We start from the raw sequence: 72,089 nt of genomic DNA on the forward strand, positions 1-72,089 counted from the left end.
GGACTACTCCCCCTTGATCTCATGGTGATGATGATGCAGACGTTGGAGAAGGTGGAGATACCTTCAGCGGTGATCCCGGCGGAGTTACCCCCTCCAATCTTCTCTGATGCAGCCTCCGTTTTCGTGTTCTATGCTTGTGCAGCGCTCTCCTCCCGAGAACTCTTCGGGACCATATATATAGTGATTTTTAGATCAAAATACATCGGTGGGCGAAAAGATCACGCGGTTTCGACGATCGACGGCCGAAAGAGGCTAGGTGGCGTGCCCTACATGTTTGGGCATGCCACCTATGCTCTTTTGGGCCTCAGGGCTCTCCACGTGTGGTTCCAGGGCCCAGGGTACTTCTGCCGATGAAAAAGTGACGCTCCAAAAATCTTAGGTCATTTTGACTCCGTATAGGTCTCTAAAAGTGAAAATACACAAAACAGGGTTTTCCTGTTCTGCAGAGTTATAAACCAAATAAAGGGGATCATTGGTAAATCCCCATAAATCAATGTAAAACATGGTATTATCATCATATATGTTGCAAACATGGGAATTCAATATGAAAAAGGAAAAGTTCATGTATGAATTTTACATTCATCATGAACACATTAATTTCCAATTTAGATCCCATGAACAACATACAATTGGCCTCCTATCATACTTATAGTTATGTTCATGGGATGGAAGAAGTAGAACAATTTCTGAGCTTGATGGCAGCGTTTGAATTAAAGACTTTCCTTGCTGATATCTACAGAGCATGGTGAGACCCATGATTGTGATTTTGAGGTCACTATTATCCTTGGTCATTGCATAGACAAATTTTCTGATAATATCTATGTTCTTGATTATAATAAGAGAAACCACATAAATCAAGAAGACACTAGCTTATTACATGAAGAAGAAAATGAAGAAGACATAGTTCCATCTAAGCTTGGGGAAGAGTGGGATCTTATACCTTCACCATCCATATGTGATAATAACTCTAAGGCTGAATATGCTCTAGATGATGGCCTATTTTTAATTGATAATACTTGATGGCGTGTGCTCGTCGTACGTAGACACGCTGTTGGGAAACCCCAAGAGGAAGGTATGATGAGCACAGCAGCAAGTTTTCCCTCAGTACGAAACCAAGGTTTAATAGACCAGTAGGAGAAATGCGTGACTTCTGAAGGTGTTGCTGACTGACTAGTGGAAGGGCGCACTACCGGCGTCAGCAACAACGTGGAACCTGCACACAAAACAACCAAAGTACTTTGCCCCAACTTACAGTGAGGTTGTCAATCTCACTGGTTTGCGGAACACAAAGGATTGGACGTATCGAATGGAATGAGATGTTTGCAGAAAGTAAACAGAACAAGATTTCAGTTGAATTTATCAGTAAAGGAAATAGGTTCGGGGTCCAAAGTTCACTATAGGTGTCTCTCCATAAAGAAATAGCATGTTGGGTGAATAAATTACAGCTCGGCAATTGACAGAATATTGACCATACATGACAAGATGATTACTATGAGATTTGGTATTGGGCATTACAACATAATACATAGACCGTAATCCAGCTGCGTCTATGACTAATAATCCACCTTCAGGATTAGCGTCTGCACCCCTTCCAGTATAAAGTTGCAAGCAACAGACTATCGCATTAAGCAATGTGTGTAAAGTAAATAATAGAATTATCCTTGGATAAAACATTGTTGTTTTCTCCCTAGTAGCAACAACACATCTACAATCTTAGAAGTTATAAAGTCACTCTCCCAGAAAACTAGAGGCATGAACCTACTATCGAGCATAAATACCCCCTCTTGGAGTCACAAGTGTCCACTTGGACAGGGTTTCTACTAGCAACGGAGAGCATGCAAGATCACAAATAACATATGACATGAATATATAATCAATCTCAACATAATATTCAATATTCATCGTATCCCAGCAAACCAAACATATAGGATTACATAAAGATGATCTTGATCATGTAGGGCAGCTCACAGGATCGATACATGAAGCACAAAGTGGAGAAGACAACCATCTAGCTACTGCTATGGACCCATAGTCCAGGGATGAACTACTCACACATCACTTCGGAGGCGGGCATGGCGATGTAGATGCCTCCGGCGGTGATTTCCCCCTCCGGTAGGGTGCCGAGAAGAGCTTCAGAACCCCACGAGATGGGTTCTGCGATGGCGGCCGCGATGGAACTTTTCGTGGATGGATGCTTAGGTATCCAGGGTTTTCCCGATAAGATGTATAAATAGGCGGAGGATTTAGGTCGGTGGGGGGCCTCGTGGTTCCACACCTACCCTAGGCGTGGGCCAGGCCCAGGCCGCGCCTACGGGTGGTCTAGGCGCCCTGGTGCGCCTCTTCGCCGCCCCTCCGGACTTCGTCTTCGTTTCGGTAAAATATTGACTTCGGCTTTTGTTTCGTCCAATTCCGAGAATATTTCCTGTACAACTTTTCTGAAATACAAAAACATCAGAAAACAGGGAACTGACATTGTGGCATCTTGTTAATAGGTAAGTGCCGGAAATCATGTAAAAGTGCAACGAAGTGTAAACAAAACATATATGAATTGGTGTAAAACAAGCATGGAGCATCAAAAGTTATAGATACATTTGAGACGTATCAATCCTCCATGCTTAGAAAATACTATGTTATGTGAGGATGATAAAATTGTTGTTTATGATAATGCTATCACCTATGAGAATCCTATGTTATTATTAAAATCTCCTATTTACAGAATAGAGGAGAAATATGCTTATGTTGAAAAGTACTTGTATGACTTACAATCATTTTATGCCTATGAAAAGTCTTATTGCAGCCATGATGTCATGATTAAAAGTGGTACTAATAATTATTTTTAAAGAAGAAAGCATGGTCATGAATCCCCTATAAATTTAATGATCCTCTTTATATGCCATAATTCTATAAGATTCATGATTCAAATAGTTACACTATTAATTTTCCTGCAAGTAAGTGCAATTATTATGATCGAGGAGGATATACGCACCCTCTATATGCTAATGATAATTATAAAATGCATTTAACTAGTGTATATATTATTTGGTATACTCTTATTGGTTGTGATTCATTCATATATAAAATACCAATGCATAGGAAGAAAGTTAGACTTCATTATTACTTATTGCATACTTTGTGTTGTCTACTAATGTGCTTTAAAGTGTTAAATATATTTATTGGTATGATCACACCATGGGACCCTGGCCTTTTATTGTCATATATTACTTATAATAAGGAGAATGGAATAATCAAAAGCATTACTCATACAATATCATTGTTCCTACAATCAAGTAAGCCTAGCTATATGGCTATAAAGAAAGCGCTTTACAGGAGGCAACCCGAGATGTTTTTATATTTGGTTTTTCTTCTACATGATATCTGTAGCATGTTAGTTTTCTTTTATTAAACTCTCTGGTTCCTAAATAAAATATCAAGTTTTTACCCATTTGAATGTTTAAAGGTGCAAACAAAATATGGAGTTGTTGTTTTCTATGCTGCACTTTTTAATGCACGAATTTTCTGATTTTTTGGTAACTTCTAAAATCTCGCTAAAATCACAGTAGCTGTAAATTGTCATCCTATATATGAGGTAAATTGGCTAAAATTCCTGACGTGTCTAAGTAGTATTAAAAATTCAGTTTTGCTGCAGCAAAAATTCTGGACAAATTTAGCCTTTTAATGTTAGATCCATTCTTTTGAGTATCAATATGATTTTTGCTTCGAACTTTTGATATGTTAGAATGAGTAGAACAATATGTGCTCCTGGTTCATGAAGATATAATTTTATTTATGATAAAAATAGCAGTAAACATAATTTCTTTGTACCACTAATGTCGCCCCATAGAAAAGAATGGGAAGAAAAGTTTATGTTGAAATTTTTTCACAGGAAATGGAGGAATATCGCACTGATATTAATTCAAGTATGGTGAATATCATAATCTTGGGGATGCCCATGACACCCCACTGGACTCATTCTAAAACTCCTGGCTTGAGCACCTCTAAACTCTGCTTTTTGTTTTTTTAATGAAAGGACCGTCATATTGAATTTCATAACGCATATGAATGAACTACTAGACTAAACTCTCTTATCTCTGAATGATCAAAGAATAAGGCTGCATGATTATAAAAAGGAGGAATGCCTAAAGCTGAAATTTATTTTGTGTATGGTATTTCTAGTTTCACATGCTCTATTGAGTAATGATATACTATGTGCCTTATTCAGTGCTACTTCTCACTACTATACATAGATGTTTAATTTTAAGTATCATTGTTTGATGATGAATAATGCTAGCCAAAAGAATTGAATTCTTACATAAGCATAGACTTGTTTCCAAGATCAACTCAAATCCAATATCTATCATACCTACCTATATAGCAATTTCTATTCCAAATATATTGTGTGTGTTATGCCTCCAACCTTTTTAAAATATCCTTTTTGTGTAATTTAAAGCTCATGAGAAAGTAAGGCTTGGAAGGAAAATACCGCTATGCATGTTGTGGGTTTGAATAATTATGAGTAATGAGCTAGACCATAACGACGCTTACTGGGTAAGTCTTTCAACATTGCACCATCGGGGTATTGCATCCTGCGTTGATCATCATTTCTTTTGTGTTGTTCATGGTTATGTCTGGCCAAATAAGTGGAGATTATCAAGAGTAAGTATGCATGCATGTTAGAGAAGAAGCCATGCCTAATCATGGTGAAAGTTTCAGCAAAGAGCATCCTCAATAGGAATAAAAAAATAAAAAAATGGATTTAGTGAAAAAGAGAGAGAGAGAGATAGTGGAAAAAGAAAAGGAAAGAAAAGAAAAAAAAGAGTTAGAGAAAAAATTGAGAGAGAGTTAGAGAGGATGCTCAACGTCTGTTGTTCGTGTTGTCCCGGTATGGATGGCCTATAGTAGAGATATCTATCTCCTTTGGTACTTTGTACATCCGGCATGAAGGTACCCCATTGCAATACTTGGTTGAAACATGTATGTTGAAAAGTTTTGGTAACCCGGAGATGAGTAACAAGAGGTGTAATCCTTAGCAACCAAGAAAATGAGGCACCATTTACTCATAAGAGGTCAAACACATGACTCGTAGATATCTCCACATAAGAGATGCATGGTACCCCATCCTAATTATTCTTGTTGACATGAATTGCATATCTCAAAATCTCATTTTATTCTATCCATTTTTTATTTTGTTGGAGGTTTAGCACTGATACGTCTCCGACGTATCGATAATTTCTTATGTTCCATGCCACATTATTGATGTTATCTACATGTTTTATGCACACTTTATGTCATATTCGTGCATTTTCTGGAACTAATCTATTAACAAGATGCCGAAGTGCCAGTTCCTGTTTTCTGCTGTTTTTGGTTTCAGAAATCCTAGTAACGAAATATTCTCGGAATCGGACGAAATCAACGCCCAGGTTCCTATTTTCACCGGAAGCATCCAGAACACCCGAGAGCCACCAGGGAGGGGGCACAGGCCCACCAAACCACATGGCGGCGCGGCCAGGGGGGCCCGCGCCACCCTATGGTGTGGGCACCCCTTCAGCCCTCCTGCGCCGCCTCTTCGCCTATTTAAAGCCTCCGTCGCGAAAACCCTGATACGTTCGACGAAACCCACAGAAACCTTCCAGAGCCGCCGCCATCGCGAAGCCAAGATCTGGGGGACAGGAGTCTCTGTTCCGGCACGCCGCCGGGACGGGGAAGTGCCCCCGGAAGGCTTCTCCATCGACACCGCTGCCATCTCCACCGCCATCTTCATCACCGCTGTTGCTCCCATGAGGAGGGAGTAGTTCTCCATCGAGGCTCAGGGCTGTACCGGTAGCTATGTGGTTAATCTCTCTTCTATGTACTTCAATACAATGATCTCATGAGCTGCTTTACATGATTGAGATTCATATGAGTTTTGTATCACAATTCATCTATGTGCTACTCTAGTGATGTTATTAAAGTATTCTATTCCTCCTGCATGGTGTAAAGGTGACTAGTGTGTGCACCATGTGGTTCTTGTTGTAGGCTATGATCATGATCTCTTGTAGATTGTGGAGTTAATTATCATTATGATGGTATTGATGTGATCTATTTGGTTATGTTGACCTATCTTACACTATAAGGTTACTAAAATATGAACATTAATTGTGGAGCTTGTTAACTCCGGCATTGAGGGTTCGTGTAATCCTACGCAATGTGTTCATCATCCAACAAGAGTGTAGAGTATGCATTTATCTATTCTGTTATGTGATCAATGTTGAGAGTGTCCACTAGTGAAAGTGAAATCCCTAGGCCTCGTTCCTAAATACTGCTATCGCTGCTTGTTTACTGTTTTACTGCGTTACTACTGCTGCAATACTACCACCATCAACTACACGCCAGCAAGCTATTTTCTGGCACCGTTGCTACTGCTCATATATATTCATACCACCTGTATTTCACTATCTCTTCGCCGAACTAGTGCACCTATTTGGTGTGTTGGGGACACAAGAGACTTCTTGCTTTGTGGTTGCAGGGTTGCATGAGAGGGATATCTTTGACCTCTTCCTCCCTGAGTTCGATAAACCTTGGGTGATCCACTTAAGGGAAAACTTGCTGCTGTTCTACAAACCTCTGCTCTTGGAGGCCCAACACTGTCTACAGGAAAGGAGGGGGAACGTAGACATCAAGCACTTTTCTGGCGCCGTTGCCGGGGACCAGAAAGCTACACAACAGGGATTTCCTCCCTCGTCAACCACGCGCCAGTCCTGGACAGCATCAAGCACATATATTCCATGCTTACTTTCTTGTGTTTAAGAGTCAAAAATATCCAAAGAAGCAAAAGATAGGACAAAGAGTCTTCCAAACAATTCTATAGGATTCTCCTAAGCATGCTTTATGTTGCATATTGCTTATCATTCATGTTTCTGACAATGCTATTTACTATTATGCATGCTTTGTAAAATGTAAGAGTTATCACTTTATAAGTTCATATTATTTACTGTCATTATTTATTGACTGAACCTTGTGATACTTTGCATGATTATTTAGAAGCTACATAATAAACTCCAAAGTTTATGTTAGTTTTATCACCTTTACGCTCGGGACGAGCATAGGTTAAGCTTGGGGATGTTGATGCATGTAAAATGCATGCATGAACTTTGTCCTTTATCATATTAAATTCCCACATATTTGCAATATATATGATGATAATACCATATTTTACATTATAAACGATATGGCTAGCTAACACTAATCAAAATTGAAAATTAGTACTAATAAAAAAAGAAAATCACGGAAAGATTTGGTATGACCTTTGCTAAAAAATGACATACGGAGTGCTAGAAATTTGTCAAAATGGAAATTAATCAACATTCCGACAAAACATCAGCAACTCATGTTCCTATAAAACATCAAACATATCCATATAATCACCGCAGCCAATCAAGCATATCCAGTGCAAACGGCACCTCATATTTGCATTTCATCGAACACGTGAAAAGCATGCAATTCATACCGGGTGGGGGCGAGGGAGGGGGCACGGTGTGGTCGGCAGCAAGGAGGCGCAGCACGGTCATCGGCTGGCGAAAGCAAAGCATGGAGCAGCAAGGGTCAGAGGGGCGGCGCGGTCGCGGCGTGGAGGTCAAGCGCTTCGTCGTCGTCTAGAGAGATTGGGGGGGGGGGGGGGCAGATGTGTGAACTGGGGAACTGAAATGCGCGTCCCTGGGAATTTGTCGTGCCACTATTTATCGTGGAAGTCAAAATAATAGCAGCGCGCCACAAATGGGTACGCTGCCACTATTTATCGCTCCCATCTGTCGTGAACTAGTGTCAGTGTGCGGACACAGGGCACGCGACCGATTAGTGCATACTAGCCGCGTGCCGGCAAGGTCACACGCTGCGGCTAAGTTTTGTGCCCAGGCGGGGCCCACTTACTAGTCCCGTGCCATTCCTTGCTACACGCTGCCACTAACGCCTTACTAGTCACATGCATCGTTTCTACCCGCTGCTAAAAACAGCCGCCACATGCGAGGGCGAGAGACCACTTCCATTAGTCGAGCCCCTATAGCCTTATCCCTACTACCCGCTAAATCAAGTAGGCACTTCGAGCATTTCTTGGGTGAAGGGCTAAACCAAAGGGAAAAAAGAAAAAATAAATCCTACATACGACAGAAAAGCAGTAGATAGTCGAAATATCAACTCTCATGGTCTCGCGGAGACGACGATGGAGCAGCAGACACCAAGATACCCTTGAGGGCACCTGAAGTCTTGGCCTTCTTCTTCGCTGGCAAATGAGGCTTCTCGGCAGGACCCATGAGCTTAGGCGAATCAACAATTCCTTCTTGCAACTGTGAAACTTGGGCCATGACGAAATCCTTGAGGCTCGGGTCTTCCTCAGTATGATGCTCAAGAGGCGATTCTCCACCGCTGCAGAAACTCGCAGTCAATAAGGGAAATAGAAGGACAAAGACGAAGGAGAAAACAGAGGGGATTAAACTTACAAGCTAACAACTTTTACCAAATCAAAGGGGTCCTCAATGTCTGGAGAAGGAGGCGGCACTGCCACCCGAGGAGTCACAAGCGTCGGGTGGGATTCCCCCGACGATTCAGAATCTACAGCCTCTAGCCTCATGCTTTTTTTCTCAATTTCTTTCTCCCTACGCGAAGTCACGGAGGGGGAGAGGCCCTAGTCTAATAAGCTTCGGAATCAGCGTCATTCTCTTCGTCGACTTCAAGGGAGGCGGTAGTTTCAACTGCTTCACTCTCAGTAACTGGAGTCTCCTCAGGAACTGCGCCGCCCTCGGGAAGTGGTGCCAACGACGCAAGGAAGCGGTGGTCCTGGGATGCCGATAAAGATTCAGAGAGGCCAAGCATAACAACTAAAGTGATTAAAAAGCTAAAGAAAGCGATAATTACCGGGGGAGTCGGGTGGTCCTTGTTGAAAGTGTTGGCGCCGCAAGTCATAGCACATCATCATCATTTGTTGTATGAGTCGTCAGCTGACGGACCATCTTCTTCACTTCCTCCTCAGTGACATCTTCTTTGGATACTCGAGTCTCATCAGAGGAACCCGAGTAATTCCACATATGCGAGAGAGTCGATGGAAATATGCCATGACTTGGAGGCTAGATAATTCCTTACCCTCGGTCGTTTGAAGGGCCTTGATCTTCTAGACCAAGGACTCGATTTCTTCTAGCTCGGCATCCGTCTAGGGCAGGTCCCATGTCTTTAGTTTTGGCACCTCGGCCGTGGAGTCAAAAGGCGGAAGCCCATACTTCTGGTCAGCAGTCGCCTCATCCTTGACGTAGAATAACTTCTTCCGCCAGTCTTGGATGGAATTGTGGAGCTGAAGGTCGAAGTAGTTGGCTTCGGCCCTCATAGATATGATGGCACCACCGACATCATGGATGGTGGACCTTGATACGTTGCGCCAAAGGAAAAAGAGGCGGCGCCAGAGACCCCAGTGGGGTTCAATGCCAAGAAAACACTCACAGAGCATGATGAAACATGCAATGTGGAGAATCGAATTGGGTGTGAGCTGATGAAGCTGCACACCATAAACAAAAAGGATCCCATGCAGAAATTCATGCGCGGGGAGAGCCAAGCCGCGGTAGAGGAACTGCATGAACATTACCTCGAAGCCCGGTTCAGGTTGCGGCATGGATTCATCGCCAGACATCATGATTACCGCCGCCGGGGAGAGGAGGCCGGCAGCGCGAAGCTTCTTCAAATCGTTGGCGAAGAAGATAGACTATGCCCATCCGCGGGCACGGTCCTTCTTTTCCGGAGCATCGCTACCAGCAGTGTGCTTGCCCTTGGGTTTGCCCATAGCGCTTGCAGGAGCACGGTCGATGGAGCTCGAAAAGTGCAGGATTTGCAGAGAGAGAAAGGAGCGGTAGCGTCAGGATGGAGATGAGAGGAAGAAGGATGAACAATGCAAAGGGGAGAATGATTTCCCACAGTGAAAGCTCCTTACTTATATCCCTTAGGATGGCGCACGAAAGCCATCCGATCAAAATGACGCCTCACATGGATGATATCTAGGACACCACGTGTCCGCGGGATAAGGATGCATTTACCGCATTAACTCCAAGCGCTGCGGAAAAAGAGGAAATTACTGCGCCGCCTGCCAGACGCCTCTGTTTTTGTTCGGTCGTGGGAGTCAAATCAAAGACGTGGTGCACGCTACCGCGGGTCATCAGGATGATGGACCCACCAACATCCGGTCATGTCAAAGCATCTCTGCAGAGTGCAGTCGAACACGCCATCATCATTAGAAATGACGTCATGGTCTTGTTCAAAAATTGAAGAGCTAAAGAAAAACTTCACATGTGATTCAAGAAATCCTCAGATAAAAGCGTTATGAGCCTATACTCGAGTACATATACTCGTGTATAGCCTCAGGGGCTACTCCCATCGGGAGCGCTGAACGTGCACCTGATAAAAAATTGGGAAGCTCGCATCAAGAAGTAACGAAGGAAAGACTTCGGGCCTATACTCAACTACAAGTACTCGAGTGTAGCCTTGGGGGATACTCCCATCGGGAGCGCTGAACGCTCACCCTATAAAAATGAGATGTACATGTAACAATTTTAAATTTATGCAAGTTATTATATCCGAAAATGCAGGTTTCAAGCCTATGCTCGAGTAGATATACTCGAGCATAGCCTCGGGGGCTAATCCCATCGGGAGCGCTGAACGTGCACCCAATAAGTTCTCCGTGACCCGGGATGAATTACACCAGGTATCCAGATTTGTGTCCAGGGACTCAAGTTTGAAGTAGGCTTGCTTGTATTTGCCCAGGCAATTAACCAATTCCCGATCGGTCGGATGCATCAAGCTTGTTCCGAATATCCCTATGATTAGAATACTTATGAATGATGAAAATGATGAATTATTTACCAAGTTTATGCTGAAAAGGAAGAAGTCGAAGGATTGAGACTCGACCTGAGTTTATGACTCGAGTAGAGTCTCGCGGTCTAGTGGCATGGGTATACCATATCAGGAACTCGGTTTTACCATCCCTGGTGCAAATTCCAGAAAGGAATAGGTGAAGGCCCGTAAAGAAACCGACATGAACTCAAAGCCCATTACGTATGTAAATAGAAAAGTTAGGCCCATATCAGGTTAACCGGCTTATACGATTTAATTAGACCTCGAGGTGGACTCTGAGGCCTAGCCTAGTATATAAAGGCTTAGGAGGAGCCACTGAGGACACAAATTCCACAACACACAATACCTTGTAACCCTAAGTTCTCAATGATACAATCTTGGTGATTTTCCCGCGATCATACTTTTCGTCGGCAACCTAATTTGGCTGACCCGTCTGTTGGTTCGCCAGCGTTCTCCATCTTGAAACCCAACTCAATCATCATGGGCATTGATAAGGTTACCCCTTCAGCCTCTCCCTACATAGTTTCTTGAGTTTACTACCCTCGATGCTAGTAGTGGTCCCGTTGCCATCAGTGGCACTAGTGGTCCCGTTGTCATCGGTCATGGCACTACTAATCGGGTCGCAGTGAATAAACTGTATCCCTGCTTCTTGTCGTACTACATTTTCTTCTTCTTGTGGCAAAGAGTTAGAACACGTTGCCTTGTCTTTGTGGTCTGCCAACATCTTCAAACTAAAACTAAAATTCATATAGTAGTTAGTAACATTAAATTAACAGAAAAATTTGCCATGACCTTGGCTAAAAAAGGCCATACGGACTCCCAGAAATTTTCCGAAATGGAAATTAATCAAAACTTCGGTAAAACATCAGCAACTCATACACATACACATCATCAATCATGCATCAATCGTCAAAATTTCAATTATCAATCATCAACACACCATACACTCCAAGAAATCAATATCATCATTATCAACCCAAATCATATCCCTGTAATCAACATTTCATCGAGCAGGTGCAGGACGCAGGCTTCATACCGGAGTGGGAGTTGTGTGGGCGCGGAGTGGCGGGAGAGCTCGACGGCAAGGATGAGGAAGCATAAAGGAGAAGAACGCTTCTGCAACGGCCCTTTTGATGGCGACGGAGAGGAGCGGTGTGGTCAGAGGCATCGGATCAATGCCTCGGTGTGGTCGGCGGTGTCAAGGTCGAGCACGGCCGTCGAGAGATTGGGGAAAATGTCTCAGCGTGTCGATTGAAATTTGGTTAAGTCCAAATAATGGTAGGGGGCGACCCAAACCTATGCTGCCCGTATTTGGCGCCCCATCGGTCCAAAACTATTGGCAGAGGGTGACACCCATGACACGCGGCCGGTAAGACGTACTAGCCGTGTGTCCCTAGAAGCACCTGTTGTGGGTATGTTATGTGCCGAGGCGCCTCCAGGGCCCACATAATAGCCACGTGTCCCAGTCCGAGGTGCGCTTCTTGTACACTCATACTGGTCGCGTATCCTGTTTGGGCACGCGGCAAATAAGATTAACCACGTGCTCTTTAGAGGGTTCACTGCCAATAAGTTTGCCCCTATAGCCTTTTTTATACTAGTGGTAGAAACTTCCGTGTGCTTTATGCCTGCACACACAAGCACACTGTTCATATTTGCAGGCGTCAGCGTTGTTCCTCACCACACACACACAGAAAGGGCGTTCTGTGTGCCATGGGGTCCTTGAAAGGCCCGATCTGTACTGTAGTGTTTGGTTCAAATCTACTATTTATGTTGAAGATCAAATTTTATTAACTTCATTAAATTCTTATTACTTGGTTCTTTAATTTTTGTATTGATGTAAAACGTATTTTTCTAAACTATTTCTTCTCAACCACCAACCCCCACCTAACCCAATCTTTTAGTACTTCACACCATTCTAGTATCTAGTATCTAAGTTGTTCATGTCATTAAATGGCTCATTAATATTTGTTTGCTTATGCATTTATGGTAATATCAAGTATGCTCCAATTTAATCATTTTGACCACCAACCCCTACCTAACCCCACTCCAAATACGTGAATTATACCTTATTGTATAAAGTGTATTAATGACCCTCGTTACTTCTTCCAACTATCGTATTTATGTTGAAGATTGTAATATAGTAAAATTTATTATTTGTCAATATCCAACACCCACCTACCCCCTCCCCTCCACACACTTTAACCTATTTAAGCGAGACACTGCTATACATCATTTTTCAACTCTTGTCAAAAATAAAAAAATGGAAAAGGCAGATCAACATATTGCAGTTTGTTGTGTGTTTATTATTGTCAGTACAATTATAGGAGGATGCTTTTCTGACAACAAGCAGGTAAATGTTGTATTATCCTATGATATATCTGAGATTCATTTCCATTTATTTGGTTAACTTAGACTTTTTTCAAAATAATTCTTATTTTTGTTTATTCATACATTATACTCTCATGAACGAAATGAAGGGACAAAACTGGACAATGCCATGGCCAAACGTTCATCCTACCAATGGACAACGAGTCTTTGTTCATGATTCTGTAGAATACTTGCATCATGTGAGTCCTACGCATGTATCTAATGTATTATTACCTTTTTCATTATCTATGTTGTAATCTGGAAATATCTACCATACGACTGAGCAAATAGTATTTTGCCAGTTTGCAATTCACTCATGGAATTTAAGTCTAGATGGGAAAAACTTTGTTGGGGTAGGAGCTACGATGGATGTTTATGGATATAACTTAGAACCTCAACAGCAAAGCTTGTCTGCAATTTGGATTTATATTACCGGAGAAGGAAAATCACCAACCACTGGATTTTCAGTTGGATGGCATGTAAGTAACAAGTTTTCAAAATACGTATATGTATTGGTTTGTTAAATAAAATAGGTCTATATGTTTTTTTTGTTGAATTAATTATATTTCCCTCATTTCATATTCTCCTCCCTCCGTTCCATGAAAGAAACCTTCCATGCAGGTATATCACCACATTTCGTAAAAAGTTGCCAATTTATAAAGAATCTAATTACAAGGTTAAAATCAAAAGGTTTTTCTTATACATCAGAGGGAAAAAAATACTAATAGAACACATGAGCAACAGAAATATTGTAGAAATATCCCACACATTGATTACTCCCTCAGGTCCATATTAGTAGTTGTTCATTTAGTACAAAATTGTACCAAATCAGCAATAACTAGTATGGAACGGGTGAGTGCTGCTTTTTAGACTTACTTTGGGTGCATTTAACTATATTTTATTGTCAACTCTGATCTACATTTTGAGTATAATAAATACAAAATAATATGGTGACTGAGCCTAATTTGTAAGTTATCCCTCTTTATGGTGGCCTATTTCTATAATTTTCTAGTTACGGAGGTCATCCAAGGAGCCCTTTACTAATACCATTTCTTTCTTTGCATAAATACTTTATACATTCTAAGAAAATAATCAGTGACTTTTGTTAATCTCAATATTTATTTTTTGAACTAATAGTCAAATGTTTGCCCAATGTATTCCAGAAGATCAAATAACATAGAAGGAAGGGGTACACTTCTTCCATCCTTATAACTAATAGATGAGTGTTGAATGGTAGTGGAATGCAAGTTACTCCTCATAGAGTATTAGACATTATGATAGCAACAAATTTTAATAATTTTCTACTGAATGTTTTTGTTCTAGACTACTATCAATGGCTTTGTGTCATGAGAATATTTATATATATAATTGTTGTGATTTATTTGTAGGTTTATCCAGAACTCTACAATGATTCAGAAACACATTTTGTCACAACGTGGGCCGTAAGTTTACTCTTGATCACCACCAAGTTGATTCAACGCTAGATGTTCTCATAACAAAAAATCTTAATAGTTTTGTTTTGGCTATTTTTTTGTAGACTAATTACTAATGGTGTTGTGTCATAAGAGTACTGATATATTCCATATTATGAAACTAATGTGATTATATAATTTATTTTCATTTTAAAATAATACTTAATAAATGTATTTACTATAAGATTCTAGAAACTTTGGTGTAAATATAAATAGATAACCTAAAATCGAGAATATATAAAATCGAATGTCCTTACAAGTAAATATTATTTATGACCAGGTATGATAGATGGTTAAAATTGTTTTCTGTGGACATGGTCAAAGTTACTCGAATTGAAGTGTGATTTCAGTCTTACTCCTTGGTTGTTATTATTATGGCTTGTCAGGGTAATGGATCACCTCCCGGTGGTTGCTACAACATGGAGTGTACTGGTTACATAAGGATAAATTCTAGTATATCTCCTGGGGATGTGATTGCACCAGTGTCTAGCCTCACGGGTAAAAAGCAATACCTAACAATTAGAGCCTTCAAAGTAAGCACAATCTTTAGTACTATTGACACCCTTCTAGAATATAAATAATTAATGACTCAACTTGCAATCATGTTCCACTGCAAACTATTACTGAAATTTCTTATCATGTTTAATATCTCAAGGTATTACTATATAATCAAACAAAATTCAAAATTTCCTACATGCCAACCGTAAAAATTTAAATTAACTTTATACCATCAATAAATAGGCTATTTTGTAAATGCATTTATAAGCTTTTTTATTATCTAATTGATATATTGATTTAGTTCGTCACTCAGTGAAAACAGGGACATACATTTTAGACACATGAACCTCAGTTGTTTTTCATGCATATAGGAACGTTTTATCCCTAAAAAATATTTTCTTACTTAATACTCATTTTTCCTATCAAATAGGTATTTTCCCAACTTTTTTTTGTTCTATGGATTACAACAATGTAAAATGTAACTTTTACTGATATTGATGGAATAGAGTACTTTAAGGTGGCATAGACAATTAAACATGTGAATATTGACTAGATAAAACACAAGATTGACCTTATGTTAAGGAGTGTAACGAAATAAATGAAGAAAACTACAAGAACTTATCCATTTCATACAAATAAAAAGTATTTAAGCTTGGTATATATGGAATGGTGTTCTAAGTGACATGTAGGGAATTATCTGAAAAAAGTAATACGGAATTATCTAGTATTGGTATCCCATAGCATGATACTAACATAACATTTGCAGATTAATGATTAAAACAATCTACCTAAGCCCAACTTTAGCTACTTTAAATTTGAAAATGATTTTAAAACAAGGAAACTCAAAAGGGTTGTATGACTCTTGAGCAATACAAGAAACTACAGAATATCATCCATGAGGTAAAAAATAGTTGATAAATTTAGTACTTTGGTGGGTATATATGGTAATTTACTAGTATATTTAAAATAATTAGGAGGTGACTAGATAGTAATATGCCAAATATTTCAATACACGATGCAATAATTAGTTTTTAATAGATACGTGTGGAAAATTACCTTCTCGAATGTAACATGTACCATCCCCATACTGACTACAAGATAAAAACTACTGCCTTCGATTAAAAGTAATTGTCGGCGACTTACAAACTTTTTACTAGATAAGTACAAAATATTTGATGCTTACTACGGATCGTAGGGAGTAATAGGTTTGACGAAATAGTTTGAGTCTATGTTACTTAATCATTAGACTTAAACAAATTTTCATGCTATTAAATTAGCACACAAAATCATAGAAAAAAACTATTGTGAATTAACTCATTCATTACTGCTACTGTAGGATAAGAGATCTGGTGATTGGCACATCTACTATGGATTTAATCATCGAATACAATTAATTGGTTACTTTCCAAAATCCTTGTTTGGAGACATGGAAAAGAAACAGTTGATAATTTCACTTGGGGGCTTTGCAAGTCACACAACTACACAAGCAAGTCCTGTAATGGGAAGTGGGTTCTTTCCCGGGAGAAATGCCTCCTCCTTCAAGGATTTAATGTATATTAATGCAGAAGGCTATCCCCATCTTATCGACGAAAATATACCAATTTACCAGCCTTCTCCTAATTGTTATCGTGTCACTAATATCGAAGGTGCTATGTTCTTCTATGGGGGACCTGGTCATTGTGATATTTGAAATCCAAATGAAACCCAATGTTATGTGTTTCTCATGTTTATTTATATGTCTATGGTCTCTTGTACACCCTCCATCTTATTCACACCTGTCCATATAGAGGGTTAAGTTTACCAATAGACATACTAATGAAAAATGTATGTGGCACAAAGACAATGTCATTGCACTCATATTCGACTATATCTCCACTGACCACTACTTATGCATAAAAATAAGATCTCCAAGATTCATCAATGTCGATTTTTTAACACAAAAGCAGTAGGAAAAGCCCTAATATGTCTTTTTTTATAAAATTGAAACATGTACAAAAAGAGAGTATCAAAAGAAAATAATGATAGAGTATCTAGCCATGGTTGCATGCCTTCCGTCAGGCTTTTATCTGTGCATCACAAGGGAAAAAGTTTTTTTCATGCACCTAAAACATTCCCTAACGTCAAAGGCCCTGTCAAACAAAAATGATCATGTTTTCGTGGTTCCATAGACTCCATCAAGTATATAAAATTGCTTGTTTGGAGTAGTGAGAATTCCCTCTTTGTTTGCCATCAATGAGCATTTCAACCAGTGAAAGATCAGGGTTCCAATCCCTGTTTAATTTTCACCAAAATGACTAACTAAAATCACAAGTGAAGAATAGGTGAAGCAAATTAGTAGGTATTATCTTGAGAGTAAACCGCACTGGCGGTCCTGATTCTTTTTCCGCACTTTCACTTTAGTCCCTATTCTTTGAAATTGAACATACAGGTCCCAATTCTATCGTTTGTTGCTCACGCGAGGTCCTAAACTGGTTTGACCCGCGTTGACCGATGCCACGTCCACAGTGGGACCCAGGAGGCGTACCAGTCACCCTCCATATTTGCAAATAAGCCCTCAAGATGTTGTTCACGTCACCGCGCAGACTCACCGGCCGGAGCACTTCGCCAGCGGAGCAGCATGCTCGCGGCTTGGGGATGGCGCCGCCCTAGCTCCACCCGCGCTGCATCCCCTGGCCCAACCGCACATCGCCCGCGGGTCCCCTTGCTTCAACCGCACGTTATCCCCTGCTTCAGCCAAGTCGTCCAATCTGTTGTCGTGGTGTCATCTCGGTCCTTCCCAGGCTCTTCCAAATCGCCCAGCAGGACCGCCTCCATGTCCTCCCCCTTATGCTCGCGATGGAGGCCAATTGGAAGCCTCCCACGCCATCCCCCCCCCCCCCACCGCGCAACTCTCCTTCACGCCATCCTCCTGGCCGTCCTCCACGGGGGCTCGCTGTGAGCTTCCTCGCCCTCCAGCGGAGCGGGTGGTGCGGCACGGATAGGTCCCGTCTTCTCGCCGGGGGCACCGTTACCTCTCCGGAGTACGACGGCGGGAGTAAGTACCCAGCAGTGGTGGTGGTGGGTCCACCGGCTCTGGCTTTGAAATAATTACAAAATAGTGGGCCTTTTGACAAATTTGCTAGTCCAGCCGGTACGTCTCGAGGGCTCCACTGTCTACGTGGTGGTGGTCAAACGCCACATAGAGGGGTCAACACTGGCCAGACCAATTTAGGACCTCCGATGAATCACTTATAAAAGATTTAGGACCTAGACGTTCAATTTTAAAGAATAGGGACTAAAGTGAAGGGGCGAGAAAAGAATTGGGACCGCCAGTGCGGTTTACTCTTATCTTGACAAAGCACACAAGAGGTGGATTCAACATATAAAGTTTTTCTAATTAGGAGATCTCTTGTGTTTAACCTGTTTTGCATGAGAAGCCAACAGATAAATGTATGTTTAGGGTGAACACGTGATTTCCTAATCCAATAAATGGCTCAATTGTAGGCTCTGAAGGGCATAAATATGCATACACTTTCCTTCACGAGATCCATTCCTCAATAGGAAACACCAACTGTCCAGCTGATCAGTGAATGATTGCTCACCAAGCTTAGGGCATCTCCAACAGTGGTGCGAAAGGCGCGCTGTCGCGTCTTAACTAAAATTTAGCGCGCGCGGACGCTCCCACGCTTCTTCAGCGAAGGCACCAAACCGGAGCGGGAAAAGAATCTTTTTTCCCCGCGCTATCCTACGCGCCAAAGTTTCCACGCCGCTTCCAGCGCGCTACAAAACGCGTCGCACACGCGACCAACCGCCAAGAAGCTCTCCACCTTGCTCCGCACATCGCTCCCGCTGCACTCCACCTCGCTCGTGCGCCGCTCCGCCTCTACTCCGCCGTGATGCCTCCCCGCCGCCGCTCGAGCTCCGGCTACCGCGGTTTTCGCGTGCGTCCGAAGGGGACGTTCTATGCCAAGATCCGGAGCGGCGACAACCGCATCGGGCTCGGGACATTCGAGATGGCGCACGAGGCGGCGCGCGTATGACGCAGTCGCCTGGTGCCTCGGCCGCTCCCGCCGCTCAATGAACTTCCACGAAGTCTGGACGCGGCAGCAGGCGGAAGCCCTCGCTCCGCCGCCGCCGGCCGTCATGCGCGAGGCGAGGCAGCGCTAGCGCGAGCTCGAGCAGCGCCTTGTTGTCGTCGAGCGGGACGAGCACATGCGCCTCGAGTGGGCGTGGCCCTTCCCGGAGGACGTGGCCGCGGAGGTCGCCTTCTACGCTGACAAGGAAGAGGCAAAGGCGGCGGCGAATGCAGCGAAGAAGCGCGACCGGGAGGCGAGGAGGGCGAAGGAGGCGAAGAAGGAGAAGGAGGAGAAGGCCGCGAGGAAGAAGGAGGAGGAGAAGAAGAATGGCGCCGGCCCGTCGACGATCACCGTCGACTCTTCCTCCTCCTCCTTCGAGTGGACGTTGACTCCAGTGTCGTCGATAGCACCGAACTCCTCCGACTTCGACTGGGATTCTGAGTAGTGTAGTTTAGTTTTTAAATAAATTTCGTTGTAGCAAATGTGGGTTGAATTTTGCAATATATCTATTTCCAGTTTATTTTTACATTGTGTTTGATCTATTTACGTATGCAATTCTGCGAAAATGTTGTGTTTGGCGTGGCATTTTAGCGCATTTGCAAAAGGATGAATTCAGCGCTGCATTTTGGCGCGATGGTTTACAGCACCCGGTGAAGCTATCGCGGCGCCGCGCGCTGTATCCGGATCGAGCACGCTGCAAACGACTTTTACAGCACCAAATTTTAGAGCCTCTGTTGGAGATGCTCTTATCCACGAGTTTGTCACATATGTAGAGAAGCAGATGAAATGCTCACAAATGTTTGTAGCATGCATATCCAGGAATTTTCTTAAACTGGCATCTTTGGGATAGAGAAAAGAATAATAGTTACGGTATTTTCCTTTTAGAAGTGGATATGTCCACTTATCCTTCCAAAGTCTCATAATATTTCTAGAGCCAAATTAATATTGGTAATATCCATGAAGATATCCCACATGTCCATACAATCAAAATGATCCACATGGTTGTGTGGCATAAGGAAGCGTATAATTGTTGTAGTGAGCATGCCAAATAAGTTGGAACCATGGGGTATCCTTTTTGTTCATGAAGTATAGATTTTTCATAACAATAGCAGAAATTTGCTTCATCGAATCTTTCACACCAAGACCACCAGTTGTTTTTGGGGGGACACACTTTTTTCCATTTGACCAAACATTTTCCTTTTTTTATCAATGTACTTTCCTGCCATAGAAATCCTCTGGCGGAACCTTCACATGATCTAGGAAACCCAAAGATAATTGCAAGGGAACGAAACAAAGTTAGGGATGGAAGCGATCATAGCTAACAAAAATACTAGCCTTCCATCATAAGAAAGAGTAGACACTAGAGAGTCTCATGTTAATTCTTTCCATTATACTTATAAGATGCCCCATTCTAGAATTAGTGGTACCCATAGGAAGGCCCAAGTAGGTGAAGGGAAGGCATTCTTTCTTGCCGCCAAATAAATCAGCAAATTCGTCACATCTTTCTGAGTTGATGTTACTTGGAACAATAGATGATTTAATCCAGTTGATTGGGAGAACTGTTTTAGTATAACTTCCAATATGTGGAGTTGGACAGAATTGGCTCACATAACAATCAAGGTAGCATCAGCATCGATTATAGGATAGTCAAGCCCAAAGTAGCAATGAAGGTATCACCCTTCCTGCCATGCAACATAAATCACATATTGCATGCAAGATCTCACCAACAATGATATACAAGACACATATAAGAGAGGAGACAAGGCCCCCCCCTCTCTAACAAATAATCTTTTTTTTCCTTTAACATTGTTTAATAGGATAGCACTAGATGCATTGTAGAGAATATTGTTAACCCAAACTATAAATTTCTCCCCAAATTGTATATATTCCATCATCTGGATAATTGTATAGTATTTCACTCTATCAAACGCCTTTAAAAAATCTAGCTTGAGAATAATTATTTACTTCTTGGATTTGTGCGAAAGATGGAGATACTCAAATGACCAAGGTAGGCAGTCTCTTGGCTGCTAATATTATTTTTCTGAGAGCTATTGAGTGTTCTGCTCAGAAATGATCTCTCTGTTTACTTTTGCATTCAAATACTGGAGCTTGGGAATTTACGGAAGTCTGAGACAAGGACTACAAAACTGGAGCAAATTAAAAACTTCACGTTTGTACAAATAAAAATATACTATTTCTGGTTGTATAAAATAGTTATGGTCTTCATATTATCTTTTTGGTTGTAACACATGTGCCTTTATGTCCACTACAGCTCCCTTGGTATAATATGATGCACATTGTTGTCTCATACTCTCATGTATGATATTATGCTTGGTTGTATGCTAGTCATAAAAGTTTGCACCTTATGTTCATGATATAATATTGCTGAAACTGAAAACCAAATTATTTTTATTGAAATCCTTTGCCAAAGCTCATTTTACTACCATTTGCTGTTCTTGAGAGCAAAGGGAAATTTGGATCTTAATTCTTCGGTAAATCAACGCTAACTTGGCTAGCAATTTCTTTTGCTTGCTTGGAGTTTTACTAATGAGCATGTGTGCTTAACTTTTTTTTATGTGGGCAGGAGTATCAGGAGATGTTTGGTATCTGTTAGAAGACACTGACAGGACAAGAAATAAGTATCCACAAATTTGCATGGCATCGTTCATATGTATAAAAAATTGGTGTATATCCACCATAATAAAGAGTGATTGCCATTTATTTTTGAGAAATTATTATTTGTTCTTGCAATTGTAACTGTACATTATTAATGCATCAGCTAATTAACCTTTGTATTTTTTCACCCATATATAGCATGGCAGTTCTTTCATATAATATGCAAATAATGTTTTTATTTTGTTTATTAAATGGAGTGCATTCCAGTGTTAAATAGCTAAATGGGCATCATAATATTAATGTAGGTACTGTTTCTCTTTATCTCACATTTTGTGTGATAGAAGGAGCATCAACAATATTTTTTTAGCTCTCAAGCTAATGATTGAGTTCGATACTCCGTTAGCCCATACTAGCTTTAAGGAGGAAAAGACTAGCTATCATTGGATCTTTGCTTTTGTACCAAAGTGATCAAGGGGATGATGGGAAATGGCAAGTAGCGAGCAATAGTTTAGGGATTGTCATGTCATGTGCACTTTGGCCGGTACATTTTCTTTCAAATAATTGAAGTTTGTTATATGGTAAAATGCTTCTATTGAGCATTGCCATCAGCTTGGACACCCAAATCATACCTTTTATGTGCCTAACAGGAGGGACGCGCGTGTACTATATGCATCTGGATCAGACCAGCCAAAGCTCAGGCGCGAGCTGGATCAGCTTTGTCAGGGCGTCCTTTGAGAACTTACGCGCGAACAGGTGGCAGAACTCCACCTCGCTGGCACCGTCATCGTCGCCATGGTACTTGTACCCGCACTTGCCATCCCCTTGTCTCATCCCCTCGAGCAGCTCAGCCGTGATGTCCTTCTCTGGGAAGCTTCTGGGGTGCTCGCGCCGGGTGCTCCAGTCCACGTACGTGAGCGTCCGGTTCTTGCACCGCGCACCCCAGCGCAACAGGGTCACCAGCGTCGGCAAGTAGTGCTCCTCCATGTTCAGCATGCCATGGTCTCCCCGGAACACGGCGTACCACCGTTCCTCGGCAACGACCTCGACAGCGGTGGTCCGGTCCATCTCGAACCACTGGGACCCCTTGCGCCACTGCGCGAGGCTGATGTTGCGGTCGGCAAAGAAGGGGTCATGTCGCTCTTTGATGGGGTAGCTGTCGACGAAGATAACATTGGTGTTGGAGCCGCCAGTGAGGTGGGCATATACGGCTGGGAAGCCCAGGAGCGGGATGCACGACTCCGAGAAGAGTGCGAACCGCGCGTTCCCAAGGTCCAACAGCGCCGTCGCCAGGAGTCGCCGCTCCGCGTCAACCAGGTTCATGTCGCCCCATTTCGTGCCCTGGCTTGGTATCAGGCGGCCGTAGAAGACGGACTCCTTTGGGGCCAAGTCGGTGTAGCCGGGACTTGCGTGCACGTAGATGGAATACAGCTCTTTATCCTGTCCGTTGAAGAATATCTCCCACAACGGCCACAATGGCAGGGCCCCTTGCACCAGGAAGAGGAAGGCGACCTTTTTTGATCAAAAAACTCGCATCAAACCAACAAAAACAAAAAGAGTTCGCTCACACTCTGCGTAACTGGAATGCACACAACATACACTGAGTACAGAACGTTTCATAAATAAATAACTCCAAAGAATAAAGCAGGAATGTGACCTTGGGCACGGTCGACACCTGGGTAGACCGCCTAGGCTCCATGGACGCCCTCCACAGGAGCTCCTCGTCAGTCATGTTGTGCATCGGACCACCACTGCTCGCCGTAAAGCGCCCAGACTCCATAAACGTCGGCAGCTTGACACATGCTTTTTTCGATGCTGGGGTTGGCGACAGTGCTCGGAAATTAGGGAGGTAGGATTCTGGGGAGAAGGTTGCGCTGCCAATCTTGCCTAGTACAAAGCCGAAGGAGATGAGGAGCAGCACGGGAAACAAATTGAGCATCCCCAAATGAAGGAGTTGCATGGTCTTGGCTGTGTTGCTGGCCATACTGGAGCCGATAACATATGCTTGGGAGGAGAAATGATTTTGTTATCTATACTTGGAAGATCAGCTCTACCACAGGTATGCAGACAAGTGATATTAAGAACAAGCAAGTGCGTGTAGGTTTGCCTATCTCAGGACGCTCCACGATAGTCTGGTGGCTCGTCTTGGTTCGCTGAAGATTTGCATCGTCGCTTGGTTCGTTTGACGCATGCTGATTTGCTGGAGCTAATTAATACCTCAAGTCTTGTATCGTCTACACACTGCCTATGGGCCATGGCTATTTGTGGACCGGCTTGTCAATGCCTAGATGTGGTGTAGTTTGCTGTGGTTAGAAAAGACCATGTACTACGGTGCACCAGCACCGCTCAGGTTCTACCGTTTGAACGCTGCACTTGGGCTCCAGATGGTTGTTGCCCCACCTGTAATTGAAAGGGTGTGTATTTTTACAGTAACGTATGATATTTTGCCTACTGACCACAATTGCAATTTGCAAAAGCGATCCCTGCCATCGACCTTTGGGCGTCCATGCGCGCGCATGTCCGAGGCGGTTGAGGCTGCATGTAGGCCCACTATCTTTTGGGACTCACCTGTCATATGCCGTTTTAGGTGAGAGGCAGTGTTGGATTGGAAAGATGAAAAAGGACGCCAGAAGCTTAATAGGTAAGGGAAAGGCCCTCTCTCCTCCGTGCACGCATTGACGCATCCAAATCAATCTGGCAATCTCTCACATCCGCAATATGCTACTCGCCCGCTGCTCTCCTCGGTTCTCTCCCTCCACTGCCGTCTGCCAGTTTGCCATGCCGATACACACCTCGTTTCCGTCGTCGGGCTGGGAGGGGAGGGCTAATGACCGGCAGAAGCAGCGATGCTGGAGGAGGAGCAGGAGGCGGCTCTCGACGAGGAGAACATCGGTGGAAGCAAGAACGCCGGCGGCGGGATGCCTTCACGTCGGAGGCGGTGTGAGAGCGCCAGCGACGGAGCACTTCTCAAAAGGGAAAGATTGTTGCGTCGCCGCCCCAAGGTGAGACCAACCATAGTTTTCGACTTCCCTCTTTCCTGATTTTTAGTATGTCCTTCCTCATCGAGTGTTTGAGATTGTTGCGTCGCCGCACCTCCTCCCCTTCCCAGATCTCTCATCCCCCCGCGTCCATGTCGCCTCCTCCTCTAGATCACAAGGACACCTCCACTTCCTGCGCCATCATGCCGGACCCTGCTTCTTCCCCGTCTGCCGCGCTAGGGCTGCCGAGGAAGCGCCACATACGCTGTGCCGCATGGCCGTGGCCACAGTGGTGGGACATGGCCAGCCAAGTAAGGCGAAGACTGTGATTCTTCATCTGCGTCGGGCAGCCGACGGTCACGGACAAGATTTTGTGGACCATCTGTTCTCGTTCCATTTGGTTCACATTTTATTGTTCTTTCCGTTCTCTCCACTGTTTCAGATTTAGTCTTTTGTTTCATGCTATCCAGCAGGAAAGAAGCTCAACCAGGGTCCAGGGGATTACGAAGTTCATGCCACTGGTGGTCCCTTCAGGTCATCTTCCTTTTCACCCTCCCCACCTAGGTAAACATTGTAATTATGCATTACCTAAAGGTTGAGTTACGCAATCAGACAATCAGTACTTAATGTAAAGTAGTAAAATAATATTTGGCCTAAAGATTATTTCTAATTCTTAAACGGAATACTCAATGAAATCACGTGTGCAACTTTGCTATTTCTACTAGCTCATGAATCCTACAAGCTCTGATCAAGAGGTATTCTCTTTAGCACATGCCTCCATTTTTACTAGCAGTTTGATGGATTTACTAATTACTATTTGGATATTTCTCATAAAAAGATGTCTGGGGTTTGAGGTTATAATGTATTAATGTTTAATGGAATGAAGATTTAATTCCCAAAATAATTTCACTTTCATAATATTTGCTCCAGATGCATGCTATGAATACAGTTTTATGGGAAGATGCAATTTTCTTTCCTTCCTTGAAATTTGGTGTCTAGGTTGGTTTGGACACCGCCCAAACATGAAACATATCCTGTAAGGCCCACCTCTGTTTTAGGATGATTATGATTTACCAGTGTCTCAAATAGTTGTGACTTCATTTTTAAAGCTTTCCGTATTGTTAAATCCATTGATGGCCATCCTTAGTTAAATTTAGGTTAGATGTAGGTCCTATGTTTAATTTCTTGCCCATGTAGAACAGTGTATCTGTATTATCTTGTTGTGTAAGAAACGATAGAAGAAAATTTTCTACTTTTGGTGTATATGTATCTGTCTAGCATTTATTGAATGGATGTATTGCTGTAAGGCTCACCTGTTTTTAGGTTTCTTCATGATTTACCAGTGTCTTGTATCCCAAACAGTAGTGAATTCAGTTTATGGTAGCAACATCTTGGCCATCATTATAGAAGAGAGTTCTTGTTTCAGCTCCTGGTTTCCTTGTTGTTACATGTAGTTTGACTATAATTTAAGCTGTGGCTTTATTCTCCCGAGTCCCCCATATCATTTTTCCTGTATGGTGTTTTGATCCCAAGTCCGATATGTATTGAGTTCTGATAACTTTGTGCACTGATATTTGTCCTGAACTCTCGATCGAAATTACACACGGGTTTTTAACCGTTTCCTCTTATTCTGATTCTTTGGGTTAGTAAGTTGTATATAAAAACTTCAAGAATAGCTAGCTCCCGATTTACAATGACAAAATAATATTCCGAAGATTTTTGTTTCAGATTTTGAGAAAGCTTGCTCATGGTGCAGCTAGTAGGACAATTGTGCCCAGATCAAACATCTCATTACCCAGGTGTGTGAATTTATATTATTTTATCTTTTATGGTTAATGTACTAATTCTGTTCTGTTCTTGAAGGGATATTACTTGGAAGAACCTTGTCTTAGGCTGAAAACTTGCCATTTACCTTTTTTGTGAATTTTAATCCCTATAAATGTTGTGTATGTAATTGAATACCTTGTATCAAATCTGGAAGTGTTTAAGGCCTGAATTGAGACGAGTATTTGTGGCTCGCCTTTGATTGGCCCTTCTGTATATTATACCTTGTATCAAATTGAGGAGCATTGAGTAGAGTTTTTTGTGGAAAAACACTGGCACAGGGTTTGATAAAACTGTTGCTTCATGCGTTGTGATTGGGACGCACAGCTCCAGTTAGGAGGCGCCCCATGGGGCGCCCCAACTACTAGTGCATATTAATATTGCATGGTCTTACCAAAGTTAGCATGTGTATTAATAAAAGTGGCATTGCTTCCTCTACGTAAAGTTAGTGTATGTGAACTAAAGAAATTAACAACGATGATACTAGAGTTTTTGTGGCACCTAAACCGAGGACAGAACAGGTTTTAGAATGCATGGTAGCGTCGGTTCACGAAAAAGATTCTGTATTCGACCCATATGCAAGTGGCATCTTGGTCAAAAGTAGTATAACTTAGAAAGAACACAACGTAGAACATGACCTTCTCTTGTGTACATATGGAGTAAAGTTCACCAATGCAGTTTGGATATAGGAGTTTACAATTTGACTCGGTAAGCAAGCAACACAAATTGAGGACAGATACGTGTGTGGGACAGGGATTACCGCCTTGCAGAATCCTGGGGCTGGTTACCGGCGTTCCTCCCGAGAGCATAAGCAACCACCAAACCACCGGCGAGGGCACTCCCCGCAAGGATGGCTGGCGAGGTCCTGGATAGCGCATACGCCACCGCCCACCGGCAAAGGAAATTTATTCCGTAGCTCGACTGAAACTTCTCCATTGAGAAGTACTGCATAGATTGAATCATGTTTTAATCTTCCGTTGCTGGAATTAGTAGTAGAACAAGGTGGTGTTACCTTGTACAAATACACAAGCCACATATAAATGTGACCATACATCAGTTTTTAGCATTCATCATAAATCTACCCAGTACGGCATATATTAACTAACAGGGCTTTTCGGTATGTTACACTTTCAATAGTTGACACGGATTGGTTTGTTGAATTATAGCATAACCTCCATTGTCACCATATTTATTTTCTTACAAAATATGTTAAAGAATTCAATAAAGCAGTCTAGATTGGAATACAAACTCGGGAGCATTGATTTTCTTCTTCTCACACTCGCGGTCAAAGCAGGCTAGACACAAATTCACCGCAACTTTCATTGAACTTCTCTAAGGAGAAATCCTGCATGTTGATCCCAAGAAAATTAAACTAAGTCATCATCTAACAAGAGCATGCCTTTCAAATGAGAAAATGTGACAAAATGTTCACATATTAATATATTATTATGAAAATTACTCTGTGGCTTTTCTCCTTCTCAACTATTGTTATAAGAAATCATTTATCCTATGTCCAAGATGTCTAGTTAGCTCCCCAGTCCAAATCACAGAGCTCTAGATCAACAACGTTCAGATACACGATTTGCATTTTGCTAAATGTTTATACCATCGCACTTCCTCTAGGGGCATCCACTAATATAGCTTATTAAACTTTCACAAGATCAAATAGATCATTGTTCAGAAATTTATTATGCCATATTGCTTGTTTGAACTTTCAAGATATTAAGGAGGAAAAAACTCTCATCCAGGAGTATTCTTTTTAAAGCAGATAAGCCTTACAGGCCTATTATTCTGGATTAACAATGGAGCATGCAGAAGGTGAGTACGATTTCACTCACCTTAGGAAGTTTATGTTGAGAGTTCAAATGTTCGACATGAAGGCGGACATTAAAGGAAGCAGGAATCCATAATTTCCTGTCTACATCACAATAAGTCCTTGAAACTATGTCAAACAGAGTTTGAGCCCCATTCTCTATGGATTGCAGCATAGAGGCTTCTCTAGCCCTTCGATTCCTTAATAAACAGTAAAACACACATTTCATCAGAATAATGTATATGGATAACCAAATCATCTGTGAAATATATATATAGTTGTATGTTGGCATCTGTGATCGTGGAAACAAAAAGAAGACAATAAACCACTTACTATAGAACGAAAAGAAAAGCGGAAGAATGAAAAGGACTGCATTTCAATTGATTAGACAAATCCAAATGTATAACATGGCCAACCATATAATTTAGTGTATAAAAGGTTCGCACTAGTGGTTGGTTTCATACCTGAGGTATCCACAAAGCATATGCTTAGGCCATAGGTTGACTCTTCCATGCATTGGAACTAACACGTGTGGGGACATATCCAAGAATTTGTATGTGGTTTGGAAATAGTCCTGCATATTTCAGAACAACCTTATGTTAATCTAGTTTGATTTAGACAACACAGTTCTAGAGGCAGGACTACCAGGAAAGATAAAGCACAGAAACAAAGTACAAGATGATAAGAAGCAGACTGAAAAACTCCACAGTTTGCACAGATTTTTTGTGATATATTACAACAACGACCATCAAAAGACAAAATATACAATTACCTTCATGTTGCCACCAGCTCTACTGTCCAATGTTGCACTTCCATGCCTGCAAATGTAAAAAAAATTGCATGTTTACTTTTCAGCATGGTTTTTTGAGTTGCGACTCAGTGTATAGTCGACCAAAGTCGTTGTATAGTCGCCATAAGTCGTTGTATAGTCACGAGCCGCTGTGATTTTTGGAAAACGACTCGGCGACTATACAGCGACTCAAAAACCATGTTTTCAGTGCTTATTTTAGCACCATTGCACGTATAGTGTGTGTGTCCAGGGTTTAATTCAAATGTGAGCTAATTTGAACTAAAACCCCGACACTTATTATGGATCGGAGCGAGTAGTATATGTTTTAGTAAAAAAATAAAAACTATTATGAGTCTCTAATATCTGCCTTAGAGACAAGCCTGTGTAGTCATAGCCTACCGAGGATAACCTTATAGTTTCTAAATTCTTGGCAAATAAATTGGAAAAATAACAGAGACGGATTTGCACACGATTCAGAAATTGCCATTTTGGACGACTTATTTGAGTAGTGCCAACCATTTATAACAATGGGTTGTCACTCTTTGAGGACCTAGTCTTTGTTCCACTTCTACCACAACCAAGAATAAAAAGCATTAACTATTCTTGCCACCCATTTTAGTGATTTAGGCCAAGTTCTGAAACCGGTCTACTCCTGAAAAGTTTGTTGTTCAGTTTGTGTGTACTTGTCTGTTTGCCAAATATACTTGATTTTGTTAGCAGGTTAAACATTCAGATGTGAGATGTGGCACTTCCATTCAGTAATTGCAGGTAAAGGTAAACCATATACTGGTCCAGGAAAATCATAGAGTATCTGCAAGCTCTGCCGATAATATGTTCAAGAATGATGCTTACCCTACACAGTGATCTCCAACAATTAGTGCATTAGTATTGACATGGAGAACACCCATATGACCATCTGTATGACCCTATGATTAAAACATTGAGAAGTTTCAATCAATTAATCCACCATATGTTTTGCTCTAACTAAAAAAATTGATTCACAGATGCAGTAGATTTTGTGGACAATAGAATCCCATACGAGCAAGATTCAGACATAATTACACGCTAAAAGTTTAAAGTTCAGTATAGAACAGATGGTGTAGATTTCACATAAATAGCAGACTATGTGATTTAGATAAGTCAGAAAATGGATGAACTCCAAACTCTAAAAAGACCAACCATATGCTTCTGTTATTATGACTTACCATAGTAAATTTAATAAAGACTTCTTCATAAGAAGATGTTGATCAATTTATTTCCTGGAGAGTAATTTCAAGGTGATGCATCATTCTAAAATTATTGTCTCTGAACAACGTAAGGAAGGCTACATTCTAAAATTCTTGTCCTGATATTCTTGTACCTTGTAACTCTAGTTATGTGCCAAACGTCATGGCACCAACACCAACAAATGTTGGGAAAAAAACGGTGTCAGTTGCTACTAAACCTTTTGTCTAGGGTAATGTTGTATTGTTGTTCTATTAGCCTTTATACAACCTCGTACATAAAAAATAGTTTGTATGATTGGACAAATCAATGAAATATCATGTAAGGTAAAAACAAAAAAACATTAGTATGTGTTGAAACGGGAGAATAATTCTCTAGATAAAACAGTCTTACAGGAGCAAAAACAACTTGTAGTTCTTGGTCACCTATACATATGTTTTCACCTCCAGTCACTGCAGTATAGCCACTTGACCAATTCCCTATACACCATGCACGTTGCAGATGAAATATAAGCGTGTGTGGCCAATATAAATAATTTAATGAGGACGATATATGAGCCAGATCACAGACACGCATGGTACATAGTAGTTGAATGTAGTGAATTGTCTGCTTGCACCTTAGCACTTAATGATATAACTGAACTGTTATTTACTACCATCATTCAGAAGCAAATCAGAACATAAAAAAACGTGTTTGACATTCAACAATGAATGATGATCCAACAAGACAGCACCTTAACAATGCCAAATGTACCAGGACAGAGTGGAAATTACTTTAAGGACTATCCATCGTCTAGTGAATAGTCTGCTTGCACCATTATATTTAAAGGATATGCATCTAAATTACAGATATATGGACTGTAGAAGGAGCCTCTTAAATATGTTTCATATGATCAAACCAAGGTCTAAGAAAAATAATACCAGTTGAAATATCCAAGCACCATATTTCCTGATAAATTTTGATATTCCAAAGAGAAGATGGATATACTTTGGCTAAGTGGATGATAACTTTCAAAATTTTAGTAGAAATGATCTAGGTAGTTACCTTTCCCTATTCGCTTCATAGTGTTTTGGTGTGTCAAAAGAACAGCATCAGGATTGCATCTCTGAACAACCGAAAGACCTGCATTATTGAACCGAACGCAATCAATTAATTTATTAGCATGGTAGTACATGTTTCCAGCCTCTTTACATGTATGGTTTTCAGAGATAGGGTCTTAATTTTCAATATAATAAGTTAATAACTAAGAAGTGCCACAGAAAGCATTTGTAACCATACCATCGATATGATCGTTATGATGATGTGTAACAAGGACCACTAACTTCTTTGGAAGGGAATTGACAAGATCTGCAAGCTGAACATGACAGGATGAGGTCATTTGTTCGAATAGAATGGATAGCCTTTGGTAGTAGAAATTAACATAAATAATTACTGGTGTAGGCCACTACGCCTATAGCTGTGCAAACAACATTGTCTAAAAAGATTAACCAAAGACTATTATAAAAGCACAATTTGATGTGCAATGCAAAATCTTTTTATCAAATCAGCAAGAAAAAAAATAGTAGGCACACTTCTGAAATTCCTCTACTTATGTATAAACTTTGAAATTCAAATTTGTCCACCCTGGGAGTGACAACAAGAAAGTTCTGACTCACACTATTCATGGCAAACTTATACTAGTCTTTTAACATACTTTGAGTTAAAGTTAATGTTCTGAAGGGTGATACAACCACCATATATCATATCTGGTCTTCTTCAGAAAACTCCAAGCTGACTCTTAAACCAAAAGTTGTGAGGCTATGCAACAGATTGTGCTTTTGCACTAGATATAGCCCCAACTTTCAAAAGGTGAAGTTTTTGCATGAAGTCTTGTAATGTTTTTGGCCCCATTATTTGGTAGTCCTTGCAGATTCTACTCTAATATAAAAAAATTCAGGAACCAGTTATTTCCGACATATAGCACGAGGGTGATTTTAAGTCCTAGAAATAAGGTGCATGAAAAGGATGATCTCAATACAGCAGGTCCCATCAGGAACCGCAGCAGATGAACAAGATAAGAGAGAAGGCAGTCGCACAGTTGCACTTCTCTGAAATCTACAACAGTACATTAGTATACTTGAAAAACAAGTCCAAGGAGGAAGCCGCATTTAAAAGATAGTGAAATAAGAAATACACCCTGTGTCACTGTATGTGGAGTTACAAGAATATAATCTTAGGTATTGCTCTTACCTCTGTATGAACCTGAGAGCAACATCCAGGATCTATCAGTAGAGCATCACCACAAGCAAAAAAATCAGAACGCTTCGATCCACATGCACCACCGTTTGCTTGTACTACCACGAGATTAGTCGTACGGAAAGGCGATAAGGTCCTACTCTTCATCGGTATAAGCATCAATCCAGGAGGGTATTCCTATCAATCAAACATTGCATTTCAGGAAAAAAAATAGACAGACCGGTATGACGGTTCACTTAGAAACTGGAACTGGATCCAGGCAAACATCGCACTTATACAGACCTGGGAGGCCAATGCAGAGGCAGCGATGCAATTTGAGGACAGCTCTGACTTTGGGAACCCAATGTACACATATGGCCCGATTCGAGTACCGCCGGGCTTCACTCCAGACAGCAGTTCCCAGCCTCCCTCCTTGGACATCCACTTACAGGAATCTACAATGTAAACTCAACTTAGGGTGGTTAAGCAAACTCCCAGACACAAACATCAGTAGTAAGAAACTAAGCAAGCAGACCTTGCAACACCTCCGGTTTCGACTCCAGAGACCCAACGACGAGCACCGTGTTGACACCCGCGTCCGGGCCGAATTCCGGTTCCTCGATGTACTTCAGGAGCCTCCACTCCCCGCACATTGCACTCGTCAAGCCCAATTGGTTCAGAATCTGGTGAAAAGCCGTGTCTCGGATCAGTTGCCGTCAGTTATCGTCAAACTATGGTTCTAAGACAGGTCAACCACGGTTCTCAGTTGTCACTCGTAATCCGTAGCTTTCCCCAAAAATATCACTGGATTTTGCTAGCTACTTTCGAGATCCATTTGAGGGCATTTGCTATAGTATATTTGCTAACTAAGTCACGCTTCACACTGAATTTCAGTGTATTGACGACGGATCACCTGGTCGAGAGCGGCGGGGACGTCGAAGCGCGAGAGGTCGAGGCGGCCGTCCTCCACGCCGCCGACGGCCACGCCCGGCGGGACTGGCTCCTCGTCCGCCGCGAGGCGCCGCAGGGGTGCGGACGGGAGGTCGTAGAGGTCGCTGTCGACGTACCGCCGGTACTCCTCCTCCCCCGGCGCGGTGGATGGCGGGGATGGCGGGGGCAGCTGCCGGACGACGAGGAACTCGCTGGTCGAGGGGGCCGTGACCGCCGCGGCGAGCCGGTACGAGGGGGTGGCCATCGCCGCTGAAGCTGCGGCGGCGGTGGGGGTGAAGTGGACTTTGGGATTAGCGATTCTTCGGAGAGAGAAGCTTTGGTTTCCTCCGTCAGGATTTATTTTGCAGAATTCAAATCTGGGCGTCGTGATGGCAACTGTGGGTTGGTGATCTACTTCCGCGGCTGGGAGTAATAATCAACCTACTGACTGCAATCTGATCACTACAATTCGAGTACTCATGAAATTCACACCTTCAATTTTTGCATGCCTCTACCCGTAAAAAAAAAGATTGAATGCCTCCGTCCCGTCACTTAAATAATTTTGCAATCGAAATATGCAACTTATTATTTATTTTTCTCTTTAATTTTTTCACCTCTAATAAAGTAAATGTTGTATGTAGATGGGCTGCAGTCCAGTAAGGCAGCTCATATAGTCTACAATTTCTGAAATCTCAAGGCCTATCACGTTGGTAGTTTGGGACAGTCTTACGGAACAAAGTTTAGTCTCACATTGCTAGTTGGGAGAGAGTTGGAGTGGTATATAAGGGTTGTTGTTCTAGTCCTTCCAAGTGAGTGAGAATAGAAAGAGCCCTCGCGGACTCCTCCTCCTCCGCCCGCCCCGCCTCGTCACGCATGCACATCGCGTTTCGTGACTCGAGTTCGAGACACACTCAAGGAAGCCTAAATTTTTGCTTGGTGCACCAACTGAGTTGGGTACGTGTCGACCTGCATGTGCATGCTCGCCGCGTGTCCCTGGCTTCCTACGTGTGGCAACGGTCGGCTTCCCAGACTATACAAGAAGACATATCAGATCTAGAGTATACAGTTCTCAGAACTCTCTAGTCCATCTCTCAAAAGAAGTTCCTTTTGCTTTGCTACTCTCTATTCTTCCCCATCCCGGCGACTGCGTGCACAGCCGTCCAGGAGAGCAGGCCTCTGAAACTCCGTCCGTTGAGATCCTGCACCGGGAGACGGGCGATAAGGTTTTTGGGGAGCGTCTCGGCGCGACTGCTCGCTGCTGTTCGTGCTCTTCTTCGTCGGTTCGACTGCTACATCGACAGATTCGACTACACCATGGGCGACATCAACAATACCCATGGTGGTGGTGGTGTTGCTGCTAGTGCGACCTTCCCGGTCGCGATGTACGTGCTTTTCCTCTCCTGACTTGCACTGCTACTTGTTCCATGTTCAGATCTGATGCATGTGCTTAGTCTGATGTGTATGGTTAAGTATGCTTGTGCATCTGTGATGTTGCTTTCGGTAATTAAACTCATACGGAAATTGCCTAATAATCTAACAATCCAAAAACCTTATATGCTTAGGCAATTTTCACCGTCTGGTTTTGATGTTGCGCTTAAACCGAGCCCGTTTACGGGTTCTCATTTCAAGAGATGGCAGAATAAGACCCTCTTGTGGCTCACTTCTATGGGCGTGCACCGAGTTGCGGAAGGTACTCCCAGAGGTCCGCTTACTCCTGAAGAGGATAAAGCGTTCGGGGATGCCACCGTAATCTTTGTGGGTGCCGTCCGAAGTGTGTTTGGAGACAAGTTGGTTGATGCTTATCTGCACATCCGAAATGGAAAGGAACTGTGGGATGCACTAGACGCTAAGTTTGGTGCTGCCGATGCCGGAGGTGAACTGTATGCTATGGAGCAGTTCAATGACTACAGAATGGTTGAGAACCGATCTGTAGTAGAACAGGCTCATGAGATACAGATCATGGCAAAGGAACTTGAGCTCCTCAAATGTGTGCTACCGGACAAGTTTGTCGCAGGATGCATTGTCGCTAAGCTTCCCCCTTCATGGAGGAACTTTGCCACCTCTCTGAAACATCAGAGGCATGAGTTCTCTGTTGAGAATATCATGGGCTCTCTAGATGTTGAGGAGAAGGCGAGGGCAAAAGACAAACACACTGGAGGAACCGAGGGACGTTCTGCTGTCAATATGGTGCAGAAAAATGCCCACAAGTCCAAAGGAAAGAACAAGGAGTCTCCCAGACTACCAACTTCAAGAAGAAGGGGAAAACGGAGAAGAAAGATCCTTGCTGGGTGCGTGGCGAGATAGGCCATTGGGCTAATCGCTGTCCACAACGCAAAGGAAAGAAATGTCAAGCTGGACAGAACTCAAATTCTGTCAGCATGGTCATTGGCAACACAGAGGAAGGAACTACAGGGTATGGTAATATATTACCTACTGTTCTTTCGGTGTTTCAACCCATGGAATGGTGGGTTGATACAGGTGCTAATGTTCATGTGTGTGCTGACATCTCCATGTTTACCCCTTATCAGGCCCGAGGTTCCTCAGTAATGATGGGGAATGGGTTACATGCTATTGTTCGTGGTGTTGGCACGGTAGATCTGAAGTTTACTTCGGGAAAGATCGTGCAACTGAAGAACGTGCTGCATGTCCCTTCTATCAAGAAGAATCTTGTTAGTGGCTCCCGTCTTATGAAAGATGGGTTTAAGTTGGTGTTTGAGTCCAATAAAGTTGTACTGTCTAAGTATGTGCGGTGACCCTGCATACCACTGCATGTTGTAGTATGCCAGTCGTTGATATAACATTCACGAAGTACCATTCCGCAAATGTTACATCCCTCAGAGTAGTACAACAGAACATAGCAGGTCCATAACTCATTCACATATTATTACAATTAACATACACAAGTCGTCTCGGAGCTCCTCTTGGGTCCTAAGAGGATTACTCCTGGGTTCGAGGCGAACCCAACCTAACTTACAATACCAGAGTCTCATTAAACTAAACATTTATTTTATCGAGCAGCTAAATAGTAAGAGTTCGTGCTGCTCGGCTACTACTACTCATCAGATATCTCTAGGCTTGTTCTCCTCCGGAAGCCTCCCCGGATCCGTAGACTATGAGATAGTCTACGCCTTCAACTCCTCCTGAGAGGTCTGGTTCCTCGTAGCCGATGATCTCGGCTCCTTCATTGCTGTCGTAGTCCTCCTCCAGACGATTCAGACAATCTAAGCATGGGATTTAAGAGTGGTATGAGTACGAGCGTACTCAACAAGTTCATTATAGATAAGAGGTGTTTAATGCACTAGCTACGATATTAGACCAGAAAGTCTAATACCAATGCAAGTTTTGATAAACATTTCTTCAAGAGATTGCTTTTATTTCAAAGAGCTATGTCCGTCAGCCTTCACCGGTTTACTAGAACTTCATGGAGCTCCTTTCCGGCAGCGTTCGCAGTTCCTCAATCCCGGAACAGGGAGTGACAGGTCACAGTTCTTTACACTCTGCAGAGGTGTGTTGCTTTACCCATAAGAGATCTTAACCTTGGTGCCAACCGGGCAGCTTTCCCGTCCACACTTCCTTAGGTGTGAGGCCCGGTATAAGGTCTAGCCAATCATGTTCCTCCGCTACCTCGAACACCCACCCTTTGTTGCATGCGCCGACCCTGGGTCCACGTCGGTCCCATTATTCCCGTAATTTCAGGGTGGACCCCGACCACGACAACGATCTGGGCTCTACCATACACTCCTACGCCGGTGGCTGCAACCCATCATAGACCGCATTACCGTGGGGAATTAGAATGGGATCCCCACCCTCCGGTTGTTCCGCAATACACAACTGCTACGGCAAGCAATGCTTTACCGTGGGGAATTAGAATGGGATCCCCACCCTCCGGTTGTTCCGCCAGACACAACTGCTACGGTAAGCGCATCCGTTGATGAACGAGAGGTGGAAACACTTTTGACTACTCCGTCCCACTCCAGATCTTATGGTTAACACGGGTATTACGGCACAAGAATCACTGGCGACATTTGTTGTTTAATCCTAGATGGATATAAACCCGTGCAATGGAACCTCCACCATATCAACACAATCCATGGTTCCATTGCCCACCACATAGTCATATTCATAGTTATGAAAGTAGTGGTTTTGATTTTTATGCAATAGTGATAACCATAATACTTTGCAAGTAATTTGATAGAAATACTCAAATGACATGAGCAAGTGATGAACTTGCCTGAACACTGCAAAGTTTTGCAGTTGGAAAGTGTGGACTGACCCTTGTCCTCTTGCCTACGAAAAATAGCATCATTGTCCGATAAGGGCAATGGTTAAAGAAGCGATTATGCATGATTCCAGTTTTAGGGTTTGTTCCCCCCTTCCGATATTGTTATTATTTCATGTAAGAGGTTAATACTAAGAATAATTTGAGGATACTTGATTTAAAGTAAAATACAACCTTGAAATGTTGTCAAGGTGTTTTTAAAGTCCAAATACATTAATGGACTTATTTTCATTATAGAAAATTAGGTGTGTGATTTAAATGGTTATTTAAATCATCAAAATAGGACTTATTCTTAATTGTCTTCAAAAATTCTCTTTGATATTTTATTTAAATATAGAATTTTATGCTGATCCTTTTTCATATTTTTAAGTTATTTTTAAGAGCTTTTATCAATTTTCTATTGAATTTCAAAGTTTCATGTATTTATTGATTTGTGAAAAGACTGAAATACCCTTGGGCCCCACGTCGGGTGGCCCAATGGGTTAGGTCGAACCCGAGCCACCTTTTGGGCCTCGGTCGGCCCATTCCACCTCTCCTCGCTCCTCACGCGGAAACCCTCATCCTCTCCTCGCTCTCGCGAGGCCGTGGTCGCCGCTGCCTTCGCCGAGATTCTCCGGCCGCCACCGGCCATCTCCGGCGATGAGATGCGGCGGATCTGGACCGCCTCGTGACGGCGCACGGATCTACGGCGTCGATCTGGTCTTCGCCGCCTCCGCTACTCGTCCCCAACTCGCCCGCTCGCAAGGCCATGGAGTTCCGCGGCGATTCGCCGCCGCCGACGCCTATGGCGTCACGGCGCCGCCGTGGCTTCGCCACCGTGTGCGCGAACAGCCGTGGCACCGCCATGGCCCGGCTTGGCTCGGCGCCGCCGTGCTCGGCGCGTGCCGCCGTAGCCGCCATGGCTACACCAACCTGCTCTGCTCCAAGTAAGTGTTCCGCCGCCCTCTTTCTCCTGTGCCCTTCTTCTTCCTCCTCCAGTATCCTGGCCATGGCTTCCCTCCTTGTGGAGATCTTTGGCCGTGCTTAGCTCTTTGTCTTTGTTGCTTGCTGCTGCGGTATTGCTGCGCTATTGCCATGAACTCGATTGCCGCTGCTCTTCTTACTTTGCTCTATGCACTATCGTTGCTGCTAGATTCCTACTTTGGCATTTACGTGATTGTTCATGAACATCCAGGTGATGCTCATGACCTCTTGGCTGGCTCCCGTGATCATTATTGCTACTAGGATATCCTGTGTGTGCAAAATTTTGTCCCTGGCTTGATCATTATGCATGATCCTTGTAGTAAGCAAGTGCCGGTACGTGTACCCATACGTGTGCTATAATTACATGATTATGCTCAATTGAGCATTGTTGCCGACTTGGCAGCTCCATCCCTTGATGGAATGCTCTGGATACAATCATAAAATGGTTTATGACTTAGTACGTGATTCAATTGTTGCTTTGATATGTGCCTTGCTTGTGTATTATGATCCGGTGGTTCATCAAGCCTTTGATGTGCTTACGGATACAATTATAAAGTCATTAATTCAGTTATCTCGATTATTCGATTAGGACTTGGTTGGATTTCTTCGATGAGCTGGCTAATTACTGAGAATATGCTTGGCTATGGCTATCTGTAACCAGTGCTAGCAAGCTCAGTTGATCATATGATCATGAGTTGCTTGTGAGATATATTGTTTCCTGTTTGTGCCTCACTGTTGCCCTCTGTGTGATGTGTGTTCATCACACAAGCTTGGCCTGATGTGTGATGGTACTTGCTCAAGCATCATTTGATGCTTGCAATGATCCATTGGATCATCTGCAAGGCTACGGTGCTTTGATTACTTGTGTAGTTCATTTATCTGTATTAGCTTGCTTTATTAAATGGATAACTGATGTGAACTGCCTTGCAGTGATGATCATGTTAATTAAATTAACTAGGGCTAGTTGGATGACAACCTCTGGTTGGTACCCTAGCCCTCTATTGAACCCTACTGGGTGATGATGTGGTGGCTTAAGGTTTTGGTTATGGGTTGAGGTGGCCCTGGCAGCTCTTTGATGCTGTCATGGGTAGCTCCCCCTCTCTGTGGCTTGTTGTGACTTGGTGGGTACAACTCTGGCAATCCTGTTGGATTTCCGGTGCTCTTTCTTGTTGACAAACTAAAATAGGCACAAGTGCCTATTCTGTACGATGGTTAGCAAACCATGTAGTGCTAGGTAAGTTGGAATGGCTAATTAGGATCAAATCCATGATGGATTTCTCTGGTTGTGTCACTGTGTTGACACAACCAATGTTCCCTTGGTTATTTTCCTTCTAGCCTTTGCTTTATTTACTGGCACCAAATGGTTTTGCAACCAAGTGATGATACATCCAGGGTTTCCTACCCTTATTTGATTCTGTGATGCATGTGTATGCTTATTGATGAGCAAAGCATGTGTTTGCTCGAGTTCTTTTGTGTATACCTCACTCCAGCTCCTAGAAAATGAGTGTTGGTGTAGAGGATTGCTTACGAGTTGTTCTTGTGGTTGATTTACTTGCCCTGCTCCTCCTGGTGATCTTGTGGCTTGATTCGGTCTTTGTGGTGAGTTAGCAGATTGAACAAAGACCTTTGTTCTTCTTGTTCTAGCTGTTCTTGGTGTTTTTGGTAACTTACCACTGCTGCCTGTCGATGGATGAAGCAAATGGCTAGGGTTTGGCTCTGAAAAGGTTATATATGGTGCTCACTTGCTCTCCTTGGTCGACAGCTCTTGCTTGTCACTTTGGTGACTCACTGTGTGTGTGTGAGGCATGCACACAGCCCCGTGAGCAGCCGTGTGTGTGTGTGTAGGCCTGTGCTGTGCACCTGGACCTGGAACTAGGCTGTGGCATGGATCAGCTCGGCCACTTTGGTCCTATCTGATCATTTCCTATTTTCATTTGATCTATAACCTGCCAAGTGGCTATGCCACTTGGCATAACTTCTTTTGTTGTGATTTTGTGCGAGGAATCAAGGATGTAATCAAGTGAAGATGAGGATCATCGATTCAATCATCTTATGAAACTAGACTTGTAATTTAGGATAGGTCATTATTTGTAATCTTATTTTTCTTTTCTTTTATTTTTCAATTTCACCAATTCTTGTAATGTGTTGTAATTCATTTATTTTCTCTTATGAATATTGTAATGACAATGTATATTGTGTGATGATTAATAAAGCTCAAAGTTTTCCCTAATGAGCTTTACTTTATTATAACTGTTCATCTTGTTTATTATTGATTATTTACTTAATGAATTTCCTCACAATTGAATTATTTAGGGTAATTATTTAATGTTTGAATTTGAAATTCAAATTCAACATTTGTTTGAATTCAACCATGTCAATTCATTTAGAATTCAATCATGCAAACTCTCCCCTCTCTTCTCAAAACCCTAAAGTAGTGAAGTGGGAAGCAAGTTTGTCGCACTCTCGAAACCCTAACCCTGTAAGGTGTCGAGAGAGAAACTTGTCCCCCTTCAATGAAATTTTTGTTTAAAAGTGCGAAATTTCCCCAGAATTTACTATGCAATGCACATCCCTTTCTAAAATCTACCCCTCGATCGTCTCTAAACCTGGAACATTACAGCCTTTCCCCCTTAAAGAAAACTTCGTCCCGAAGTTGTGGTTGTAATACCTGAACAGCTCGGGGTATGTTTTCCTCAAGTCTTCTTCTTTTTCCTGTGTGGCTTCCCTCTCGGGGTGATGCTTCCATTGTATCTTGCAATACTTGATCGCCTTATTTCTGAGTTGTTTCCAGCTCTCCTCGAGAATCTTGGCTGGCTTCTCGATGTATGTCAAGTCTGGTTGTAACTCGAGCTCATCATGTGCTATTGGTTCATCTGGGGTCTTCAAACATTTCCGAAGTTGTGACACATGAAATACATTGTGAACTTGAGCTAACCTTCCCGGTAGATCCAATTCAAAGGCTAAACCTCGGTTCTGACTCAGTATCTTAAAAGGTCCTATATATCTAGGGTCGAGTTTTCCTTTAACTCCAAATCTCTGGAGTCCTTTCATCGGGCTTACCTTAAGATAAACCATGTCTCCAACTTGTGGTTCCCATGTCCTTCTCTTCTGATCGGCATAACTCTTTTGCCGACTTTGGGCTATCTTAAGCCTGTCTCTGATAATGTCAATGATTTGTTGTTTTTCCCTGACATAATCAGGGTTGAACTCCTTGCTTGCTCCGGCTTCATACCAACATATTGGTGATCTACACTTTCTTCCATACAAAGCTTCAAATGGTGCCATCTTGATACTGCTTTGATAGCTGTTGTTATATGAAAACTCTGCTAGTGGTAAGTGTTCTTCCCATGATCCTCCGAAGTCTAGGGCACAAGCCCTAAGCATATCCTCTAAGATCTGATTGGTTCTCTCGGTTTGTCCCCCGGTCTGTGGATGGTAAGCGGTACTATAGTCCAACTTAGATCCTAAAGCTTCGTGAAGTTGCTTCCAGAATGCTGATGTGAACACGGATCCTCGATCCGATACTATCTTCTTTGGCACTCCATGCTTACTCACGATCTCTTTGATGTAAAGATCGATGAGTTTCTCTCCTTTATCCTGCTGGTTTACCGCTAAAAAGTGTGCACTTTTCGTCAACCGGTCCACGATTACCCATATCATGTCCTTCTTTTTGTTCGTCATGGGTAGTCCGGTGATGAAATCCATCCCTATTTCCTCCCATTTCCACTCCGGAATAGGTAAAGGTTGTAACTTCCCTGCCGGACTCTGGTGTTCAGCCTTCACTCTCTGGTAGGTATGGCATTCTGCCACATACTGTGCTATCTCCCTCTTCATATTATTCCACCAGAATAGTTCCTTTAGGTCCATGTACATCTTTGTACTTCCGGGATGTATGGAATATGGTGTTTGATGAGCTTCCCGGAGTATTACTTCCTTAATTTCAGCAATATCCGGAACGCAAATTCTTTTCTGGAACCATAAGGATCCAGATTCTCCGCGGTGAAATTCTGAGGGTCTTCCTTCATCTATTCTTCTCATCTCCTCAACAATGAATGGATCGTCCAACTGACCCATCATTATCTCATTCTTCAAGTTGACATTAAGCTCATCGGCTACTTGCAACGCCGATAATCTTTCATGGGCTTCCTTCTCCCAAAGTTGTATTTGGGCTTGACTTATTTCCTTCCTCAACTCCGGTGATATTTCTTGTTCCACTTCTCCGGTACTCTTCCTACTCAGGGCATCTGCTACAACATTAGCCTTCCCTGGTGTGTAATTGATTGTCAGATCATAATCCTTGATCAATTCTAGCCATCTTTTACGCCTCATGTTGAGTTCCTTTTGAGTGAAGAAATATTTGAGGCTTTTATGATCTGTATAGAGCTCACACTTCGCTCCATAGAGAAAATGTCTCCAAGTTTTGAGTGCAAAACGACAATTTGCTAATTCCAAGTCATGTGTTGGATAATTCACTTCATGAGGTCTGAGTTGCCTAGATCCATAGGATATCACTTTCCGGTCTTGCATGAGTACGCAACCCAATCCATGCTTGGATGCGTCACAGTACACGGTGTAATCCTTGCCAACTTCAGGAACCGCTAACACCGGTGCCGTGGTGAGTTTCTCTTTTAGAGTTTGAAAGCTCTTCTCACACTCCTCGGACCACACAAATGGTGTGTTCTTCCTTAGCAACTTTGTCATTGGTCCTGCTATCTTAGAGAATCCTTCAATGAATCTCCGATAATATCCTGCCATTCCTAGGAATCCTCGGATTTCCTTGACAGTCTTGGGTGCTTCCCATTCTAGAACTGCTGCTACCTTACTCGGGTTAACAGCTATTCCATCTTACTGATAACATGACCAAGAAATTCCACTTGATCTAGCCAAAATTCACACTTGCTGAATTTGGCGTAAAGTTGGTGTTCCCTTACTGTTTGCAACACTAACCTCAAATGTTCGGCATGTTCTGCCTTGTTCTTGGAGTATATCAGAATATCATCGATAAATACGATGACAAACTTGTCTAGATATGGCATGAATATCTTATTCATGAGATTCATGAATATTGCTGGGGCGTTGGTCAATCCAAAAGGTACTACAAGGTATTCATGATGTCCATACCTTGAAACAAAGGCAGTTGTCGGAACGTCTGCCTTCTTGCTCTTTATCTCGGTGATAACCGGATCTTAGATCAATCTTGGAAAAGACTCCGCGCCTCTTACTTGATCGAATAGATCTTGTATTCTGGGAAGTGGATACTTGTTCTTGATTGTGACGTTGTTCAGATTCCTGTAGTCTCCGCACATCCTTCTTCCTCCATCTCTTTTATCCACGAAGATCACAGGTGATCCCCATGGTGAAACACTCTCCTGAATGAATCCCTTTTGTTCCAAGTCATCCAGTTGCTCCTTAAGTTCTTTCAACTCCTTGGGCCCCATCTTATATGGTGCCTTGGCAATCGGAGCTGTTCCTGGAATCAGGTCGATAGTGAATTCTATCTCCCTATCTGGTGGCATACCAGGTAATTCCGCAGGAAACACATCCTGGAATTCATTTACTACGGGTATATCTTCCAACTTCACCTCCTTCATGCTGTTCAGCTGTAACTCCATCAATCTGTGTATGTTTGTCGCCCTGGTAGATCATTCTACTTCCATCGGGGCTTTTCAAAGACACCGTCTTGTTTACACAGTCGATCAATGCTCCATTAGCTTCTAACCAGTTCATACCAAGAATGACATCAATGTCCTTCATTGGTAAAATGAACAGGTCCGCGTCAAACGCGCACTTATTGATCATAATGACTTGTTTTTGTTTGGTATGGGTTACTACTATCGTTCCCCCCGCAGAAAGTATGGTTATGGGTGTATCTAACTTAGTGCAATTAATCCCATGTTTGATGATGAATTGTTGAGATATGAATGATGTAGTTGCACCAGTATCAAAAAGTACTTTGCCAGGATGAGTGAGTATCTGGAGCGTACCTATCACCGCCTGGTCAGAGTTGACCACCTCCTCCAGGCCGTACAGTTCAGCTTGCCGAAGGGCTTCTTATTCTTCCAGTTGCCTCCGGTGTTTCCTCCTCGACCTCCACCTCCTGACTGACCTCCACCACTATTCTTCTTGGGGCAGTCCTTCAGCATGTGCCCCTCCTGACGACAACCGAAGCATATAATCTTTGGCTTCTTGCAGTCCTTGGCGAAATGCCCCGTGAATCCACAGCTTCTGCAAACTATTTGATTTGCAGTCTGGAATGCACGATTCTTCCTACTACCGTAGTAGTTCTTGTTGTTGTTGTTGTTGTTGTTCTTTGTATCTGGGCTTGAAACTCAAGCTGGTATTAGGCTTGTTACTAACAAACCTCTTAGGCTCAAACTTGGCCTTTTTCCTCTTCTCCTCCTGTAATTGCTTGAAATCATCTTCTAGAGTGATGGCTGCATCCACCAACTCTTGAAACTCCGTCGCTCTCATCATACGGAGCTTGTACTTTAAGCGGGGACTTAACCCCCTCGTAAATCTCTTCTTCTTCTTGTCCTCGGTGTTGACTTCTTCAACAGCGTGCGGGACAGTTTAGAGAACTCACGACATAGGTCGGGATTGCCTTGTCCTTCTGCTCGAGACTCTCAAATTCTCGACGCTTCAGCTCCACAATACTTTCAGGGACATTGGATTCCCTGAACTTCCTCGTGAATTCCTCCCAGGTAAATACTTTTCCAGCCGGATAAACGGCTACAATATTGTCCCACCAAGATGCTGCAGGTCCACATAGCAGATGGGTAGCATATCGAACCTTCTCTTGGTCGTTGCATCCAACGGTGTTGAGCTTACGTTCAGTATCCATCAGCCAATCTTCCGCGTCCATTGGCTCGGGCGCGTATGCGAAAGATATAGGCTTGGTGTTTTGGAAGTCTGCTAATGTGACTCCTGGGTTCTCAGGTCTCTCCACCCTGTTTTGCTGCATCAAATCTTGGAAGAATTTGTTCTGTTGCTCCAGTGTTACACGCTGTCTCTCCTCTACCAGCTGCATGTACTGGATGAAGTTTTGTTGCGTCATGGGTGGTGGTGGTGGTGGAAACTGATCTCTGGCTGCACCCTCAGCCTCTTCCTTTTGTTTTGCTTCGCGCTCCATGCGCTGCGCTTCAGTCTCGTTTCCTAGCGTTCCCGACATAACCCCCTAGTTCTGCAACACAAGATGATACTCATAATTACTCCATGCGCAAGTTTTCTGAGCTCAACATTGTGCACAGAACTAGTCACGCAATGGAAATCAAGAAGCAAATCCAAATCATACAAAACATATACCCTGTATATACATACATAAGTGGTCTTATTACAATACTCAAGTCGATGTGAGTATGCAAACTCACTTATTAAAGTATATGTACAAATTTATACAAATATTACAAACTATAATACACGTGGTACTTGTGTATTATAGCCTCGCCTCCCTTGGTGGACTCTAGTTGATCTTCACTCCCGGTACATCCCAGGCTTCCATCCGGTCGAACGTGTCGTCCTCCTGATAGATCCTGGAACATAAGGTCTCCCCGTTGGCTTGTAATCCGAATCAGATGATGATCCTAAGGAGAAATCAGTGTTCACAAACTGATCGTTGAGTGCATCATAGTCCACCCATCGGGTGTACTCTCCTGTAGCCCCACCATAAGGGTTACCAAAACCCATACCCGACTCAACTTGTGTCGGATATCCTCCATCCACTCCTTCATTACTAGGATAGCTCTGGTTCTGGGTTGTTGCGTCATCATTCATATCCCCATCATAATACACAGAAGTACTATGAGTTCCTGTATCATCTCCCCAACGCCAACCCCTGGAATTCTCGATAGGAGTCTCGGAACGCTGGTTGTTTCCGGATTCCTCTCCGCCTTCGTATCCCCCATAGGAACTACCCAGGTAGTTCCCAGGTGTAGCAGGTGTAGGTTCACGTGCAAGTGGATCAATGCTGATGTAGTCACCAGCTGAATAAACTGGTGTGTGCACTACATTCTCCATAGGTTCTTTCCCCCTACTCTCCTCCTTGGGTTCAGTGAATTCCTCAAGCATCGTATCAATTGCTCCTATCAGATGATGGTTCAACTGAAAGAGTAATGATATGAAGTTACGGCTATTATCCATATATTTTGCCGCTGCTATGGGTTTGCGTTTGGCGTATTTGTAGTGATTGAGCACGGGATCTTCTTCCTCCTGATTATGAGGAATATGGGAGAACTCGGAATCCATAAGCTCTTTTGTCTTATGTTCCCGTATGTCGGTTATGGCTCTCATAACAGCTATATGGTAGGCTGTGTTGGTTGTCCTTGCTTCTCCAGCTGGCATGACTACGCTCATTCCCAAAGATTCGGGAAGTCGCAGTCCTACCCTGCACTTGGCCAACACCGGACCATCATAGAACATGTACTTCTTTACTGGAATCTGGGGATCGCACCCAAATTCCAGTAACATGGCTCGTAGGATATCAGCAAGTCCTCCTTGGTATTCGTTCAGTGTGGAATCCATAACTTTTACGTTTCTTCCCGGTCGTGAACTTGCCATGTTGGCTGTAGAAATAGAAGGATTATAAGATTAGTAATAATGCATCATAATAGAGATAATAAAGAATTATCGCACTAAAAGATATGATTGTTGTATTCTCAATTGAATATACACCATATTTTTAGAGAATTCTTTACTGATCCTATTTGACTCCTAACGTTTGGTCCCATTTACTAGGTTCCAACCTAAGGTCAAAGCTTTTGCTCTGATACCAACTGCGGTGACCCTGCATACCACTGCATGTTGTAGTATGCCAGTCGTTGATATAACATTCACGAAGTACCATTCCGCAAATGTTACATCCCTCAGAGTAGTACAACAGAACATAGCAGGTCCATAACTCATTCACATATTATTACAATTAACATACACAAGTCGTCTCGGAGCTCCTCTTGGGTCCTAAGATGATTACTCCTGGGTTCGAGGCGAACCCAACCTAACTTACAATACCAGAGTCTCATTAAACTAAACATTTATTTTATCGAGCAGCTAAATAGTAAGAGTTCGTGCTGCTCGGCTACTACTACTCATCAGATATCTCTAGGCTTGTTCTCCTCCGGAAGCCTCCCCGGATCCGTAGACTATGAGATATTCTACGCCTTCAACTCCTCCTGAGAGGTCTGGTTCCTCGTAGCCGATGATCTCGGCTCCTTCATTGCTGTCATAGTCCTCCTCCAGACGATTCAGACAATCTAAGCATGGGATTTAAGAGTGGTATGAGTACGAGCGTACTCAACAAGTTCATTATAGATAAGAGGTGTTTAATGCACTAGCTACGATATTAGACCAGAAAGTCTAATACCAATGCAAGTTTTGATAAACATTTCTTCAAGAGATTGCTTTTATTTCAAAGAGCTATGTCCGTCAGCCTTCACCGGTTTACTAGAACTTCATGGAGCTCCTTTCCGGCGGCGTTCGCAGTTCCTCAATCCCGGAACGAGGAGTGACAGTCACGATTCTTTACACTCTGCAGAGGTGTGTTGCTTTACCCATAAGAGATCTTAACCTTGGTGCCAACCGGCAGCTTTCCGTCCACACTTCCTTAGGTGTGAGGCCGGTATAAGGTCTAGCCAATCATGTTCCTCCGCTACCTCGAACACCCACCCTTTGTTGCATGCGCCGACCACGGGTCCACGTCGGTCCCATTATTCCCGTAATTTCGGGGTGGACCCCGACCACGACAACGATCGGGCTCTACCATACACTCCTACGCCGGTGGCTGCAACCCATCATAGACCGCATTACCGTGGGGAATTAGAATGGGATCCCCACCCTCCGGTTGTTCCGCAAGACACAATCGCTACGGCAAGCAATGCTTTACCGTGGGGAATTAGAATGGGATCCCCACCCTACGGTTGTTCCGCCGAGACACAAGCTGCTACGGTATAGCGCATCCGTTGATGAACGAGAGGTGGAAACACTTTTGACTACTCCGTCCCACTCGGATCTTATGGTTAACACGGGTATTACGGCACAAGAATCATTTGGCGACATTTGTTGTTTAATCCTAGATGGATATAAACCCGTGCAATGGAACCTCCACCATATCAACACAATCCATGGTTCCATTGCCCACCACATAGTCATATTCATAGTTATGAAAGTAGTGGTTTTGATTTTTATGCAATAGTGATAACCATAATACTTTGCAAGTAATTTGATAGAAATACTCAAATGACATGAGCAAGTGATGAACTTGCCTGAACACTTCAAAGTTTTGCAGTTGGAAAGTGTGGACTGACCCTTGTCCTCTGCCTCTGAAAAATAGCATCATTGTCCGATAAGGGCAATGGTTAAAGAACGATTATGCATGATTCCAGTTTTAGGGTTTGTTCCCCCCTTCCGATATTGTTATTATTTCATGTAAGAGGTTAATACTAAGAATAATTTGAGGATACTTGATTTAAAGTAAAATACAACCTTGAAATGTTGTCAAGGTGTTTTTAAAGTCCAAATACATTAATGGACTTATTTTCATTATAGAAAATTAGGTGTGTGATTTAAATGGTTATTTAAATCATCAAAATAGGACTTATTCTTAATTGTCTTCAAAAATTCTCTTTGATATTTTATTTAAATATAGAATTTTATGCTTTGATCCTTTTTCATATTTTTAAGTTATTTTTAAGAGCTTTTTATCAATTTTCTATTGAATTTCAAAGTTTCATGTATTTATTGATTTGTGAAAAAGTAAAATACCCTTGGGCCCCACCTGTCAGGTGGCCCAATGGGTTAGGTCGAACCCGAGCCACCTTTTGGGCTCGGTCGGCCCATTCCACCTCTCCTCTCTCCTCACGCGGAAACCCTAATCCTCTCCTCGCTCTCGCGATGCCGTGGTCGCCGCTGCCTTCGCCGAGATTCTCCGGCCGCCTCCGGCCATCTCCGGCGATGAGATGCGGCGGATCTGGACCGCCTCGTGACGGCGCACCAGATCTACGGCGTCGATCTGGTCTTCGCCGCCTCCGCTACTCGTCCCCAACTCGCCTGCTCGCAAGGCCGTGGAGTTCCGCGGCGATTCGTCGCCGCTGACGCCCTTGGCGTCACGGCGCCGCCGTGGCTTCGCCACCGTGTGCGCGAACAGCCGTGGCACCGCCATGGCCCGGCTTGGCCTCGCGCCGCCATGGCTACACCAACCTGCTCTGCTCCAAGTAAGTGTTCCGCCACCCTCTTTCTCCTGTGCCCTTCTTCTTCCTCCTCCAGTATCCCTGGCCATGGCTTCCCTCCTTGTGGAGATGCTGGCCGTGCTTAGCTCTTGTCTTTGTTGCTTGCTGCTGCGGTATTACTGCGCTATTGCCATGAACTCTGATTGCTGCTGCTCTTCTTACTTTGCTCTATGCACTACTGTTGCCTGCTAGATTCCTACTTTGGCATTTCTGTGATTGTTCATGAACATCCAGTGATGCTCATGACCTGCTGGCTGGCTCCTGTGATCATTATTGCTACTAGGATATCCTGTGTGTGCAAAATTTTGTCCCTGGCTTGATCATTATGCATGATCCTTGTAGTAAGCAAGTGCCAGTACCCCAGTGTACCCTTCTGTGTGCTATAATTACATGATTATGCTCAATTGAGCATTGTTGCTGACTTGGCAGCTCCATCCCTTGATGGAATGCTACTGGATACAATCATAAAATGGTTTATGACTTAGTCTGTGATTCAATTGTTGCTTTGATATGTGCCTTGCTTGTGTATTATGATCCAGTGGTTCATCAAGCCTTTGATGTGCTTCTGGATACAATTATAAAGTCATTAATTCAGTTATCTGATTATTCAGTTAGGACTTGGTTGGATTTCTTCAGTAGCTGGCTAATTACTGAGAATATGCTTGGCTATGGCTATCTGTAACCAGTGCTAGCAAGCTCAGTTGATCATATGATCATGAGTTGCTTGTGAGATATATTGTTTTCTGTTTGTGCCTCACTTTGTTGCCCTCTGTGTGTGATGTGTGTTCATCACACAAGCTTGGCTTTGATGTGTGATGGTACTTGCTCAAGCATCATTTGATGCTTGCAATGATCCATTGGATCATCTGCAAGGCTACGGTGCTTTGATTACTTGTGTAGTTCATTTATCTGTATTAGCTTGCTTTATTAAATGGATAAGCGATGTGAAGCGCCTTGCGGTGATGATCATGTTAATTAAATTAACTAGGGCTAGTTGGATGACAACCTGCGGTTGGTACCCTAGCCCTCTCTTTGAACCCTACCGGGTGATGATGTGGTGGCTTAAGGTTTTGGTTATGGGTTGAGGTGGCCCTGGCAGCTCTTTGATCTTGTCATGGGTAGCTCCCCTCTCTCGTGGCTTGTTGTGACTTGGTGGGTACAACTCGGCAATCCCTGTTGGATTTCCGGTGCTCTTTCTTGTTGACAAACTAAAATAGGCACAAGTGCCTATCTGTACGATGGTTAGCAAACCATGTAGTGCTAGGTAAGTTGGAATGGCTAATTAGGATCAAATCCATGATGGATTTCTCTGGTTGTGTCACTGTGTTGACACAACCAATGTTCCCTTGGTTATTTTCCTTCTAGCCTTTGCTTTATTTACTGGCACCAAATGGTTTTGCAACCAAGTGATGATACATCCAGGGTTTCCTACCCTTATTTGATTACGTGATGCATGTGTATGCTTATTGATGAGCAAAGCATGTGTTTGCTCGGAGTTCTTTTGTGTATACCTCACTCCAGCTCCTAGAAAATGAGTGTTGGTGTAGAGGATTGCTTCGAGTTGTTCTTGTGGTTGATTTACTTGCCTGCTCCTCCTGGTGATCTTGTGGCTTGATTCGGTCTTTGTGGTGAGTTAGCAGATTGAACAAAGACTTGGCCGTTCTTCTTGTTCTAGCTGTTCTTGGTGTTTTTGGTAACTTACCACTGCCGCTGTCGATGGATGAAGCAAATGGCTAGGGTTTGGCTCGAAAAGGTTATATATGGTGCTCACTTGCTCTCCTTGGTCGACAGCTCTTGCTTGTCACTTTGGTGACTCAACGTGTGTGTGTGAGGCATGCACACAGCCTGTGAGCGGTTTGTGTGTGTGTGTAGGCCTGTGCTGTGCACCTGGACCTGGAACTAGGCTGTGGCATGGATCAGCTCGGCCACTTTGGTCCTATCTGATCATTTCCTATTTTCATTTGATCTATAACCTGCCAAGTGGCTATGCCACTTGGCATAACTTCTTTTTGTTGTGATTTTGTGCAGGGAATCAAGGATGTAATCAAGTGAAGATGAGGATCATCAGATTCAATCATCTTATGAAACTAGACTTGTAATTTAGGATAGGTCATTATTTGTAATCTTATTTTTCTTTTCTTTTATTTTTCAATTTCACCAATTCTTGTAATGTGTTGTAATTCATTTATTTTCTCTTATGAATATTGTAATGACAATGTATATTGTGTGATGATTAATAAAGCTCAAAGTTTTCCCTAATGAGCTTTACTTTATTATAACTGTTCATCTTGTTTATTATTGATTATTTACTTAATGAATTTCCTCACAATTGAATTATTTAGGGTAATTATTTAATGTTTGAATTTGAAATTCAAATTCAACATTTGTTTGAATTCAACCATGTCAATTCATTTAGAATTCAATCATGCAAACTCTCCCCTCTCTTCTCAAAACCCTAAAGTAGTGAAGTGGGAAGCAAGTTTGTCGCACTCTCGAAACCCTAACCCTGTAAGGTGTCGAGAGAGAAACTTGTCCCCCTTCAATGAAATTTTTGTTTAAAAGCGCGAAATTTCCCCAGAATTTACTATGCAATGCACATCCCTTTCTAAAATCTACCCCTCGATCGTCTCTAAACCTGGAACATTACAGTATGGAACTTTTGTTGGAAAGGGTTATGAATGTGAGGGAATGTTTCGCTTCTCTCTAGAAGACTTCTGTGATAATGTTGTGAACCATGTAAGCACTAGTGTTAATGAAACTAATGTTTGGCATTCACGACTTTGTCATGTTAATTTCGGTTGTATGACGCGGCTTCCTGATATGAGTTTAATTCCGAAATCCACCTTTGTCAAAGGCTCTAAGTGTCATGCTTGTGTGCAAGCAAAGCAGCCTCGCAAGCCTCACAAGCCTGCGAAGGAAAGAAACTTGGCACCACTAGAGCTCATACATTCAGATCTATGTGAGATGAATGGTGAGTTGACAAGAGGTGGAAAGAAATATTTCATGACCTTGATTGATGATTCCACTAGGTACTGTTATGTGTATCTCCTGAAAACTAAAGATGAGGCTCTTGATTTCTTTAAAATCTATAAGGCTGAAGTCGAGAATCAACTTGAAAGAAAGATAAAAAGGGTTCGGTCCGATCGTGGTGGAGAGTACTTTCCTAATGAGTTCAATTTATTCTGTGCGGAACATGGTATAATCCATGAGAGGACGCCTCCCAATTCCCCACAATCCAATGGGATTGCAGAAAGGAAAAACCGTACTCTAACAGATTTGGTTAACGCCATGTTAGATCTTTCGGGTTTATCCAAGGAATGGTGGGGGAGGCTATATTGACTTCGTGTCATGTCTTAAACCGTGCTCCAACCAAGAATAAAGAGATTACCCCTTATGAGGAATGGGAAAAGAAAAGACAAACACTCTCCTACCTACGAACTTGGGGCTGTTTGGCTAAAGTGAATTTGCCAATCACCAAAAAGCGAAAGCTTGGACCAAAAAAACGTGGATTGTGTCTTTCTTGGCTATGTTGCCCATATATAGCATTGCTTATAGATTTATTGTGGTGAAATCTGGAGTGGACGACATGAATGTTGGCACCATCCTTGAATCAAGAGATGCTACATTCTTTGAGGATATATTTTGATGCGGCCTAAGGCCACATGGATTGCCCGATCTCACGAATTGACCGAGGGAAAGGCGGGGGAGAGGAAGAACACGAAGAACACGGCGAAGAACACGATGAACACACGCGAACGCACGCAACACAACCCGATACAATTCCGGTTTACTCCCGATAGCCCGAACCACTATCCCGATAGAATCTCTCAAGGGAGAGACACGCGGTAGAATCCCCGAGAGGAAGATCGGTATACGATCGGTGGAATCACACGAGTGAGAGACCGGTGGTAGAATCACAAGTGTGAGAGACTAATCATATAAGGAGTGCCTTGTACAATAGATTTTGGTAATCTAAGGAGGGGGTTACCCTAATCCCAAAGGGATGGTGGAGGCATAAGCCTAGGTTCTCTCAAGTTCATTCCTAGTCTAATGAAGGGGGAGGTGGGAGCCTATATATAGGGAGCCCATAAGGAGGGGTAGTTTAGGGAAACAAGGGGGTACATGGGCCTTGGCCCGAATTGACTTGTGGCAGGCGCCTTCTCTTCTTGGCGACCTCAGACGCTCTTCTTTCTTCTTCTCTTCCATGCCTCCGTGACCTAGGCCTTGAGTGTGGTTCTTGACGTTGACGCACATGATGAAGCGAAGACCGTAGGTCGGGCTGCATCATCTCCCCCCACTTGAAAAAGAGTCGTCCTCGACGATAAGTCTTCATGAATGTGTAGAGGAGGTAGATGACACCAACGCTTGAATGTCTCTTCACTTGTCAAGAGCCCTATCAATAGCACAAGTAAAGCAAAGGAGCAATCAAAGCGTAGCCAAAGTTCAATGTATTTAGGAAGAGGGCGCAAGTAGAAGGAGGTCACCTTATCAAAGTGTCGGTGTGCTCTCATTGAGAGATCTTGTGTAGTGGAAGTGTGCGGGCAAAACCACTCATTGGAGCTCACTTGTATCATGCTCTCAAGAGCTCTTTTTGTCAACTCGTGCTCAATCGAGGTTGACATTGGAGTTTTGGTACCTACACACATGTTAGACAACAAGAACAACGTGTGTGCATGGTATATGAACACATCATCCATCATGATGCGCCATTTCTTTTGCACATCACCATTAGCGGTAAGCAAGATATTATAGTACACATGGTGAATATGCGGGGAAAACTTAGGAACATGCTCAACATGGATATATGCAAAGTCTCCAAAATTTGAGAGAGCTATGGGGGCAATCTCATTTACAAGCATATTAACACTATTGCAAAACAAGCATTGGAAAGAGAAATTGTTCAACATTTTGGTTGCATTAATGGGAGAGTATTGTAAGCATTTTGCACAAAACATGTTCAACATTTGATCATTGTTGTTGACAAACCTAGGGAAAGAGCAATTGTTCGGCAAGGTTGTCACAACACAAGCATCATTATCAACATTGCAAGCAATACATGGGAAAGAGAAATTGTTCGACATATTGCAAGCAATAGGATAGAAATCGAAACACTCATAGCATGGCATTGTCATGTTATCACAAGCAATCAAGTCCACATGATCAACAATGTTGCTATCAAGCAAAGCATCACATGGGAAAATGAAAGAAGCATATGACATAGCATTTGTATCATCAAGATCATGCATGCACTCATCAATCTTCATGTCCACTAGTGGGATCATGGCATCATCAACACCCATATATGTACCTTTGTAGTTCCGCTCATATGAGGTAGGTGTTGTGGAAGTGGTAGGCTCCATGTGGCCTCCATGTTTATCTTCAAGCAAGCATGGTGTGATATCATCATCTTCATGCACCATGTACATCTTCTCCATGATCGGCGTCTCGTCATCCATGGTACCTAATGAGACATAAGAGAACACACTAGAGGTAGAGGGTAAGTTGTTAGAACTTGAAATGGCCTCACATGACCTATCAACTACCACTCTCATCTCACTTGGTGTATCGCTCATGCTCTCGAAGTGGAGGCACTCAAGCTCACATATGGTGGAATCGCTCATCTCACATATAGTGGAGTCCCTCATCTCCATGGCAATGGCGTCGTCGATGTCCGAGCAACCTAGCAAATAGGAAGACAACACAAGAGGAGTAGAGGTTAAGTTGTTAGAAATCAAAGTGTCCTCACTCAACTCATGGGGTGTGTCACTCTTGCTCTCAAGGTGTTTGAAGTATGCGTTGCACTCGGCTTTATCTTTGGGTGTCATTTGGGCTTCTCGAGCATCTAGCTCGGCGAAGTATGCTCTCATCTCGGCTTGCTCTAGTGGGGTCATCATGTGTATCTCTCACTAGGATAGGTGTATATGTATGGTGGAAGGAAAACTACACAAGTATCCCACCTTTCAAGAAAGTATCGGAAAAATGGTTCAAGTCAAGAGCAAAGCCAAAATGTATCGGGGTTACTCACACACACACTCAAAGCACACGCAAAAGGCTAAGAACTCTATATGTGGTGGGTAAGGGGTGGATAGCAAACGAAAAAGATCAACGAAAAAGTCTATTGTCAAATGTAGGTAAGATCCAAAGCCAAATGTCAAAAGTGGTGATCTATGTCAAGGAAACACGGAAACACACACGAGAAGATCAATGGGGTTAGCGCGACCAAGGAAGTGAGCTAAGTAACAAAATGGTCCTAACGAAGACTATAAGCTCGGTGTCACGCCAACACAAGAGAGACGGTAGCTTGGTTGCACAAGAAAGAAGCAACAAGATTTGCACAAATGTCACTCTTCTCTTTTCTCTCTTAGCGCTTACAAGGTTTGCACTCCTTTGTATCGGTGGACACACACTCTTTTTCTATTTCTTTTTTTTTTCTTTTTTTTCACTTTTTTTTTCTCTATGCTTAGAAGCTTTATTTTTCTCTATGTATATGTCACACTTTTTCTTCTTTTGTGTAACTTTCTCACCGAGCTTGCTTCGGAGCTTTGCTCAACACAACGCACACACACACCCTCTCACGGTCGTGACACTTGTGCAATGCTTCGCAACGCTCGGAAAGCCACTCTCAATGGGATAGGTACACAAACAAAGAAACGGGGCTACAAGGGGTGAGGGGTGCAAGTTATACCTAGATGAAAAGGTTAGGCGGTGTCAAGCACACGAACTTGCGATGGTGTCGACGATGGCGGTGTCGAAGTTGCGCCGGAATCCGGGGTGCCGAAGGTGTCGCCGCGGTGTTGATGTAGACGCGGAAGCTTGGTAGACAAACCTTGCACTCCAAAACGAAAACCGGGCAAATTAAGTCAATGCCCGAAAAGTTGGGTCAAAACGAGCGGTCAAAAGTTTGGTTCCAAAAATTACGGAAAAGATGTCAAAATTAGAGTCACAATATTGTGAGATGATTATTAAAGTTTGGAGTCAAACGGGCGCCGAAAAGTTACTAAGATTTGGGGCAAAAAAGATGTGTCAAAACTAGACAGAATTATGCTGGGCGGTAGTAGCGGCGGAGGTACCGGCCGTGGTACCGGTAAAACACAGAAAGGTATACTGAGAGCCCGGACGTGTGAGCGGTAGTGCAGCCGGTACCACTTCCGGTAGTACCGGGACTTGATACAGAAATTGGAGAGGTCTGGGAATCTTGCGCGGAGCTTAGCTATGGAATCAGGTGCTTCCCGAGGTGAAATTTGATGCGCGCTGTGGTTGAGCTGCTTGGAGATTGGAATGAGCACGAGTGGGGATTGAGCCAGGGGAACAGCGCGCGTGGTGGGGCTGGTGCTGCGCGGGCGGCCGGCGGCGGTGGGCGCCTGCAGCAGGTGGCGAGGAGCAGAGCCAAGGGCGGGCGGTCGGCGGCTGGCTGGCTGGGTTGGGGGCCAAGCGGAGCTGCGTGGATGGTTGGCGCAGGGCGGGCGTGAGGGCGAGCGGATGGATGGGTCAGGCGCGCGATGGACTTGCGCAGGGGCGAGGTGGGCCTGGGCGAGGCGTGCTGCGCGCAGGGAAGAGAGGCGAGCTGGTGGCGGCGTGGGCTAGCACAGCGTGGAGCGGAGCAGGTGGTCGACGGGCGACTTGCTGCGGGAGGATGGAGGCGGCCTGGGTGCTGGTGATTGCGAGCGGCGCGGAGTGAGCTGCTGGTGAGTGGAGGCTGCAGCGGCGCTGTGGAGGCAGGCGCGTGGTGGTGCTGCGGTGGTGGGCCAGCAGAGGCGGGCGCTGTGCGGGGCGAGCTGGAGAAGAAGGTGTTCTTCACAGCTTTTGACACAAAACGGACGAGAATCGCTCAAATTCGCACCAATTTGGAAGAAATTGATGGGGAACAATGGGGGAAAACATAGATCAACCACAATAACATCAGATCCGTGGACCAAAACCACAAAAAATTCAACAAATTCGGAGATCAAATTTCGAGCTATTTTTTGGGGCAATTTTGGGGAAAAATTTTGGGCGAAAATTGGAGAGATTTGGGGGTCAAATTCGTGGCAACCTTCGCTCTGATACCATATGATGCGGCCTAAGGCCACATGGATTGCCCGATCTCACGAATTGACCGAGGGAAAGGCGGGGGAGAGGAACAACACGAAGAACACGGCGAAGAACACGATGAACACACGCGAACGCACGCAACACAACCCGATACAATTCCGGTTTACTCCCGATAGCCCGAACCACTATCCCGATAGAATCTCTCAAGGGAGAGACACGCGGTAGAATCCCCGAGAGGAAGATCGGTATACGATCGGTGGAATCACACGAGTGAGAGACCGGTGGTAGAATCACAAGTGTGAGAGACTAATTATATAAGGAGTGCCTTGTACAATAGATTTTGGTAATCTAAGGAGGGGGTTACCCTAATCCCAAAGGGATGGTAGAGGCATAAGCCTAGGTTCTCTCAAGTTCATTCCTAGTCTAATGAAGGGGGAGGTGGGAGCCTATATATAGGGAGCCCATAAGGAGGGGTAGTTTAGGGAAACAAGGGGGTACATGGGCCTTGGCCCGAATTGACTTGTGGCAGGCGCCTTCTCTTCTTGGCGACCTCAGACGCTCTTCTTCCTTCTTCTCTTCCATGCCTCCGTGACCTCGGCCTTGAGTGTGGTTCTTGACGTTGACGCACATGATGAAGCGAAGACCGTAGGTCGGGCTGCATCATATTTCCTATGAGAGATATGCATGGCATGTCTAGTTGGGAATCTGATCCAATACATGAAACTCCTATGGAGTCTGATGAGGAATCTGATGATGAGAGTTCAGATTCTGATGAAGATGACAATGAAGCTCCCACGAGGAGTAAGAGACAAAGGACTGCGAAGTCTTTTCGTAATGATTTCATTGTGTATCTTGTGGATGATACTCCCACTACCATTTTAGAAGCTCTCGCATCTCCTGATGCAGACTACTGGAAGGAAGCGGTTCAAAGCGAGATTGATTCCATCTTGGCTAATGGAACGTGGGAGTTAACTGAGCGTCCTTATGGGTACAAACCTGTAGGATGTAAATGGGTATTTAAGAATAAGCTTCGGGCTGATGGTACTGATGACCCACAAGTATAGGGGATCGCAACAGTCTTCGAGGGAAGTAAAATCCAATTTATTGATTCGACACAAGGGGAGCCAAAAATATTTGTAAGCCTTAACAGCGGAGTTGTCAATTCAGCTGCACCTGGAAATAGACTTGCTCGCAATAGTTTATCAGTAACAACAGTTTTATAGCAGTAGCAGTGGTGAAATATAAGTAGCAGCGTAATAAAGACAGCAGTAGTGATTATAGTAACCAGCAGGATTAAAATACTGTAGGCATAGGGATGGATGAACGGGCGCTGCATGAATAAGATAACTCATGTAATAATCAAGACAAGGCATTTGCAGATAATAATAAAACGGTATCCAAGTACTAAACAACCATAGGCATGTGTTCCGTATATAGCCGTACGTGCTCGCAATGAGAAACTTGCACAACATCTTTTGTACTACCAGCCGGTGGCAGCCGGGCCTCTAGGGAAACTACTGGTAATTAAGGTACTCCTTTTAATAGAGTACCGAAGCAAAGCATTAACACTCAGTGAACACATGTGATCCTCATATCACAGCCTTCCCCTCCGGTTGTCCCAATTTCTGTCACTTTGGGGCCTCGGGTTCCGAACAGCAATATGTGTATACAACTTGTAGGTAAGATCAATAAACAATGAATATCATCATGAATCAATAACATGTTCAGATCTGAAATCATGGCACTCGGGCCCTAGTGACAAGCATTAAGCATAACAAGTTGCAACAATATCCTAAAAGTACCAACAACGGATACTAGGCACTATGCCCTAACAATCTTATGGCTATTACATGAACAATCTCATCCAATCCCTACCATCCCCTTCAGCCTACGGAGAGGGATTTACTCACACATGGATGGGGAAAACATGGATGGTCGATGGAGAGGCGTCGGTGGTGATGATGGCGATGATCTCCTCCAATTCCCCGTCCCGGCAAGGTGCGAGAACGGAGTTTCTGGTCCAGAAATTGGGTTTCGCGATGGCGGCGGAGTTCTGGATTTCTTCTGGCAGATTGGTTGAACTCCCGTGCGTTTTTAGGTCGAGGGCTTTAAGTAGTCCAGAGGGGAGCGTCGGGGGCTAGCCGAGGCGGCGTCACCATAGGGTGGCGCGGCCTAGGGGCCCACCACGCCGCCATATGGTGTGCGCACCTCGTGGCCCCCCTCCATCTCGTCTTCTGGATCCGTAAGTCTTCTGTGAAAATAGGCCCATTGCAATTATTTCCGGGGATTTTCCTGAAAGTTGATTTTCTGCACAAAAATAAGAAACCAGGGCAATTCGGCTGAAAACAGCGTTAGTCCGTGTTAGTTGTATCCAAAATACACAAATTAGAGGCAAAACAATAGCAAAAGTGTTCGGGAAAGTAGATACGTTTTGGACGTATCAACTCCCCCAAGCTTAGCTTATTGCTTGTCCTCAAGCAATTCAGTTAACAACTGAGTGCGATAAAAGAACTTTCATGAACACATTTGCTCATATGATGTAAATATTCTCATTATATGGACGAGTACTTAGGCAATTCATAATAAGATAAATGCACATAAAGTCATCTAATAGTTATGTCAATCATGAAAAAGATACCAACAAACTAATAATAAGCATCATGAATCATATCTATCAGCAGGATTGCAATGTTCATAAAAAGATATGATAAAGTGGTATCTCGCTTGCCCGTATTTGTACAGCAAAACATAAATGCCCAGGCACCTCTGAAATTCATGGAAAGACTAGAAGTAAAGAGTATCAAAGATAAAAGTATCAAAGTTATACCGCAGTTAACCATATTCTGGGACAAGCATATTACACTAAGAATTATAATTATGCTCTCAAGAAGGTGCTCAAAGAAAGTATGGTGACTCAACATAAAAGTAAAAGATTGACCCTTCGCAGAGGGAAGCTGGGATTAACATGTGCTGGATCTTTTCATTTTAAAACAGAAGTAAAATTGTTTTGAGAGGTGTTTGTTGTTGTCAACGAATGGTAGTGGGCACTCTAACTACCTTGTCAACCAGACTTCCAAAAGCGGCTCCCATGAAGAACGTTATCTCCACCAGCAAGATAGATCATCCCTCTTCTCTTTTGTTTACACATGTATTTTAGTTTCATTATGGATGACACTCCCCCCAACCTTTGCTTACACAAGCCATGGCTAACCGAATCCTCGGGTGCCTCCCAACATTCTCATACCATGGAGGAGTGTCTATTTGCAAATTAAGTTGCTTACTGATAAATCAGGGCAAAACATGTGAAGAGGATTATTAATAAAAGTTAATTAATTGGAGCTAGGCACTCCGTTGCCAGCTCTTTTTGCAAAATTATTGGATAAGCGGATGTGCCACTAGTCCATTGGTGAAAGTCTGCCAGGAGTAAATGATAAGGTTGAAAGATAAAACACCACATACTTCCTCATGAGCTATAAAATATTGACACAAATTGAGAAGTACTTTGAAGGTTTTAAAGGTAGCACATGAAAATTTACTTGGAATTGTTTGAAATGCCATGCATAGGTATTTATGGTGGACACTTTGGAATAACTTGGTTTTCAGGGGTTTGGAAGCACGAGCAGCATTCCCGCTCAGTACAAGTGAAGGCTAGCAATAGACTGGGAAGCGACAATCAAGAGAGCAATAACCGTCATAATCATGCTTGCGACAAAATAGAATTAACGGAGGTATAAAAGTGATACAAGAACTCTGAAACAAAGTAAATCATCGAGGCTTAATTGACCTTTGTTTTTCAGTCATATGCATGCGTGAGCATGTACCAAGTCAATCCAAATGAATTATTCAGAGGAGGATACCACAATGTCATACCTATCTATGAATAAAACAATGCAAGCAAATATTTATGACATGCTACTCATATTAATAGATTGGAGCTAAACATGAGAGATCATGAACTACTAGACTTTCATTAAAAGACATATACCTCACACGAACCAACTAAGCATGCTCACATGAATGAGTATATGTACAAAAATGAAAACAAATAGAGTTCATACCAGCCTCTCACCACAGTCGAGTTGTCGTAGATCGTCATTATTGCCTTTCACTTGTGTAGCTTGAATAATATGAAATGAAAACCAAGCTCCAACCACCGGAGACCACTGAACTCCATAATAAACTTTACAAAACCGAAGAAGAACCACAAATATTTTTGGTGTTTTCGAATTGGAAACAAGAACGAAAGTAAAATCTTTTTGGATTTTCTCATAGCAAACCAACGATAGTAAATAAAGCAAAACAAATGATGAAGAGAAACAACAGAAATATTTTTGGTCTTTTTGTGTTTTAGAAAAGAAACAAAGCAAAAACAAGAGAATGAAAACTAAAAGAATCACAGAAAAGCAAAGTGGCAGAAATCTGCCAAAACTTGACAGCAGTATAGTAATTATTTTTTTCCGAAAATCTTCTGCTATTCAACTAGAAAAGTGCTCAACTAATGAAAGTTAGATAATAACCTGGGGAACATGCACAAAAATTGGCAGCTCGAAATAACATTCTGGCTATTTTTAGGAATTTTTCCAGTATCAGTCCAGAATCTGTTTTTTAGACAGCACTTCCCCAAATATCATCTTCCTCATATTAGAGGCAACCATCGGCACACAAATGAAATAAAAATGTAAAGTTAAAGGTTACTACAGTAGTAACAACCTTCAAAAACTAAAATAAGAAACCTACTGAAATAAAAATAACCGAAAGAGAAACAACCAAAAGAAGTAAAACAAGTATATACAAATGACCGGCAATTATAATATGCAATGAATGAGTGATGCCAGCGTACCTCCCCCCAAGCTTAGGCTTTTGGCCTAAGTGAAGATCAACCCCAGCGAGGGTCAGCGTTCCACGCCTGTGGATCATACATGGCGTGGTCGTAATAAGATCCCTGTGCCGAAGAAAATGATGAAGGCTCCACATGCCCGAAATACTGATGTGAAGAACTTGCTGCGTCGGATGACAAGTCGAGGGGATCCTCGGCCTCCTCCATGCCATCCCATGTGTGATGGTCGCACCTCTCTATGTATGCATCAAGTTCATCTTCTGTGACTGACTAACCGTTCCTGGAATCAAGGTTAAACAAAGCAGGTGCAGGCAATCCAACTAGCCTTTCAGATTTAATTACTCTCCACTTTTTCTTGAAAAAGGTTATCTCATAGGATAGGTTATTAAAGTTAGACCGATTGGAAACAAAGTCATGTTTTATCATGGAAACAATATCAAGTTTCTCTACAGAGAGCTGAACATCAAGAGGGTGAGGTTCTACACCATGCATAGCTAGCAAACGAGAGGCAATGAGACCTCCACAAATTCCTCCTTTATCACGGTTAGTAGCAAGCCTAAATGCTCTCAAACCACCCGAATTATAAGTTCTATGACGTTGCAATGCAGCAGCTAAGAAAACCAAGTCATGGATGGATAACTTATTTGCATTCTTTCTAGCAAGAACGCACTTAGTGATAAAGTAAGCAAAATAGCGAATAGATGGGAGTTGAATACTACGAATTTTACCACTCTCATCTGAGAAGCTTCTCCCTTGACAGATCATCTCGTATAGTTTCAAGAGTTGCTGTGGCAGCCCTCTAATCCTCTCACGTGATCCCCACTGTGGCACTTTGATAGCTGCACAAAAATCATCAAAGGGCAAATTGATAGTTTTATTGTAGATTTTATATTGGACCATGGGGTTAGGTTGGGACCAATGGTATTCAAAATCCTGCACCACTGACATGGTTAGTTTTGCATATTGGTAAGGTTCACCAACAACAAAATCTTCTAACCCTGTATTATAAATTAGATTTTGAACATCCTGAAAAATTCCTGCACTCCTCATGAAATCGGTGCATGGGTAGTAGGAGGGGAATACCCCCTCTTCACGGCGGACTCTCATAACTTCATGCACCTCCAATTCATGTTGATTGAGTTGATGTCTATTCCACTCCATTTTCTGAAATTTTTCAACAATCATTATAAAAGTTGATTTTGAGACATATAAATGAGGGAGACTACTATAGGAACTTGATAGAGTACTAAACATGCATCAAAACTAATTTTTACAACTTGAATCAAGCATGCAAACTCACTTAACATGTCACCTACAGCAGTAAATTAATCAAGATATACTCAACTATACAAAATTCTATTTGGATAATCGGAGGAGTCACATACCGGAGAGCAAATGCTCCAAATCTCAGCAGCAAAGATGGGCTGAGCAAGGAGATCAAAATTACGAGCAAGAACAGCAAGAAACTCTGGTTTGAACAATGGTGGTGTGTTTTCCCATGAAAGAGAGTGGAGTGGTAGGTGGATGAGTGAGTGGAGGGCTAGGTGGGGCCCTCACCACAGGGTGGCGCGCCCCCCTTGCTGGCCGCGCCGGCACATGGGGTGCAGCCCTGGGGTGCCCCACTGGTCAGCCCCAGGCACTCCCAGGTTGCATTTTGAAAAATAGGACCAGTGATATAATTTTTGTAAAATTTTGAAAACTTCAAAAAATGCACATTTCTAGGTGTTTAAATAACTATTTCAGGATAGAAAAAGATTTTCAAACTTCGAAACAACTAAAGCATCTTGCAAAACAAGTAGTACTACAGAAAGTAAACAAGTGGAGAAAGAAAGAAATGATGTTTAACTCTTCTATGCATATAAAATGTACTTGTTAACAAGGTTGATCAAGTCTTACCACCAAATAAATTTTACATGTCATAAGAAGAAATAAACCTCAAATCAATCATGTTACCTTATATTGTATTGATATGGATCCAATCATAATATTTTGATATCCTTCTTTTGGCTCATATATAGGACAATCAATAATTCCCACTGATAGATCTCAAATTAGAAATTGTATTAACTGCATATACTTTATCAATCTTCTTAGGAAAATAAACGGTATGCTCCTTGTCATCAACATTGAAAGTGACTTTTCCTTTATTGCAATCAATAACAGCCCCTGCAGTATTAAGAAAAGGTCTTCCAAGAATAATAGACATATTATCATCTTCAGGCATTTACAACACAACAAAATCAGTTAATATTAAGCAATTATTAGTAACTTGAACAGGAACATCCTCACATATACCAACAGGAATAGCAGTAGATTTATCAGCCATTTGCAAAGATATATCAGTTGATATCAACTTATCTAAATAAAGTCTCTTGTAAAGAGAAAAAGGCATCACACTAACTCCTGCTCCCAAGTCACATAGAGCAGTTCTAACATAATTATTCTTGATGGAACAAGGGATAGTCGGTATACCTAGGTCTCCCAGCTTCTTTGGAACCTTGCCATTGAAAGAGTAACTAGCAAGCATAGTGGAAATCTCCTCATTAGGAATTTTCCTTTTGTTTGAGACAATATCTTTCATATACTTTGAATAAGGAGGCAATTTAATAGCATCAGTTAAAGGGATTTGCGAAAACAAAGGTTTCATCCAATCACAAAATTTATTATAGTGTTCTTCCTCTTTTGATTTTAGTTTCTTAACAGGAAAAGGCATTTGCTTTTGAACCCAAGGTTCTCTTTCATTACCATGTTTCTTAGCAATAAAATCTTCTTTAGTGTACTTTTTATTTTTAGCATGCTTTTCAGGTTCATCTTCAACCTCTTCTTTATCAGAAACATCATTCTTATCATTATCTTTATCATGTTCATTACCACTTTCAGTTTCAGCATCAGAAATAGAAATACTATTAGGATCATTAACAGGTTCAGAAGATTCTACAACAGTTTTATGTTTCTTCTTCTTTTTCCTAGAAGGAGCACTAGTTTCTTTAGTTCGTTGAGAATCTTGTTCAACTCTTTTGGGATGCCCCTCGGGATATAGAGGATCCTGAGTAGAAACACCACCTATAGTTGTTACTTCATAAGCATGTTTTTCTTTAGAAGTATTTTTTAACAAGTCATTTTGCACTTTAGTGAGTTGATCAATTTGAGTTTGAACCATATGAAAATGTTTAACAAGCATCTTAACATCATTGGAGGTTCTCTCCACAATATCATGCAATTTACTAATAGCTTGAGAATTTTCCATTAAATGATTCTCTACTCTCATATTAAAATTATCTTGCTTAACAACATAATTATCAAACTCATCTAAACATTGATCAGGAGGTTTTGAGAAAGGAATATCTTCTTTATCAAAGCGTTGAAGAGAATGTACCTCAATCATGGATGAAGGGGAGTTATCTTACATAAATCATCTATGGGGGGTAAATTCTTCACATCTTCAGATTTAATACCTTTCTCTTTAAGAGATTTCTTGGCTTTCCTCATATCTTCATCATTTAATTCAATCATACCCCTCTTCTTCAATATTGGTGTTGGGGTTGGTTCAGGTGTAGTCCAATCATCATGATTTTGGCCTATTTTAGCCAATAATTCTTCAGCTTCGTCTAGAGTTCTTTTCCTGAAAACACAACCAGCACAACTATCCAGGTATGCCCTAGACTCAATGGTTAGTCCACTATAAAATATATCAAGTAAGTCATGCTTTTCCAAATCATGTCCAGGTCGAGCTCTAAGAAGAGAGCAAAACCTTGCCCAAGCTTCAGGCAATTTCCTGGTCAAAGCTATAAATTTTCTGCAAAGCAATATGTTGAGCACTAGCAGGAAAATATTTTCGAAAGAAAACATCAAGCAAGCCATTTGGACTATCAATAGAATCAGGAGGCAAACTATTATATCAAGTTTTAGCATCATCCTTTAATGAGAAAGGAAAAAATTTAGCAACAAAATAAGTACGCTTCTTGGTATCATCAGAAAACAAGCTACTCAAAGTAGAAAGCTCAATCATGTGCTCTACAACACTTTCTTTTTCAGTACCACAAAAAGGTGTTTTCTCAACAATAGATATATGAGATAAATCAAGAGAAAAATCATAATCCTTATCCTTAATTTTTATAGGAGATGTAGCAAATTTAGGATCAGGAGACAGTTTATATCTAACAACACGTTGTGCAAGAAGCTTTTTAATGTTACTTGCATCAGTAGTAGCATTACATTTATCAATAAAATCATCATCAAGTTCCACATAATCTTCATCAGGATCATCACTAGAGTGTTCAACAGACTCAGGTGAATTAACATGTGTAACAATATTTTCATTAGGAATTTTAGTATTTTCAATTTGTCTAGACCTAGCAATTGTAGCATCTAGAAAAGGACCTAATGAACCATTATCATCAAGCATAGTAGAAGCATCATCAAAATTATCAGAGGAATTTTTAGATTCAGCAGAAGTACCAACACGTGAAGCTTGTGGTGGTGAAACAAGTTGACTTATCACAAATGGTGAATCAAGAGCAGCAGAGGTACTCAGAGTTGTACCTTTTCTTGTAGTGGATGGTAATATGGCGACTTTAGTATCGCGAGGTTTACCCATGATGGAGGATTTGCAGCGAACAATATCAATCCAGGTGAACTTGCAAATAAAGCTATGCTCCCCGGCAACGGCGCCAGAAAATAGTCTTGATGACCCACAAGTATAGGGGGTCGCAACAGTCTTCAAGGGAAGTAAAACTCAATTTATTGATTCGACACAAGGGGAGCCAAAGAATATTTCTAAGCCTTAACAGCGGAGTTGTCAATTCAGATGCACCTGGAAACAGACTTGCTCGCAATAGTTTATCAGTAACAACAGTTTTATAGCAGTAGCAGTGGTGAAATATAAGTAGCAGCGTAATAAAGACAGCAGTAGTGATTATAGTAACCAGCAGGATTAAAATATTGTAGGCATAGGGATGGATGAACGGGCGCTGCATGACTAAGATAACTCATGTAATAATCAAGACAAGGCATTTGCAGATAATAATAAAACGGTATCCAAGTACTAAACAACCATAGGCATGTGTTCCGTATATAGTCGTACGTGCTCGCAATGAGAAACTTGCACAACATCTTTTGTCCTACCAGCCGGTGGCAGCTGGGCCTCTAGGGAAACTACTGGTAATTAAGGTACTCCTTTTAATAGAGTACCGGAGCAAAGCATTAACACTCAGTGAACACATGTGATCCTCATATCACAGCCTTCCCCTCCGGTTGTCCCAATTTCTGTCACTTTGGGGCCTCGGGTTCCGGACAGCAATATGTGTATACAACTTGCAGGTAAGATCAATAAACAATGAATATCATCATGAATCAATAACATGTTCAGATCTGAAATCATGGCACTCGGGCCCTAGGGACAAGCATTAAGCATAACAAGTTGCAACAATATCGTAAAAGTACCAACAACGGATACTAGGCACTATGCCCTAACAATCTTATGGCTATTACATGAACAATCTCATCCAATCCCTACCATCCCCTTTAGCCTACAGCGAGGGATTTACTCACACATGGATGGGGAAAACATGGATGGTCGATGGAGAGGCGTCGGTGGTGATGATGGCGATGATCTCCTCCAATTCCCTGTCCCGGCAAGGTGCCAGAACGGAGTTTCTGGTCCCGAAATTGGGTTTCGCGATGGCGGCGGAGTTCTGGATGTCTTCTGGCAGATTGGTCGAACTCCCGTGCGTTTTTAGGTCGAGGGCTTTAAGTAGTCCAGAGGGGAGCGTCGGGGGCTGGCCGAGGCGGCGTCACCATAGGGCGGCGCGGCCCAGGGGCCCACCGTGCCGCCATATGGTGTGCGCACCTCGTGGCCCCCCTCCGTCTCGTTTTCTGGCTTCGTAAGTCTTCTGTGAAAATAGGCCCATTGCAATTATTTCCGGGGATTTTCCTGAAAGTTGATTTTCTGCACAAAAATAAGACATCAGGGCAATTCTGCTGAAAACAGCGTTAGTCCGTGTTAGTTGTATCCAAAATACACAAATTAGAGGCAAAACAATAGCAAAAGTGTTCGGGAAAGTAGATACGTTTTAGACGTATCCGGTACTATTGAGAAGTACAAGGCTCGGCTTGTAGCCAAAGGATATACCCAAAAGAAAGGCGAAGATTTCTTCGATACCTACTCACCTGTGGATAGATTGACCACCATCCGAGTACTACTGTCATTGGCTGCCTCACACGGTCTTCTCGTTCATCAAATGGACGTTAAGACGGCTTTCCTAAATGGAGAGTTGGACGATGAAATTTACATGGAACAGCCTGATGGTTTCGTACTGCAAGGTCAAGAAAGAAAGGTGTGTAAGTTAAAGAAATATTTGTATGGTCTCAAACAAGCACCCAAACAATGGCATGAGAAGTTTGAAAGAACTTTGACATCTGTGGGCTTTGTTGTTAATGAAGCCGACAAATGTGTGTCCTACCACCATGGTGGGGGTGAGGGAGTTGTCCTATGCTTGTATGTGGATGACATACTAATTTTTGGAACAAGTCTCAAAGTGATTGAGGAGGTAAAAACCTTCTTATCTCAGTGTTTCGAGATGAAAGATCTTGGAGAAGCTGATGTTATATTGAACATCAAGCTATTGAGAGATGGGAATAATGGGATTACACTTGTACAATCTCATTATGTTGAGAAGGTGTTGAGCAGATTTTGTTATGCTAATTGTAAATCTTCTCTCACACCTTATGATCCTAGTGTCTTGCTTCGAAAGAATGAAAAGGCAACTAAAGATCAATTGAGATACTCTCAAATCATTGGCTCACTCATGTATTTAGCTTGCGCTACGAGGCCTGATATCTCGTTTGCTGTATGCAAACTTAGCCTGTTTGTGGCCAACCCGGGAGATGATCATTGGCATGCTCTTGAGAGAGTGATGCGCTATCTAAAGGGAACCATGAGTTATGGAATTCATTATACCGGGTATCCAAGAGGACTTGAAGGGTATAGTGATTCCAATTGGATTTCAGATGCTAAGATGAAGGCCACAAGTGGATATGTTTTCACTCTTGGTGGTGGCGCTGTTTCCTGGAAGTCTTGCAAGCAGAGCATCTTAACGAGGTCAACTATGGAAGCAGAACTCACAGCATTAGATACAGCTACTGTCGAAGCGGAATGGCTTCACGAGCTCTTGATGGACTTGCCTATGGTTGAAAAACCAATACCGGCCATCCTCATGAACTGTGATTGACATAGGCATCCCAAATGGGCTTGCCAAAGATAGTACCCAGGGTTTATTGAAGGCCCATTACCCGAAGAATAAGAAGATTCGGGAGCCCAAGATATATTAAGGAAATTAGAGTTGTAATAGGAAGTGTTATTTGTAATCTGGCGGGATGAGTTAGAAACCGTCCCGGACTCTGTAACTTGTACAAAACGAAACCCTCGGCTCCGCCTCCTATATAAAGGGGGAGTCGAGGGACGAAGAGATCATCAAATCATTGTTACAAACCCTAGTTTTCATAATCGTCGAGTACTTTTCGGCTGAAACCTTCGAGATCTACTTACCTTCTACTTCTAACTAAACCCTAGCCTACAATCCATAGGCATTGACAAGTTGATACCTTGTCAATTGGCGCCGTCTGTGGGGACTAGAGGCGTAAGGATCTGATCTCGATGGCACGTTCAAGATCTTCGACATCGTCAACCGCGAGCAACACAATGGATCGAGGTAAACAGATCGCTGCTGGTCCTGTCGATTTTGTTCCTCACCCACCCTCCCGTTTGGATGCATATGCGTATCTGGCGGAGCCCATGGAGATGACGTTCGGAAGGTTTCACTTTCGCGTCGAGAAGGAAGGATCGTATCGTGTCGAAATTCCGATTTCGTCGGGATCATCGGCGGTCGATTCCGATTTTTCAAGCTATACATCGTCAACCGAGTCAGGCGAAGAAGAAACTTCGTCGACACGCTACGTCAGCACCAGAGCAAGAGAGAAACTCGCCAAGATCTTCAACGACATGTCGTTTGAGTCATCTGCGGACTCATATATAAGCGATGGCTCAAGCGATGTCGACAGTTACGACTTCATCGACAAATCTATCACAGTGGGCAAGGTCTTCATCAATCTCAACGATGATGTCACCAAACCCAACATAGATCTGAGTACAAAGTATCATCAGATTTATGCCATTGAAGATCAAGAGGAAACATCTGAGGCTTTCGACGATCTGGGAAACCCATACGTCGATCCCTCCAATCTGCGACAAGGCGTGGGCAACAAATACGTCGGGCCGCAGCCGCGAGACAGAGTTCAGCTTTCGCAAGCAGCGTGGGATAGAGCCACGAGAGCTATGAACGGTTCAGAACCAATGGCCACCACAGCCACACCAGAGGAATTGCAAGCATATCAATATAGACTCGCACGAGCAGCAAGAGAATTGGAAAAACAGACAACTGAGTTAAACAGAAGAAAGGAAGCAGCTTCTGCATCTAGCAGGAGGAGGGCAGATTTAAGTCGACAATCTAGAACCTCGGGTGATAGCCACAGAGAAGCGCGGAACAGAGCAAGATCAAGGTTGCAACATATACCCGAAGCAGAAAGAGAGCACTTGGTCCAAAACCTCGACATGTCCTTCATGTCGATAGACACAAGAGGAAACATCATCCCTAAGACACCAGAGGCTGGGTATATGGTGACACATGCTTTTATCCTCGCATCTAAACCACCTCCAGGTGATCCAAGGGAGACACTATACAATATGGCGGTAGCAGGAGTTGGAGCTATGGGGACAGCGTTTGTATCAACGCCTCCCGAAGGAGCGGCAAGGCAAAATAGTCCACGACCCGCAGCAAGAACAGCGGCAAGACTCGAAGGACCAAGTGGAGCAAGAGACACGGCAGCACAAGCAAGGGTCGACGAGCGCGGCAAAGCGAGACGGGATCATCGGCAATCTCCGGAGCTTAATGACGAAGATATGTGCGGCTTGCCATGCTTCACGAGGAGAGTCCGAAAAACTCGAGTCCCCTCGGGATTCAAGTTACCCGACAACTTCAAGAAGTTCGACGGCCTTCAAGATCCGAGAGGATTGGCTAGTTGATTATCTCGAGACAGGTGAAGCTCACAGGAGGAACCAGGGCAACAGC

At 42.9% G+C, this 72,089-nt stretch overlaps 3 protein-coding genes across 7 annotated transcripts; 1 reads left to right on the plus strand and 2 right to left on the minus strand.

Moving 5' to 3' along the window:
• Positions 1-22,345: 22,345 nt before the first annotated feature.
• LOC127339189 (glycosyltransferase BC10) lies at positions 22,346-23,917 on the minus strand. Its single transcript, XM_051365067.2, has 2 exons — positions 23,523-23,917; positions 22,346-23,377 (listed from the first exon to the last, which is right to left on the minus strand). The coding sequence occupies exons 1-2, from the start codon at positions 23,847-23,849 to the stop codon at positions 22,547-22,549; spliced, it is 1,158 nt and encodes a 385-aa protein (XP_051221027.2). The 5' UTR covers positions 23,850-23,917; the 3' UTR covers positions 22,346-22,546.
• Positions 23,918-24,126: 209 nt separating this feature from the next.
• LOC127341059 (uncharacterized) lies at positions 24,127-26,970 on the plus strand. Of its 3 annotated transcripts, none has more exons than XM_071827793.1 (5): positions 24,127-24,867; positions 24,975-25,154; positions 25,317-25,407; positions 26,572-26,642; positions 26,707-26,970. In XM_071827793.1, exons 1-4 carry the CDS (start codon positions 24,712-24,714, stop codon positions 26,601-26,603), a joined length of 459 nt encoding a protein of 152 aa, XP_071683894.1. In that variant the 5' UTR covers positions 24,127-24,711; the 3' UTR covers positions 26,604-26,642; positions 26,707-26,970. The 3 variants fall into 3 exon arrangements, 2 of the variants coding, with proteins under 2 accessions (XP_071683894.1, XP_051222794.1); XM_051366834.2 differs by having other exon boundaries at positions 25,317-25,377; XR_011754671.1 differs by having other exon boundaries at positions 24,153-24,867; positions 25,015-25,154; positions 25,317-26,642; positions 26,707-26,937.
• A 301-nt stretch (positions 26,971-27,271) lies between these two features.
• LOC127341058 (uncharacterized) lies at positions 27,272-34,138 on the minus strand. Of its 3 annotated transcripts, XM_051366829.2 has the most exons (13): positions 33,622-34,137; positions 33,244-33,391; positions 33,012-33,163; positions 32,724-32,906; positions 31,773-31,848; positions 31,539-31,616; positions 30,888-30,973; positions 30,123-30,196; positions 29,253-29,298; positions 28,945-29,054; positions 28,506-28,680; positions 27,917-28,012; positions 27,477-27,612 (listed from the first exon to the last, which is right to left on the minus strand). In XM_051366829.2, exons 1-12 carry the CDS (start codon positions 33,901-33,903, stop codon positions 27,953-27,955), a joined length of 1,470 nt encoding a protein of 489 aa, XP_051222789.1. In that variant the 5' UTR covers positions 33,904-34,137; the 3' UTR covers positions 27,477-27,612; positions 27,917-27,952. The 3 variants fall into 3 exon arrangements, with proteins under 3 accessions (XP_051222787.1, XP_051222789.1, XP_051222788.1); XM_051366827.2 differs by lacking the exon at positions 27,917-28,012 and having other exon boundaries at positions 27,272-27,612; positions 33,622-34,138; XM_051366828.2 differs by lacking the exon at positions 27,477-27,612 and having other exon boundaries at positions 27,711-28,012.
• Between the last annotated feature and the right edge of the window lie 37,951 nt (positions 34,139-72,089).

Source organism: Lolium perenne, chromosome 3 (assembly GCF_019359855.2).
Source record: "Lolium perenne isolate Kyuss_39 chromosome 3, Kyuss_2.0, whole genome shotgun sequence".
Taxonomy (NCBI): domain Eukaryota; kingdom Viridiplantae; phylum Streptophyta; class Magnoliopsida; order Poales; family Poaceae; genus Lolium; species Lolium perenne.

What these genes read in the sequence shown, in the direction of transcription:
- LOC127339189 (XM_051365067.2), bottom strand. Translation starts at nt 23,849, where the DNA reads ATGGCCAGCAACACAGCCAAGACCATGCAACTCCTTCATTTGGGGATG. An exon ending in AGGTGTCGACCGTGCCCAAG is followed by an intron (nt 23,378 to 23,522) that starts GTCACATTCCTG and finishes TGATCAAAAAAG; the next exon opens with GTCGCCTTCCTCTTCCTGGT.
- LOC127341059 (XM_071827793.1), top strand. Translation starts at nt 24,712, where the DNA reads ATGCTGGAGGAGGAGCAGGAGGCGGCTCTCGACGAGGAGAACATCGGT. An exon ending in TGTTGCGTCGCCGCCCCAAG is followed by an intron (nt 24,868 to 24,974) that starts GTGAGACCAACC and finishes TCCCCTTCCCAG; the next exon opens with ATCTCTCATCCCCCCGCGTC. An exon ending in TTTTCACCCTCCCCACCTAG is followed by an intron (nt 25,408 to 26,571) that starts GTAAACATTGTA and finishes TTTTTGTTTCAG; the next exon opens with ATTTTGAGAAAGCTTGCTCA.
- LOC127341058 (XM_051366827.2), bottom strand. Translation starts at nt 33,903, where the DNA reads ATGGCCACCCCCTCGTACCGGCTCGCCGCGGCGGTCACGGCCCCCTCG. An exon ending in GAAACCGGAGGTGTTGCAAG is followed by an intron (nt 33,164 to 33,243) that starts GTCTGCTTGCTT and finishes TTTACATTGTAG; the next exon opens with ATTCCTGTAAGTGGATGTCC. An exon ending in CCTCTGCATTGGCCTCCCAG is followed by an intron (nt 32,907 to 33,011) that starts GTCTGTATAAGT and finishes TTTGATTGATAG; the next exon opens with GAATACCCTCCTGGATTGAT.